This window comes from Pempheris klunzingeri, chromosome 21 (genome assembly GCF_042242105.1).
Source record: "Pempheris klunzingeri isolate RE-2024b chromosome 21, fPemKlu1.hap1, whole genome shotgun sequence".
Taxonomy (NCBI): domain Eukaryota; kingdom Metazoa; phylum Chordata; class Actinopteri; order Acropomatiformes; family Pempheridae; genus Pempheris; species Pempheris klunzingeri.
Genome location: NC_092032.1, coordinates 17803789 through 17875877, shown reverse-complemented (window position 1 = coordinate 17875877; position 72089 = coordinate 17803789). Strand labels below are relative to the sequence as shown.

At 42.3% G+C, this 72089-nt stretch overlaps 2 protein-coding genes and 1 pseudogene across 3 annotated transcripts; all 3 read left to right on the top strand.

Moving 5' to 3' along the window:
• Positions 1–20059: 20059 nt before the first annotated feature.
• On the top strand, positions 20060–28552 carry LOC139221437 (serine/threonine-protein kinase H1-like). Its single transcript, XM_070853359.1, has 3 exons — positions 20060–20325; positions 21244–21964; positions 28178–28552. The coding sequence occupies exons 1-3, from the start codon at positions 20060–20062 to the stop codon at positions 28550–28552; spliced, it is 1362 nt and encodes a 453-aa protein (XP_070709460.1).
• Positions 28553–32475: 3923 nt separating this feature from the next.
• Positions 32476–42625, top strand: LOC139221435 (integrin beta-1-like; annotated as a pseudogene).
• A 1780-nt stretch (positions 42626–44405) lies between these two features.
• LOC139220885 (enhancer of polycomb homolog 1-like) lies at positions 44406–71835 on the top strand. Of its 2 annotated transcripts, XM_070852748.1 has the most exons (15): positions 44406–44533; positions 45334–45472; positions 55315–55474; positions 56708–56853; positions 57273–57479; positions 57903–58051; positions 59363–59516; positions 60746–60904; positions 61111–61200; positions 61427–61575; positions 63089–63492; positions 67221–67339; positions 68129–68270; positions 69211–69616; positions 70181–71835. In XM_070852748.1, exons 3-15 carry the CDS (start codon positions 55375–55377, stop codon positions 70251–70253), a joined length of 2298 nt encoding a protein of 765 aa, XP_070708849.1. In that variant the 5' UTR covers positions 44406–44533; positions 45334–45472; positions 55315–55374; the 3' UTR covers positions 70254–71835. The 2 variants fall into 2 exon arrangements, with proteins under 2 accessions (XP_070708849.1, XP_070708848.1); XM_070852747.1 differs by lacking the exons at positions 44406–44533; positions 45334–45472 and adding an exon at positions 47888–48323.
• Positions 71836–72089: the final 254 nt, after the last annotated feature.

Below are 72089 nucleotides of genomic sequence, written 5' to 3'. Positions count from 1 at the left end.
CACCCTCGGCCTCTGAAGCCTGTGAAGCTGCCTGGGCCGTGGAGCTGCTGCTGGGACTCAGGCCAGCTGTAATGGGAGAGGAATCAGAGCTTGTTATCCGCCCGCTTTGCTTCACACACCCCGATAATGATTTTGCAGTGATTATGAACTGTCTTCGGGGTCAAGAGGTCCCTTCTTTAAATCATCGCCTAATTGGCCGAGCTGGTCATTTATGGATTAGGAATAAAGAAATCACTTCGTACTTCCAGGAGTCCTGAAGTACTTTTTTTTTCTTCAACTTTTTCTTTCTTTCAGTCCTTTGTCAATGTCTCCACTAATACTCTTTCTACTGATTTCAGTTTGCCTCCTCCTGGGGGTGGCCAAATCAAGTCAAACACCGTTGCCATTCATCATGATTATTATACACTTATTGAATCTATCTAGGAATTCCCTTGAAAGACACTCCACGCTGGCACCTTATTAAAAACTGTTCAATCCACAAGGAAATTAAAGTCTATCAAAGCATAATCATCAATTATAGATGTGTCGTAATCTATTTTTGGCTTCCACTAAACACCTTGACTCTTTAAAGAAAAAAAACAACCTTGATATGTTCAGCTAACCTACGAGTCGTATTTGACAGCCCGCTGAACATAGCAGGTGAAACGAGAAGGTCTTTAATTTGCAGCGCGCAGGAGTTTGGGGATCCGTTTGAAATAACCTGATTATTGGTGGGCTGTCAAGGCGAGAGAGAATACCAGGTCTCATTATAAGGTGCATTTAGACATGGAGGATCCCGACGTGTGTCATGACAGGGGCTTAGCCCTCCTACTCCCCCACAAGTTTGTTTTTAAGTATCTCTGGAAAAATTCGAAATACCTGAGAACACTCAGCAAAACAGAAGAACCCCGTCATCAGTCGGTGGGAGAAAATTGCAAACTGGCACTCTGCTTCGCCATTAGCGGTGCATTAAGAGCACCTGTCAGCTCTCGGTCCTAAATAGCTCATCCAAATTATTACCAGAATATCTTGTGTATGTTTCTTTTCCTTTTTTTCGCTGATCTGTGTGCTTCAGCTCTGACTAGTGCTGCTGGAGTAGCAGAAGTAGATGTCAAATAAACATAACACACAAAAAAATCTTTTGCGCTTAACTCCATTACAGGTAAAATATATTCATTGTTCGTCATAAAGCTATCTCCTCAGCCCAACAAATCCAAACACAACGGAGCCCCTGGAGGAAATTTTAGCTCGATTTGGCCCAATATTTCCCCCTGTCGCGTGCATTTTACTGAATATATCCATTCAATTTCCTCAAGCCTGTGAAATCCATTTACTTTGGAGTGAGTACTTCACCTTTCCCAAGCACCAGAATGGCAATAATGATATAAATGACCCCACAAATGAATGGAGATCTCACTGCTATATATCAATTCTGCTACTTAAGAGGAAGTTGGGGGATTTTAAAGCAGACCTGGGTCCTGCAGCGGCAGTCTTCTGAATGCACACAGTGACCAGGGCTCCCCCAGGAGTATGCTGTGAAGTACTTGGTTAAGCTGTTTATTGATCTTGGAAGAAAGGTATTCCCAGTCTTGTGCTTCCTCCCGTGCAGGCAAACCTTTTAGAGGAAGACCTCTCTGCACAGACAGTCACTACTGATACACATCACATATCCATCCACCCACGCAGCCAACGGCGGATACACGACAGAATGCACCCACACATACGCACTTTCACAAGCAATAAAGGGCATGCAGAGATGCACTGCAGCCTGTAGATTCACTCACGGTCACATTAAAGAGCAAAGAACTGTAGATCTGACTGAACCTATATTATGTCCGCCGCATTCAACCAGTCCTGTGCGGTGACTTTGCAACCTTGCTCAGTGTCAGATCATTGAACAGATAGCTGGAAAAAATGTCAGAAAGATGAATGCATGAATCCATATGGGGCCATTTTCAAACAGAATGAGGATGTATTTTGTATAGATGCACATAATGTAGCCAATTTTAAGTGATTTCTTTCTCCCAAGACGCTGTTACACTATCTGATCATTAAATGCCTCCAGTGGTGTTTTCTTTTATAGATCCAGTGGGTTGAAAAGAGCATCAAACCAGCTACATACCAGGGATGTAAACAAATACAAATTATTATGAACATTTCATGTGCGCCGGAGAAATACTATGCGACGTGCATCCATATTTGTGCTGTGATCAAATGGTCATGTGCCCATGACCATTTGATTCAGACATTTTTTTCAATATCAAAAGAATTGTTGTCTGTATAGGGCCATTCAACAAGGTTCACCCTTAACAGTCAGGATGATGGGAGTTGATGAGCTCAAGGTAGGGAGCGTTCACTTTTCACTTTTTTGCATTGATACCTAAAACCAGCGTAAGTTTCATATGAACCTCCTCCAATTACAGGCACAACCTCCTTTTTTAGAGCTATTATGGCCCATATTTTATCATTTGCTTTCGTCTGTGATGCTCAGACCGCATAGCGAGAACCTGTGAAAAAAATGTAAATGAAAACTCTGACTTGTGTTTTTCCACTGTTAAAACCTCTCATTCTATCTCATCATCTATCATATTTCCTCGCAGACACTTAACAGTGCCGTGGCAAACTACTTCTGCGTACTAAAACTAAAACACAATATCTGCCTTTTGTCTTTTATTCCAAGGGAAGTATTGTTCGAAGATGCACATGAGACTGAAGAAAGGTTGGTTACATTGCACCTACATTTATGCTTGAATCACAAACGGAGGCATGTTCATCAACAAGGTCGAAACACAGGCTCCATTCTTTCACTGTCTGCTCTTCACGAGGACACTCTCCTCTTTTCAGTCTTACCTAACCACACAGAGAGAAGCCAAATGCTTCTCATCCTTTCCCGATTTCACGACGGCATTTCTAGGTTTTATCAGTTTGATGAATCAAACTATACTTGTCTGGCTACAGACCTACACACACATCATCGCTCCTGAAGGTGCCACACACCATGCTGCAGCACAGACATGGACAGATTGGACTGTTTATGCAGCTCCCAGGAGAAGGAGCAGTATTTTCGGCTGTTCCAGGCTTTGGCTGAATAATCGTTGGGTTATTACTCCATACAGAGGCTACTGTTGTCTTATCTCACCATGTAACCATTAATTAATTGATGATAATCAGTAAAGAGAATTAGCATAGCTTTTCTTTTGACTTAATTAATTACCTAAGCTTGAGCACTTGGGAAACACCCGAGCAACACTCAGAGCTTTACAAAAATAAATGTTTGTCCTCAGCTGGAGTGCTGTTGTCAAAGCTGGGTTGAAAAAAATCTCTTGAATTTTAGGTCGAGGAAGTTCAGGAATCACTGGTAGGAAGTAAGAGCTGGTAAGTGGAAGCAGTAACCATTATCTCCCATTAAGACATTCTGTACTGAGAACATGTAGAAATCACACGAGAGCAGCGTTAAGTCAATGTGTAAATTATAAAGTGCAGATGGGACGTGCTGCTGCTGATCTACAGATTAAGGTGGAAACGACTCTCTCCTCCTGTGGAGAGCTGTAACGTTATGTATTCACAGGTTCAACCAGACATTATAGAGCCTTTAAACGATTGATTAATTGATTATAAGTAGTTTTTTTTTGTTTTTTTTCCTTGTTTTGTCAGGGACTTTGCTCATCAATGAACAGAAAAGGGTCATTTCTATGCTGCTCCTGGCCAGATGTTAAAAAGGCACCTTAGAAATAGATTTTTTTTTAGCTTATGACATGAAATTAACATATAAATGAACAGTTCAGCATAAAACACACACAAATGAATATTCCAAACTAAAATTAAATGATTGTTCACTGCATTAAAAATGGACAGTTAATAATGAAAAAGAAAAAAGACTCACCCTTCATCACTAGAGGAAGTTTGCTCAGTTGTCAGTAGATGATTTAGTTATTATCACATTAATTTTGTTCAGGTGATAACTGGTGTCTCAAAGAGACTAAATATCTGAAATACATGTCTTTTATTCTCCCTTAAATAACACCAACACTATATTTTCAATATTGGCCTCTGCTGAATGACATTAAACTTCATCCATGATGGTTCTCACTTTATTGTCATGATTGCTGTTCTGGTTTTGTTAAAGCTCTTGATACAAGCTGACTGATGGTGGAAATAGGTGAAATTGTATCAGTTGACTGATCATCAGTCATCAGTCAAGGCCGTTGCTTCTTTATCGCTGCTCTCTAAGTAAAACTGTTTTGATTGTACTGCAAAACTGAACCAAGATGGGATCGAAACAAGATCTGAGAGAGATGTAAGATCAAATAAACGGCAGATATAATATTTATTTAAAAAGGAACACTGAGCATCACAATATACCAAATAAGTGGACTTTGTGGTGGGACTTTTATTTTGGACAGTGCTGTTGGTCAGTACTGAAGCTTTAAGCTCAGAGTATTATTACCACTGTTATTATAGGTAGTAGTATTAGTATTAGTATCAGTTAGTTTCATCAGATCATCAGATATTGGTCTGAAAACACCCATGAATAATCCAAGTAGTAAACTATGGGGAGAAGTTTAGACAATCAAAGCTACTTAACCCTTTAACCTTCTGCTCAACCATATGGTAGAGCACATTTTGACTCACTATATCTTATTGAAAACATGTTTTACTTACGACATCTCAACCGTTTGGTAGAGGCCAATATTTCAAAAAATGTGGGGTTTGTTCATAAAAAAACATTGATTTTTGTAATTACACATTACACATTAAATTCATTTTAAACCTGAAATGTTTCAATAAAAGCAGGATTATTTGGACATCTGAGACGTAAATCAAACACAGACCAGCAAGTTTTGTCCATTCCAATACAGGAAAGGTTGATTTTGCTGCTTAGTTCAGGCGTCTTCATGTCTCACAGGCTGATGGATCATCTTGGAGAGTTATGGTCATTTTATGTGGGTGAAGAGTCTTTGCACTCTTCATCCACACAAAACTGTCTGACACCCGGCTGACATCGCAAACCGAGCACTAGTTTTAGTACTATTAGACTTTTACAGTCGTTACCGCCTGCTTTGCTGATAAAATCCCCCTCTCCATCCATACATGACCGCCCCCCCATCATCACAAGCCTCCTATCTCTCCTTCTATCTGTCTCAGCTCTGTAGCGTCCCTCAGCCTTCTATTAGTGTCATCACGCTCTATTGAGCTGCACTTGTCATAGTGATACCAAACTAATCAAGACTAATGAATTCATTTAACTGATGATAATAATGTTATTAAAATGCAAATTGTTAATTTCTTATAATTGCTCTACATCACATGTAATCAATCACAACAACTTCTATCGTCACCGCAAATCTTTTTGCTCCTTTCCTATTTTGCTTGCATCGTAGAAGATTTCCATTTTCCTCTTTCTCATGAGGAGCCGGGCTGTGTTGGTTAGCTCTGTCATGGTCTGGTTAGAGATGTGATTGTGTGTCATATCATTTATTCGTAATCTTCTTGTTTGTGTCTGCTCCAGTGATTGTGAATGGACTGGTGACTGTAGAGCTGTAATTGGAAAATGCATGACTGATTTGCTAAGATGGAGCAAACACTGAGGATAGTGTGGTTTTTTTTTTTTTTTTTTTTTTCAGGATTAGTGTTCCCTCCAGCTCCAAACTGAAATGTAACACGGTAAATAAGCGAGCAGTAACATACTAACTTCATCCTACTTAGCCGAGTTCATGTAGAAACCACAAAGCAGTTCATGGGAATTATCTCTGTGACCTTTTGAGTGCAACTTCATTAATCACATTAATCATTCTGCGGGTGGATACATTTTAAATATCTGCCAGACCAAGTAAAGCACATCTGAATATGGTAAAAGCAGAAATATTAACAGCTTAATATAGTTTATAGTTTTTTTTATAGTTAAGAAAAGTAAAACTCACCAAAAACAAGGGAGATAAAGCCTCAGGAAGGGCAACAGTAGAACAAGGATGTGGAAATATACTTCAGAGGAACCACAGGTTTAAATACAACCTCAACATGTGCTTCACTCTCCGGAATATATCTGCCGCTGACAATAATTTTTGCTCTTCAACACTGTTCAATCTAGCATTTCCTTTAGCTCTGGGTGTTGTTAATGCACAGTATGACAGTGCCCGCAAAAGAAAAATAGCCGCAACCAGGAATCAATCAACAAACACAATGTGGTGTGCATTTAATCCTGCTGGTCCACGACCTTCACAGTCTAGAATATCAATTTATCTCAAAATTATTTTCAGCACTCCATCTTCCGGTGTTTTGTTACCTGCGTTGCCATTCCTAGACAATTCTCTTGATTTCACTTCAGGCAGAGATTAATTTGAGTCTTATAGTGTACAGCCCAAATGAATCCAAAGCCCTATATATTTTGCACTGACCATGTTTTCTCTCAGAGGTGAGCAGTGGAGTTATAATGAACAGATATCTGGAAAAATTCCTTTTCCCTTTTTTTCCCCGTCAGTGTCAGGACTAGGCATTCAACTGTTTGTTCAGTTTCAAGCTTCTTTGTTTTTAGATTTCTCTGTCAGCAGTATTTAAATCATATCATCTCTTTAAAATCTTTATATTTGAATGTGAAACAGGCTCCAGACCTCACATTCACTGCCCACATCGAATTGTTCCAGCAAGATATAACTTGTCAGTAAAAAATGTAGCATGGTTTCACACTTTAACATGCAAACCACCTAATCATCTTATTGAGAGATGAATGGTGAATGAGATTAACTGAACCACCAATATTGGCATCTTTGGGCCCTGCGGCAAGCAGGGGGGGGAAAAGCTTTTCATATTTATAATTTAGATCATACGTGTTTCCTTCCAGAGACACTAAGCTGAACCTTAGACAGTTAATATAGTTGTTTAAATAATAAAAATACCTCTCGCTGTAGTAGAAGCCATTTCTAGCTTTCACTTGATACCTTTTATCACAACAGCTGCATACAACAGTGTTTTTTTCTTATTCTAATTAAAATGAGAGAACACTGCCCTTGTGTCAAGATCCTCTCACTTGATTTCAATTATCTGTTACACACTTCAACATTTCTAAGTGAGCACATTTTTGAAAGAGGCTCAATGCTCAGAACACTTAAGATGGGGTTCGACTGAAACAATCGGGTCAGTCATCTCTGTCGTCTCTCCATCATGTTTAGACTGCTTTAAAAGATAAACAAGAGCACAGCGGCGGTCAGAGACAGAGTGAGGATTGCTCTGCCGCTGCTTTGTGTCTTTAACCTGGAGCTGATGCAGAAGATGATCCTCTGTCTGTGTCATGATTCCCCCCCCCCCCTCTCTGAAAGGTTAGCGTTCAGCCTTTGACTCGTGGAACCATGGATCAAATGAATTGCGCAGTGGCTGCGGAAAGGTTGTGGCCTAGGCTGCAGCTGAGTGCTCGGAGCTCAGCTCTGTGTGTTGGCGTTTGTGTTCATGTTTGTGTGTGATGCTGTCTGTGTTTGTTTTTCACGATTCAGCAAAAACCCTCCGAAACTCAAGCAATAAATGACTTTGTGTGTCCCAGGTGGAGATCAACTCATGCACTGTATGTTTCTATGCAGTGGTGCTCATTAATTAATTAAAGGCTCATTATTGTCTTTTTTTTCTTAATAAAATAATTTATTTGGAATTTCAGACAATTGTGTCAATTCAAATGAAATATATATATATATATATATATATAAAGCTTTTTCTGTTTTTAAGTTGAATCTCCTTGGTAACTTAAAAATATGGTGGTTAGCATCTTCTCATTAGTTCAGCAACCAGTGGGTGTATGTGGCACTGTGCCAGCTGTTCATACGATCAACCATAGCACACAAACTAGTTCTTACATACAGATTAGACACTAAATGTTCTCATCTAGGTCACTGAACTGCCAGATTCAACTGTTATGTAGCTAAGTGACAAATGTAATGTTAGTATAACATTAGCTTAAATATAGCCCATTTATCCAGTGAGGTAATATACTCGACACTGTGCTCGAAGTCCTGTTTGATAATGATGTAAATCGAAAATATTCTTAAATCAATACAATGCTTTAAACTACAAGACATTATGCCGAAATGTTCGACTAAATGCGTGTAGTTTACGCACAAAAAGTTGTAATAATAAATTATTTAAAAGCCAAAAATACTGTCTTATTATTATTATTATTATTACTATTATTGCTACTTTTAGGACTTTTAGGATGAATGTTTCTTTCACTACCGATGTTCGAGAGACCATGTATTCAAGTGTGAGTGCAATGAGTGCACATGTCCTCGCACACTCAAGCTAAATTGGCAGACTCCATTCATCTGTCTGTCAATCAACCTGCCGTACATCATAATGATCAAAGCCCGAATGAACAGGGGGACAAAGACAACCGCTAATTCCTCTGATAACTCCAGAAGCTCCCAATTAGTGTCTCACTGCACGTCAATCAAAGCAATTATCAATCAATGAGCTGCAATTATGGCTAAACCAGATTAAATTGTCGTTATTTCTGACAATTGAATCTATCTTGTAAAGGACAAACACTCAAGGATGTGACAGCTGCTTTTGGAAGGATTTAAAGCTGAAGGTAGAGGGTCACTGGTGTCATGGAGGGATTGGTTACATGGAGCCACTGGCATAGACAAACATATGGATGACTCACATTCACGCTGCTCCCTCATAATGTAGTTGCACTTGAGAGGAGTAAAGTTTATTACGTATACTTAGTGCAAAAATACACGTTGGATCAGATGTCAACCCGTCCTTTAGTGTCTTTTGATTGCATTCACACTTGGCTTTTCCAAGTCGTCTGCATCACCAAATCGGCGCTTTTCAGGGAGGGATCCGACATTGTCTGGGACTATGCCTGTGTGATCTATCAGCAACACTGCAACCTCAGCAGTACTGTATGCTTCAACATCCCTCCTCAGCCTTCAGTCCACTATAGCACTGCTAACCTAAAAATGAGCATGCCTCGACTACTGAACCTCCACTTTGGCTTCTTTAAGAACCTCATTTAACGCTAGAGCAGTAGAGTACCCATTACAATCACTGCTTTGCATAAAATGATCCCAGCATTACTCACTCGCACTCGCATTACCTTACCTTACATCGGATACACACACAACCCCTGAAACCAAGCGGCTCATATACCGTGTCACTCCATCAAGATAGATGTTTCCTCGAGATATTGACAGCTCATGCTCACCGAGTGGGCGGCAATGATTTCACTTGATAATAAGTCGCCTGACTACGTGAGTCCATTTTTTCCCCCTGGAGGCATATATTCCACGGTAGAGCTGCCGGGAGATGATAAGACCACATGAGATAACCGCTTTTGGTATGGTGTGTTATAGCACCTGAGAGAGCGTTCGTTACTGTGATTATGGGTTTGACAGCAATGCGGAGAGGTGAGAAGGACAGCCAGGCATTGTCAGCAATACCAAAGTCTCATAATCACAGTTAAGATATCTGCATACTTCAGCTAAATGATGGCACATTACATATCACACAGCACAATTGTTAATATCTTCTTTCAAAATAGTTCAACTTGAAAGAAAGCGAAGGTAAAGGACTCATACAAACTCCTGCAAAACATAGGCGCCGTCCTGTTTTTCCACCACCGCCCTCCCTCAAACCATTTTAAACTGATGAGGTAATAAAGTCAACCGAAGTCTTGATTTAGTTCAACTTCAAGCCCTTGCTGGCAAACTCCTGCAGCTGCCTTCTTTGAATCCCAGCGGTGTTTCTGCCCCATTTCTTTCTGGTGTGTAACCTTGAAATGTGATGCACTGGAATATATAATAGAAGTCAAAAAGCAATGAAGCAACTGAATAAAGCTGCTTTAGCTTCAGAGATGATTGTGATCACTTAAAAGCTGTAAACATTTCAGAAAAATTTAAGTTTCACGCCTAATTTCTATCAGTCATGATAATAATTTACTCATCAATCATTATTACTTTTATCTTTGGACTTGGCAACATTGGTATAGACACAGCTATCCTATGAAGACCTTATCCAATGAACCAATGAACCAGTGGCTTAAAGGGTCAGAAGTTAACCATTTTATAAGAACCAATTGTTCCAAACTTGGCTTGTGACCCTATATAGCCAAGCAATATCTCTATCTCCATCCAAGCAGTATATCTATCTGCAGTCACCTGCCACAGTGTTGGAGCAGTTCTACTAAAGAGTGATGTTCCCTTCAATAATTGTGATATTTTGCTATTCACAGCTGAGAATGAGGAATGTCGTTAGTTTTGCAGGCATTTGTCCATGAAGTAAAGAATCCAAATTTAGACCTGATGGTCATGCTGGATTAAAACTTATCACCAAAGTTGAACCTTAATTGATGAGACATTTCACCCAAACATGCCATGGTGGCACTCTAAGACAAGTAAGAGGATAACTACAGTCATTAGGATTTTGGCCAGTCCAGTTTTTATGCAGTGCAACGTTTACATGGACCGTTATATACCTTTAATGTTTAACTTTGGTTTCCCTTGCAATTGTTTAAAGATTCTAGTTTCACACCCACTAGACAGTATAAATAGAGGACAGCATTTCAAACCAGCCCACACCCCAAAATCTATACCATCTACTATATCTATACATGGCAAGTTTGCTGCTCCATTAATGTTCTGAATGTCTCATATAGGACCTTTAAACCAATCTGTTGTAAAAAAAAAAACTGTGATGTTTGTCACATTCTTTCACAAAGATAAGGCTGATGGGTATAAGTTGTACAACCAATAGGACTGATAATAATGAAATTACCAAATTTATAAAAAATGAAATGCGCCTTTTAAGCAAAACCCAGAGGAGTTTAATGTCTGTTATACAAATCCTGAAATACATTTGTACTGACTGGGAATTTTTCCTCTAAGTAATAAAACAGAATAAAATATGTGAAAAGAAATTGAAGCAAAGTGAAGAGCAATTAATGAATAGCTCCCCAGTTGATGTTGGCATGGCAACAAAGGAAGCACAGCTTCCTGTGCTCTTTACAGGAATTATCAGCACAGCTGGGGGTGCATCTTAATCAACCTGGTACTTAAAGGAAACATGATTTAAAGGAGAGTTGATGTCGTGTGCATTTGTGTGTGAACTGGTAAAAATGTGAATACTGTAAACGATGGTATAGAAACTCCAATCTTCGATATTGTGGTTAATGCTGCACCCATATACGAGTCACATGCACACACACTCGTGCATGCATTCACAAATCATCCCCAGGAACAAGACTTGGTGCCAATCCATCGAGCACATGGTGAGAAACGTCACGGGATAAGTGAAGACTTAGATTTGCTGATGGCATTGTGGAAAAGTCAGGGGATCACCAAAGCCAACAGTAGTCATCCTATAGGGACCATGAATGTAATCTGTAGATTATTTCATGGCAATTCATCAAGCAGTTAATGAGTCAGTTTTGGCAAAAGCAGTGGACTAACAGGCCGACAAGCTATCACTGGCATCCCTGGAGCCATGCCAGCGGTAAAAACGCTTTGCTCTTTTATTTCTATGATGTTAATAATGTTATGACTCCTCAAATCCTCTAATCCGCTGGTATGGTACCAAACCCCAGGTTGGGAGCCACTTATTGAAACCACATTTTTGAATGAGAAAATTAAAGTGATCCCACCTGAAATGTCACCTACAGTCGTTCCACAGAGTTCAAAACTGCGTGGTTCAAACTGTGGTGGGTCAGAGTTGAAGCAGAAAGCATCAGCAGGGACAAAGCAGTGCCGGAGTGGTGCGTTCTGCCGGGCGCTCTCCTGTGATTGGTTGTTACATCATCAGTTGCCTCACAGCGAAACAACCGATCACAGCAAAGTAAATTTTCTGACAGAGATTTCAGTCTGGAGGATTTCAGCCATATCTGACTGCATTCGCACGAACCGAATGTCAAACTGAAACATGAAATTGAATAACTCTGCTGACCTAGACTCTTTTATTAAAGGAGTGGAGGAAGAGTCAAAGACTAAGTTTATTACTTTTTCGGTGAGCCATCATTGAGAAATTGTGCTGTAGCCGGTGGTGGAAGTAGTTAGATCCTTTATTGCAGTAAAAGTGCAGCAGAGCATCCCTCCAGCCTTTGATTTCACTTCCATTTGTTTCAACCTATCTTATTTGTCTTGCTTGTCGTACTCTTCCACATATCACAAACACGAGGCAGGGAGGTATAAGATGTACAACCAGAGGGAATGATTTTTATTATAATTACAAAATTCATACAAAGTTAAATGTTCCTTTTAAACAACATCCTGAGGGGTTTCATGACATTCATACGAATCCTGACACGCACGCGCACTGACTGGGAATTTTTCCTCTCAGTAATAAAATGGAATTAAATATGTGAAAACAAGAACAATTAATGAAGGACTCTCCAGTTGGTGTTGGCATGCAAAGCACAGCTTTCTGCGCTCTTTACAGGAACTATCAGCACAGCTGGAGTACATCTTGATCAATCTGGTATTTAAAGGAAATGTCGTGAAGTGAATTCTGGCCTAAAAACTCAAAATACGAGCTTTTCTGGTTAATACTGCACACGTGAATGAGCCACACTCACACATTCACAGTGTTGTCACTGCTCTTCAAGGTTTGTTATAAAAACAGATAATCACACCAATAATCAAGCTGCATTCACAATCCTGTTTGTGTTATTCTGAGCTGTTAATATGAAAATGAATGCCTGGTTGATTAAACTTTCCTGACCAATAACATCTAAAAACCACCACCGGTACAATCAAAGGATGGGCAAAAAAACCTTTCTGTGCTCGCAATATAATTACAGCTACTTGCATATTTCTGTCTGTCATTTAAAAATGAGTGTCTGGGAGCAGGATAATGGGAATAATCCTTCTGCCCATTTTCAAATTAAATTTTGGTGTTCATGGTGAGAGGAGTGTGTGTGTGCGCTCGTCTCTCGGAAGCAAATCCTCAGTTTGAATAACTTCCCTCAAGGCTTGATGGATGTGATACAGATATTAGATTTCCATCACTTCAAACTCTGAAGTCTCTGCCACTGGGTGACTAAATAATTGAGGACTCCTCCCATAAAAACGCAATATATCTGTTTGAGGAAAATGTTTCCTCAAATTTATCAGTCAATATTTCAAAAGTGAGGATGAGTCTATCTCTGGCAACATTACTATTCTGTAAGCAGAGGCCTTCAAATGACACCACACCAGCATTTACTTTGTAAAACTATATTGTCAGATAGACTTCAACTGCTGCACTAATTATATTTACTATTTAAATTTACTATTATTATCACAGAACCTTTGAAGCTGATATCTATGTTGTTAGACTCTTGTTAATTACTCCCTTGTATTTGGCAAATTTTCTTTTTTTTTTTATGAAAACTCCATTTTTTCCATGATGAAGATCTTGTGATGTGACCGACAGCTCAAGAACAGGTACTAAATGGACCGTGTGGTGAGATTTTCAACTGGTGTTTCCAGGGATCTTTGAACATCAGCTTTTTAACCAATATGGAAGACAAATATATATCGTGACCGTGATCAGATAAAACCTACCATTCCATAACTGATATGGATCATGTGATGTGATCAAAAACTTGTGGTGATGCTGTTTTCCCAACTGCTCTTCCCAAGGTCAAGAATTACCTTTGAACTTCAGTGCTGACTTTGGTTTTTGGACATGTACATACATTCATTCCACATGTGCTTTTTCCATATATGATGGTAGCCTGAGAAATAGTGATAGTCGTTTTTGGGGGAAGCATTTGAACACTTTGTCCTTGCCACATGGGATTTTAAAGGTCAAGTCTGAAGGTTAGAAATTGTGCTCTCTGAGTCATGGAGAGAGAAACACTGCCTGTCAGCCTCTAAGAGCCTTTGGACGCAAACCTCTCTCAGGGGTCAAGTTGCAAAAAGAGTTCACTGTTCACCGTCTTCCAAATGATGGCACATGCAAATATGCTGGTTTAAGGCACAGTTAAGTACACATGCTGTATTGTGTGACTTTGGTATTTTTAAGTTTTGGCTTGGATCCAACACTGTGTTGTGCTTTGTGAAGTAAACTCTTTCAAAATGTTTCTGTTTTTGCTGTTTATGCTTTGAAATTTGTGTGTGCATGCCTGCATGATAGACACAGTGATCGACAGACCACAGATATTTTAATTTTTCCCCTCATTTTGCGCCTTTTGTTCTAACCTACTGAATGATTGCTATATCTGGGTTTTTTATATACATAAGATAAAATGTAATTTATTTACTATCTAATTTTTATTGCAGTCATATTCTGTCCTTTTTTGTTTCTGTTTATTATGCTTACAAAAACAGTGTATGTGTTATTTGTAATTGTCAGTAACTGTTCTAAACACCTTCACTGAAATATCTTTGAATTATAATATTATTGTTTTTGTCAATAGTGCCTGGTGGCTTTGAACCAAGCGATATAACGGCTGCTTCTGATTAAACAAAAAGCACACAGGTCTGTCTCTGTAGGGATACTTTCTGAAATGTGGTCAGACTCTTTGAATAACAATCTGGGCCTGTTAGTGGCAAAAACAAGCACTTTCAGTGGATGTACTTTGAAAGGTGCGGTTGCTCCACAGGATTACATTACAGCCGTCGTTGGCTGTTTGCAGCTGCCAGCTGAGGCGATCTACTGGACCACTTCCAAAACATTTCATAATTACTAGTCCTTTTGAGGCCAAAATAAGTAGAATAGGGCCCAGGTTTAAAAATACCAGAGTTCTTCTTTAGGGCATTGCACAGTGGCTCTTCAAAATCAGACTTATTACACCACTTGACCCTCCCTCAGTTGTTTTCTTTATCCCTCTGTCTGCTGAAGAGTAATTAGTAGAGCTGTTCATTAATTACACACGAGTCCATGGCCAGACATCAGAGCGCTGCCGGAGCAGGTGACTGTATCTGTCAACTGAATCCAATTTTGCCAACTCGCGCAACGTTCATGATTTGTTCAATCAAGACGTCACAGACAATTTGTCTGGCATGCCTTGTCCCTCGGCCACCTCCAAGCTCTTCTCAGAAAAGAAAATTAGAGTATCCGTCAGCCGTCCCAAAGGGTCCTGCCTTTGGGAGATGTAGCATCCTCCCCCTCTGTTGACAGACCTGGCGCCCGGCTCACTTGTCACTGTAATTAGTTTTGTTTCACTACCATTGTGTTCAGCAGCCCTGCTTTATTGCTGCATAGTTGTGTGCAGTCGGGGCTCATTCCACAGCATTGTATTAAAGTAGGCTGCGCTTAAATGCCGTGACATCAAAACATAAAACAAGAATTCTCCTCAAGCATTGATTTCTCCTGTTCTCAACAGCTTGTAATAAGCAAGCATGCTTCTTGTGTCCAGCGTCCCACTTATTTGTGTCTCTCTGCAAAACAGCAATTACAGGCCAGTGTTCCATTGATGAATCTTGGATGGCTTTAATTAATCAGCTGGATAATGCTGCATGGGACTGAGTGTGGATGGAAGAGGTCATGAGGGGGCTTGGCCCACCATGGATGGGAGAGCAAATCTCAGAGCTTGATCAACAACAGGAGTGTTATTTATCAGCACATGCATGGTGTCCCTGGAAGGAATCTGGTGTGCTCAGGATTTTAGGACATGGAGTAGAATAAAACCCAGGGTCACTACTCTGGTTTTTCTCACACCCTTTCTGGTAAGAACACTACACAGGTGTGTAAAGGATATCCATAGCATCATCTGTGCACATACATACATTTGGTGACATTACATTGAGTCTTATGGACTAATGTGTTGTACTGATATAACATGACTGGGCATGAATTTAGATCTTACAGAGATGGTATGCAAATTATTGGCAAATTCAGTTCCTTTTCATGATGAACAATGAGTCAGGTCTTTATAGAGTGATTTTTTTGTGTCAAAGTGTGTTTAGAAATACTGCTAAATTAAATTTTAGCGGCAAACAATGTCACATCCAGGGTGGTGTGAATTGAGGTAAAGACACATAAATGTGTTTTGAGATCAGTCTGAAGCAGCATGTTTCACACAAACTCAATCACTCACATACACAGATTCCTAGTTAACTACAAGTACCATCTGTGCATTTAATGCATCATCTGTTTGGGGCAACTAAAGACAGAGTGTACAAATAGTGTAGTGCTTTGAATTCACACAAATAAGACACGCGGAAAAAATGGCTGTGCACTCAATGTTACTACATATTGACAAATGATTTATTGGTGCCATTACATTCTGTAAATCATATTTTACTTCTGTTAGACTTCTCTTCTTCCTATGTGGATCATATTAGTTTCAGTTAGGGCTCATCATTTTTCTTCTTCCACTGCATTTGTCTTTTGTGGAGTACCACAAGGCTCAAATTTAGGTCCTGCGTCATTCTCTTTATCCTCACTCCCTGTACATCAAAAATGATGAAGGAAATATCCCAATTCAACATCCAAACAATCCCGTCCATCCACCCATTCATTGTCTCCACTTATCCTTAAGGGTCGCAGGGGGATTTGAGCCCATCCCAGTTGACATTGGGCGAAAGGCAGGATACACCCTGGCCTTGTTGCTCGTCAATCACAGCTGTGAGGCAACAGTGCTAACCACTGCCCTCCAAATAATCCCAAAACTCTAAAAGATTACATGGATTTGATGTTTCCTTCACAATATTTTTTCTCTAAAACTTCGTCCATCATTGCATCTTCATGACCAGATGTATGTGTATCTTGTTCCAAAACCATGGACATTAATCTGATGATTTAAGTCGTTCTACTCTTGGAAAGATTTTCCACCAGAGTTTGGAGTGACAAGATCATTAGTGAAGTCAGGCACTGATGTTGCAGTCAAGTTATTTCACACTGAAACAGGAAAACTATTTCTTAATGGACATGGATTTGTGCACGAAGCCACAGTCATGTTAAAACAGGAAAGGGTCCATCCCAGACTGTTATCTCAATGTTGGAAGCACACCATTGTCTAAAATATAATTCTTTCACTTTATCAGAGCTAAGGAGCCTAACCCAAACCACCTGCTATTCAGGGTGTAGTTTATATAGGCCAGCCAAGACAGGAAAATCTTATGCATTATGCAAACTCTGTGAGGTACAGCTTTGTTTTAATATGCTGTTTCCTGTCATCCCTGATAGCTGTGATGTTAAGTGCACACCAGAAATAGGCTCCATACTGTCTCGCCCACCTAAAGCTTACGCTTTCAAAGTTCAAGTGTTCATTGAAATATTTTCTTTTTCCAGACCTTTTTAATTCAACCTAGGAACAACTTCTCTTTTAAAGCCTTTTTACCTTGCTGCACTCGTGAGAAACCTTCAAACCTCAGCTTTTATTTTGCCCTAGCTCCAGTCCACCCCTCTCACAAACAGGTATCACATCCTCCGACTACAATAACAACAGTAATGAACTAACTGGCAAGTGGCAGCTGCGCTCTGACCGCTCCTCTGGCCTAAACTGATTCACAGCAACCCATAATGACTTTTACTCCCAAGGCCCTGGTGTTACCAATACCACACACATGTTGCAGGTTCATTTATAACCGAGGACAGCCTTTTAGTAATCAGATAGTGGTTCGATAAACGCTGAACTGCTGACTCCCTTGAGGAAGGCTTCTGAAGGGCGATTTACCACCTCAGTGCTGATGTGATGTCTATCCTCTGCTGGCTCTTTGTGTTTGTGTACAGAGGGGGCGTGGGGCTTCTCTCTGTTTCTGAGTGCGAGTGTGTGTGTTTGTGGTCTTTTGAGAAGGAATAGACATTTTGTGACTGCAGAACAGACTGATGGGCCCAGCATCCCCTTTGGCTCCTCTGAAAGAAAAAAAAAAGCTGCAGCTGATGATGCAGCCTGCTTCTCTGTTCAATGACAACACAATTTACACCTTTGAAAAGACACACCAATGTACAATAGCATCTATGACATTTTCATATAAATGTTCATATAAATAACCCCCCCACCCCCCCACCCTCGACTGCCAGTGGATATAACACAATAGCGATTAAACCTCTGCTGATTTCATGAAAGCCTTTCCATTTGCTGCCTCTAAATTCTCTGCATCTGGTAGGCCTTTAGTTGGAATAATCCTCCTGGCACACAGGAAATGGTGCATTTTCCTTGCGAAGCAACAACAGCACATATCTTTTAATAAATACAAGAAAATGAAAGGGATAAAAGAAGTTGGTATGAGCAGCAATAGCTCCTACTTACAAAGCGCCAACTACAGAAAGTTAAAGTTGAAAAACAGAAAATGAGGATGAAATCAGGAATTTTGATTGACAAGTGTCACACACCAACACAAAACAACCCATGTTGGAAAGAAAATGTAAACTTATAGTTAGCACTTTCTCACCACTGTACAATATTTTTTAAATATAGCATACCTTATTTTGGAAGCTGGCTCTGCAAATCTTCCTAAATACACAAACATGCTGCACAATTTATTCATAAACATGAACTCATTATACAAACCTCATATAACCACATTATTTCTGCACTGCTCAAGTGAAAAAGAATAATTTAAACTCTGTACAGCACAGTACTTGTGGTAAAAAGGTGCTTCTTCCCTCCTTTTGATCCCTCGCTTCCTCTCTGCAGTCTCATATGAATAAATATGTGCATGTTTTCATAGCATCCTCAGTTTCTGCAAGATTTAGCTCTTTTACACAATGTTACAGGACAGAGGCAAGAAGGGAGAGGAGGCTGTATGTTAGGTTTTTTTTTTCCATTCCTTGAAGATTATGGACACATGATGACAGGAGCACAACATAATGCAGAAAATAGAAAAAGCAGCTTAGCGGTAGTCACCGGCTTGACAGGAACACTGTAAGATATACTGAGCTGAACAATACAAACAATACAATGAATATGTTCTGCATTAGTTCCTGACACAATAAGACATTATTGGCAATCATATATATAGCAGGAATAAAAGTCAGTTACACAATGTAGTAAGCTATATTTCACCATTACAAAAGTAAATGTATCTTGGGGTTTGCTATAACAATACAAATGTAACTGCAGCAGTAAGGATGACTTCTTGGTGTTCCCAGTGTCAGTGGATGAGCCCTATGTGGGTGCTTGTCTCTAAGAAAAAAGCAAAAACAAAATAAAAATAACTGTGAGCAGCTCCAAGGTCATTTGATATGACTTGATTTGACTTGAAGAAAAATTAAGTTACTACACGTTGCGTGCTGTTACGTTGAAAGCGGTGGAGGAATCATTCACAGTCTAAAAAACAGAAGTTATCTGCAAAACTGTAAAACTTAAAGGATAACTTCACCAATTTTATATACGATGGTAAGTTTCTTCTTCATAAGGAGGACTCAGGCTGTTGGATAATGTCTTCATATGTTCTAACATAATATTTAGTATTTTTGGCTATTGACACACATTAGGACCAAAAAGTCAGTATATCTTGGTTTTTACTTTTAACAATGTGCAATACAAAATTGCTGGAGTGCCCCTTTAATCTGAAAATTGAATGTCAAATCAATGAAGCGGAGTGGAAAAAGTACAAAATAAATGAAATATTTCTCTTTGTAATGAGGTGGAGGATTAAAGTAGCTAATGAATATTAAGTATCATCAAATAGAAATACTGAGTAAAGAATACATACCTTCTAAAAATTGAGCATTTTAGGGCTTCTATCTACCACTGGATGTTAAAGGCAGCTCTGGTTACCTTGGATAGTGGGACCTCTAAATATCTAATACTTTTTTGTGTCAATATTTAAGCCTGAAGTGGATGAATGTTTTTTCCCCGCATGGCTTAACAGAGAGCAGAGCAGAGCAGAGCTTGGGTTCCTCCTTCCACAATGCACTTCTTCAGGCCGATCATTGTGGTACTCTACTGTAAGAGGAGACACAATAGCTTCAAACAGTTTCTGTTTACCTGACACTTTTACCACGTAAGTGAGTGAGAGGGTTCATTCGCACACCTGCTGGCCTCCGATGTGCTTGGTAGGTGGAGCCTGCTGTTAACATACATCAAGCAACACCTGCCTAAAACGCCTTGGCAGAAACAAGCTGCTGCAATGTAGGCTTGCGGTCATATTTCCAGGCTACTTTCACTTTACAGCAAATGCAGTTCTTTTCCGTTCCCTCTGTGGCGATGGCTTGTTGCCTCTGAGTGATGGGCTGTGGGAACAGTAAGGTGCTGCCTGAGGCGTCCAAGAAGGGTTATGTAAGTGTAGTGCAATCACTCGTAGCCTTTGGTAAAGCACATGATGATGATGAGCCACAGAAGTGCACGGAGAAGCAAAGAGGTCCATGGTTTTCCACCAACGTTAAGACTCTTCAACCAGCATCAAGCAGCCACCAGCAGACACTCAGAGATGGACGACGCCAGGACAAATTTGCCAAGTACACGGACAAGTTTGATCCACGTGTGACAGCAAGGTAAATGATAATAATAGTGTGGATTCACACACAAAATATACTAATATATAGTGTTGAAATGCATTTTAAAGGGGAAAAAAGCTGTGATCATTTCAAATAAAAGTCTAGCTACTTTTTGACACTCAATTGTTCTTAAATCCAGTATCACAGTATAAGATAGCTTGTTTTTATAGTTAAACTGTGTGTAAATTGCATTTTGTTCCAACATCACTGTGAATATTTGGGGACAAAAACAGGTCTAATGATACTTGAACTGCTAGTAACTGCGTTTGTCTTTTAAATTTCAAGTAGCTTACTGTGAAAAAAGACTTGCTGAAAGACAGAGGCTGAATTTGTGAACACGTCATGTTAACTCAGTCCTGTTAGTAACCAGTTTTGAACATGTATTTAAAAAATAGATGATTTGCAGTTCAGCACAAGGTGAAATGACTATTTAAGGGCATTCACATTGATCACAGGAGCCTCCTCAAGTCACCAGCTTTCTCAGTCTGCCCAGCCTGCCACTAACCTTCATGCAAAACAATGTACTAGCAGTAACAGAAGACATTCATTTGAGAGGACAAAGCCTTGTAACACCTGAAGACTGCCTTCCTGTTCTTGTCAGATGGAAGCGTAGAATCTATTAAAGCAAGGAAATGAACGTCTTTAAGGAAGGCGCATATCTTTCTCTACATCTGATCAGTATCACTTATATGAAGTATTGCCTTGTCCATCTGGGATCTAAATCAAAGTAATTGCAAATATGTATGTATATGTGAATTTGCCTGGTCCACACTGCTGCAGGAGGCTATACAACATGCAGATATGTTGCCATACATCACGGCAGCATCTGCAGTGAGAGACGTTGAGTGCTTTGCAACAGTGTACCATGAGTTAGTTATGCTGTAATGAGTCATCATTCTCCGTCTGCCCTGTCAGATACGACATCAAGGCACTGATCGGCCGAGGGAGCTTCAGCCGCGTTGTGCGCGTGGAGCACAGGGCGACTCGCCAGCCCTTTGCTATAAAAATGATGGAAGTGGAGGCCCCAGAGGGCCGTGAGGTGTGCTCCTCAGAGCTGGCGGTGCTGCAGAGGGTGAGCCACTCTAATGTGATTCAGCTGATCGAGGTGTTTCAGTTTCCACAGCGGGTTTACATGGTGCTGGAACTGGCCACAGGTGGGGAGCTGCTGGACCGTGTCGTCAGCAGGGGCCACTTCACAGAGCGGGACGCTACCCAGGCCCTCCGGATGGTGCTGGCTGGGGTGGGGTACCTGCACAATCTGGGTATCACCCACAGAGACTTGAAGCCTGAGAATATTCTATATTACCACCCTGGGGCCGACTCCAGGCTGCTGGTGACTGACTTTGGACTGGCCAGCACCGGCAGCACAGGGTCTGAGGTTTCTGGCCCTGAGAGAAGCGACAGGGGAGATCATACCGGAGCAGACGGGACTTGGTCCCTCAGAACCACCTGTGGAACTCCTGAGTACATGGCCCCCGAGGTACTGCTGAGGAGACAATATTCCTGTGGAGTGGACATGTGGGCCCTGGGGGTGATCACCTACATTGTGCTAAGTGGATCCATGCCATTTGAGGATGACAGTCGCACGCGGCTCTACAGATCCATTGTGAGAGGAAGATACAGCTTCCATGGAGATGTGAGTTCACTGGGCTTTTCATTGCATGTTGGAGTTTAGTTATGTAAAGAATGTATTTATATGTATGTATATTGGACAATTCTGATTTATATCCAGTGCCAATGTTAGTGTGTCATATGTGCAGCAAGGCAGAAACTAAGGGTGCAGATGTTGGGTTAGTGTGTGGCCATGGAACCATAGAATACTTTATATAGATTTATATACAATAGCAATAAAAAGTTTTACCTGTTGCACCAACTACATAGATTTTTCCCGGGGAACAGCTCATGGTTTTCTAGTTTATTTTGTCTAGTGTGGTGCTACTTGTTGCATTTCAGTATCTTCACACAAACATTTATGTATGTCCCTAAAAAAGTGTTTTAATGTTGAATGGCTGTGCTTACAAAGAGAGAAAGTTAGTAGCCAGTTTGAAAAGTGAACACCGGTTCATGCAGCAGATCCATACAATTCAATTTCTAAGGAATATTCTCTTATAGAAGAGGTGGAAGGTGTCATTCTCATAGCAATTACAGATGCCTTCCCATAATGTAGAATTGACCCCTGCTTCTAGTGAAGCTGTTTTGACAGTCCTGGCACAAAGCTGGTGTGGACATGAAGTTAAAATAGAAACTTTGTGAACTTTTTCTATCAATCAGAGGCTCAGGAACACAGTTTACCCAGAAAATCTGTAGTTCTTTGACAAGTTGTAATTCTTTAGCTGGCTGAGGTTTAACCCAATGACTGAGACTATTTCTGATTCCAGCAAAAATGTGAAACTCCCATCTGCAGTTTCCATTTTGACATTTGGCCTCCCCGCAACACAATCTGGTTTATTGTGTATGACATGCCTGCTTTGTGCCTGCTTTGTGCGATTATCATATCCTGGTAACACTCCAGCAGCACATCTGTTCTCATGTGGCTGGGTTACATCTACTTCCTGCACATGAATGATTCACACCTTAATCATTATGATATTAGAACTCGTTGAAGTAGCTGCATTATTACGTCCTTGCCTGGTATAAGTAGAAAGATTTCAACTAAGCACGTGCAGGTGAACTTCTCCTCGCCTTCATCACTTCCTCTGCAACATCGTAACGTACAAGATCGGATATGTGAAAGTTTGTTGTGGTGTCTCACGTTTGGCTCTCTGAGGATACTTTGAAATGGGGGAAAGTCGGCCCTGCATGTTTTTTTTTCTCCTTTCCTCTGTCATACAACTGAAGTGGGTATTTTTAACAGCCTATTCTGTCGAGCTCAGTGGTGAGTTTGGGCTTGTTCTTTCACGCTGATTACACCCAAGGCTGGATTATTCACTGGGCTTTAAGCCTGGCCTGATTCTCAGGGATGCGGTCTGACATTTTAGTCTGGCATACAAGAGGCTCCCATACATAGGCCCTGGACTATTATCCCTGTGTTTACCGCTGCACTGACCACCAACTGAACAATAGTGCAAAATCCTTCTAGAGTTTATGCAAGGGCTTATTTCACGTTTTCATGGTAGCTTTCAATGCAGCTTATATGTAGGCCACACTGGTGGAGCAAAATCCTTAGGAACAAAGCTGAAAACCACATTTTATAGTTTCTTATGTATCGTACCTCACAGCGCACCGAGAGGCAGCAAAGACATCAATCTGTAATATCATATGATGACAATATGAAGACATCATACATGGCTGAGTAGGCGTCCAGGGCTTGACAGATCAGCCATCAATCAAATTCCCACGTTGACAAGACACTTATTCTCTATCATGTGCAAGTATCCACCCTCTCTGATAGACTGACAACACTCAGGCACACACATAGATTATAATGCTGTAATGTGTGATGAAGGTTCACAAGTGTTCACAAAATGTGGGTCTCTGCCATCACAAGGGTTCTTCATGTCATCCAGAAGGGTGCTTGTCTTTGGGACAAGAACAGTTTCAACAGCCTCAGCAATTCCCCCCACATATTAAACTTGACTTGAAGAGTTTCATTTGAAATGAGCCGTCCACCAGTTGTAGAAAGTGACACAGAGACCTGCACTATGTGCATGATGCCTTCCACAGCATGGGGAGGAATGATCACATTTTGTGGCATAATAGAACTGCATGTATAGCAACATAAACAAGCCCAGTGAGGCTCAGGTTTTCGAATGAATCAAAACAACTACTTTCTTCTTGACCAAAGATGTCGATAAAACTAGGCACAGCAGACGTGTTGACTTTGTCATAGTAAGGAAAGCACGGGTGTTATCAATAACAGTAATGGTGGCTCCGTTCTGTTCAAGTGAGTGTGACAGTGAGCCAGCATGCACAATACCTCAACCCTGAAACTAAAGCAGCCAAATGGAATTCAGCCCTCATTAATTTGATTGCTTATAAATGCTTATCCTACACTGATGGGTCAAAATCGTCCACAGTGAAAACGGTCATAAGCCCAGAAATTGCAGTCAGAGTGCCAAGAGAGCCTTTAAAAAGATTATGAAGATCCTTCAAGAAAGAGGTCGGCAAGTTGGCACAATTTGGTGCAACAAGGAGCCATAAATGAGGTGAGCTTTGCTAAACATAATAGGAAAGTAATTTCCCATTATATATTAAATATACGTATATTCCTTTATATGTTTATAAAGTCCACTGTTTTCTAGCTGTCTGTCAATCTATTTTTATGAATCCCCTTTGAACTATGTCCACTTATTAACAAATTGCTATATTACTATTTAGGTCAATAAGTTGCACAGTCATGTTAGTCATCAGTTTGTTATTCATCAGCAGCAGACTGCAATCAGAAATAAGTATTCAACAGAGTGATGAAAAAGGATTAACCCTCTCATTATTCATCAATTTTCCAGATGGACGTACCGATATTTTGAAACGTACTCTTCTTCTTTGCTATGCAAATTAATACTCGAGGGCTGCAATTACAGTGCAAACATTGTTCCCAGAGTATCAGTAACCTTTTGTGTTTATTGAAGCAGAATGGGGAGATGCAGTAAATGTGTATGTGTGTGTGTGAGAGAGAGAGAGAGAGAGAGAGAGAGAGAGAGAGAGTGTGAGAGTGTGGGTGGGCTGGGGGTTTGAGTAAGATTGAGGTGTGATTCACTTAGAAATACAAATGGCCCCCGGCACCTGCCCACGAACCAGGTCCCTCTGTCTCCCCGGCATCCCCCACCCCTTCCCTACAGTGTGAGCAACACACACACACACACACACCGTGCATACATTCCCCCCACGGGTGCAACAGCCCCTGGCCTAAAGACCTGTAGTGCAGACTCACACTGATGTGTTCACTCAACAGGGGGAGGGAGCAGGGAAGTTGGGGAGGGTGGGGGAGTCGGGGATGGATGGCAGGGTGGAGGACATCGGAGGGAAAAGAAAGGTGGGGGCAGAGGACGAGCGGGAGAGAGGAAGAGCGGGTGTAGCCTCGGGGGCTTTTCACACCTTATCACTCAATCCGTTTGCTGCACGTCGGACTGAGCGCTTCCCTCACATGGAATCAGGCCATTTCATCTCATCTGGTGCGCGTGATCGTGTAAGTGGATTTCTGTGTGTGTGTGTGTGTGTGTGTGTGTGTGTGTGTCCTCATGTCATGGCAGCATTTTGTATGTAAAGCACAAATCCTTGCTTTAGTTCAGACAGCAGCTTAGTAACCTCCTCTGCATTCTGCTGCTGTTTTATTGAAGACACACTTTCCTGACCCAACCCAAACATCTGCATCTCTCAGCAGCAGGGCAATCTGGGTAATGGTTAGCCCAGTCTGCCCCCTAGTGAGCAGCATGTGAACAAATCCAGCCTCCACTTGGCCACAGTCTATTGTACATGACAGTCCAATCTCTCCTGCATCCGGGTATTGATATTTTGATTACTGTGGTTTAGCTGAGACTTTCACCTGAATTAGCAACAGGCCACCTTCCCCAGTTGGGCTCATTATGATGTGGCATATTTAAACTTGGCTTTGTTTCTCAGGAAATGCTGCCAGATGAATCAGATTTGACTCAATTGCGAGGCAGAGACTCTCATGTGGTGCAGTTCATTACTCAAAAGTGTATTATCCTCGTGATCACATTAGCGTAATCCAACCTTCTAGCGTTTTCTTCATTTGTTGCAATTATACTGCTTCTGTCAAGTAAAGATGTAGCACGCGGCAAACACAGTCGGCGGAGCTTCTCATTCATTCTAACAAGATGTTGTTCAATAAACCAAGCCCTGTAGGTTTCTCCACTGCTTTTGCCATATCTGGACTCCACTTATCTCCCCTCTCTCCCGCCTCTTCATCGAGCTCAACAGTGATGTATAACACCTCATCTCTTGCCCCCTTCCTCCAGACACAATAAAGCCTTTTGTGTATTCTGACGTGAAAAATGCTCAAAATAAGGGAGATAAACTTCCTTCAGGTGGCTTCGTTGCAAGAAAACAACGCAGTTTCGTCTGTTGATAGCAGGAAGGAGGTAAGCTTTTGTTACCTGTTCAAAGATTTTTTCCCCTGCATCCTTCCCACCTACTGAAGGCTTCAGCAACTCTTTTATGTAGCCAGCATGCATTTAACTCAAGCATTCCCATCATTTCAGAGCCAGGACAAAAGGCATCTGCTAGCCATGGCCGCTATCAAATGTGTGTTTCATGGCACAGTAATAAGGAACCTCACTGAATCACCAGTTAGATGAAGAGGAAAGTCAGGCTTGTTAGTCGTGGGAGCTCAATCAAACACCTTCTCTCCTTCCCAAGGAAACCGAGTGTCACTCTGCCCACCTCTCAGGTGTGAAATAACAACACAATGAGAGGAAAGTTTGAGTGAGAAGCGTTTTTATGACTCGTTCAGCAGGCGGCTCTGCACCCTGCTCTGTGCTCGCACACACACACTTCTCTCCAGTCAGTGCACTGTGAGAATAAGCCAGCCCCTGCTTCTTTGAATTCCTCTCACCGGCAACAGTCTCGCGATTGTCAATTTCATGCTTGATTAATTGTCATTACTCGGCGAGAGACAAAAAAAGGAGGAGAGAAATGCATTTCAGGATTAAAATGGAGAGCGAGACCTCCCTAAAGAGTGAGATTTAGTCTGTGCGAGGTTGAGCGAATTTTGCACACACAGATTTGACTGTATTTAGCTTTTATTCTCCTCTGCCAGACACGGTGGAGAATATTTGAGCTAATTGGTGAGTCATTTTTGCATCTTAAAGACAAGACAGTGAAATAGAAGTGATTAAGGAAGTAGTCCCTGAATTATGCTTAACATTACCTGACTTCATTCAAACAATCCATACTAAATATCATGAAGAACAGCTCTTCCCAAACCCCTGCTCTGTTCAAACACACATGATATCAATGGATGGGTTGTTATCAGGCTTCTGTAGAGCTCAATGATGAGCTGATCATTTAAAGCAGGTGTGCTGGAGCAGGGAAACATTAAAAACAAGTAGGTCAGTGGGCCACTGGGAGCAGGTTTGGTCGAACACTGATGCAGAGAAAGAGAACAAGTTTGCCTTCTGACACCGCTAAAGGTTATTGTGTTGTGGCCCAATCAGGTGTCTTCTGCCGTCTTGTAATCTTCCGTATCAATTGAATTCAATGTCAATCAGTAATATTTACTTTAAAATAAGATGGAAGCACAAAGGTCATCAGTATCCTGAAACAGGCCTCTACAGTGTTTTGTGACAAAGAACCAAAGCCGATGATGAATAATTTACTGATTCTGAATTATAATAATCATTCTGAGGTCTTCTCTCCCACTGGAAAGATGGGATGGCAGATTTCAAAGCATTCTTGAATGTCAACTTGGGTCATGACAAGGGAGATGATTTGCTATTTGAATTAACAAAGAGCAAAAGATCCCAGTGAGGCTCATCTGTGGCGCCTTTATTGTGAAGCTAATGCAGGCAAAGAATAAACACACACCCACATCCAACACATACGGCAGGGCCTGTCCTACCTCCCAGCCTTCGTATTCTTTCAGCCAAGGCTGCTGCTTCACTCTGCCCAGTGACATTTAGCTTTCCTTTGAGTTTAGTTCTGCTTGTTAGGCCTGCAGAGCGCAGGGATCATAGTTTTATTGCTTTGTTAGAATGAAATCTTACCTCCTGCTTTGAAGAGGCTTTCAATCTGTGCAGGCACCTCTTCTAGATACCCAGCCACTGCTTAGGGGACTGCGGGGTTCCCGAGTGTCTGTGTGTGTGTACATTGAATTGACATCTTCTGGGGGTGAGTGTTTTTATATTGACACTGATTGCTATCACTCTGCTCTGCTTCTTCTGTTCCACAGCCTTGGCCCTCAGTGTCCGACCTGGCGAAGGACTTTATCCAGCGCCTGCTGTTACTGGACCCGACCACGCGCCTGACGGCCAACCATGCCATCCATCACCCCTGGGTCATCACCATGGCAGCCAGCTCCTCCATGAGGAACCTCCATCGATCTATTTCCCAGAACCTGAGGCAACGGACATCACGCAGCTCCTCCCGGTGCCCGAGCAGTACCGCGAGCTCTGGCGACTCCAACAAGTGTGAGCCTGGGAAGGCTAATGTCAGTGGAGAAAGACCAAGAGCAGCAGCAAGGCAGGGCATCTGGACACACTCAGCCTCAGAGAGCCACATAACATCCAGCCAGAGGGCTCCTGTCCCAATATCACCATCCAGCTGAAGCACCTGATTCATGAGAAGGCTAATGAGAGGATGGAACCAGCTGGCCCCGCTCAGTGTGTGTTACAATCACAAACCTCAGAGCTGAAAACAGGGAGACAAAATGTGTTTGGCACAGGTGTAGTGACAAAAAAGAAAGTTTCCTCCCTTCTCTGGACTCCAAGCAGGAACCCAGGCTCCCCCAAGACTTCCATCCTCAATTTATTTCGTGCGGTTGGCTTAAGCTGTTAGTGAATAATATCCTTCAGTTTTGAGGTCCAGGCTTCTACTGAGGCAGAGCTGTCCACCTCCACAAGGTCTCTCGCCCCTGGTTATTCACACAGCTCAGACTAATGGGTTCAAGGTCTCATCTAGATCATTATGAGTCATTGCATTACCTGCCAGTGAAGAGGTTCACTCCACAGATGAGAAATTCGTCATTTGAGAAATGGAAGCTAATCTTAGTGAGGACTGGGTAAGAGTAGAAGAAAACTTGTTTCATCTGCTCTGATCTTTTGTCTCTTTTAAAATAGAATTTGAACTCCTCACCAACAAACAGCCAGGAGATTAGCATGTTTAACATTTTGCATCAGAAAGAAGCAAATAAGCTGTAGTCTTTTCTTTTGTTGTCACTCCTACATAGCAGCGCCCACAGTCCTGTGTAACTATTGAAAGCACAAAGCAGATATTTGGTGACAGGCCTCTATCAAGTTAAAATGAAGCTCTGGGTTTAAAGAGCTCTCGCCTCTCCCCCAAGCATTATGTAAGCTGTAAACAACAGCATTTTCCAAATAACCCTTTCTTCCAGTGAAGACTTTTAAATTAAAATGGTAAAACTAGAATGCATCAAGTTCCGAAAGTGCATTAAACTTCAAGTAGGATGCAAAACATAATTGACAATAACGTTTACTCTCCCATTTTCTTGTTTTAATCATTCATTATTAAAGCTTTTGGTTGCAAATGATGAATCATGTATTAGATCTACACACAGCGATATATAATATCTGAATGCAAGACAGATTTAACCAAGACAAATATTGGAAGGAGACAAAAGAAATATAAACCTCATGAAAAAAGACAATAAAAGTGGAACTGTCATTGAATATTCTATATTTCCCTTTCCCTTTAGGGATTAACTCTAATGCATAGATGTTTTGTGCAGTATCTCATAAGAGAGGGTAATGAGACACTTTTTAAAAAGTGAGATGAAGCACGGTTGTGTTCTGCTCTACCAACAAAATAAAATGTTTCACTTTTTTAGAGTATTTCTGATGTTTGTTGAGCCTCAGATACAAATGTATTGTCTAAATTATTGAATAAATTCCAATGCAGAAGTGCTTGTTTTCTTTCTAGGGGTCAGCAGGGAGCGACTCCATTGGCTCCAAAAAGAGGTCCAATTGTAGTCTGTGAGAAAACAACTCTTATTTTTCAGTTTGATCTCAGCAAACATTTTCCCAAGAAGTTTATGGTCTCAATCATTACTTCCAAGTCTTCTTCAATACAGCAGGATGTACATTTAGCGTATTATGGTTCCATTTAGAGTAAAATACGATGCGATACGATACGATACGATACGATACGATACGATGCGATACGATGCGATAAAGCAGGGTATCCTTTAGGGCAGGATTATCTTGTGACTGATCAATCAGGTGGGCCATGCTTAATCCTAGCCAATCAGATGCAGCAAAATGAACATCACGTCTGGTTTCAGAAACAAGATAGCGATGGACAAAATGCCAATCCCACAAACCACTGGGTGACGTCACTGGGATTATGTTCACTTCTTTTATACAGTCTATATGCATGACCTATGGTTTGACAAAAATATCTTAACCAAAGGTCCACGTATTAGTATTCAGACAGATTTTCTAGTTTGTTGAAGCATATCTTAACTCAGGGTCCACTTGCTTTTGCTTGAGCTTTAGCGGAAGACTGCAAAATGCAGACAAAACAGAAAAAGTCATGTTTGGCCTTGGAATCATTACAACCAGCAAGTTTTTACTTGTGCTTTGAGCTTTCAGTTACATCTCACAGGGTTAGCACATCTGCTAATGAAGACCGTGAGGTGTAAACGAAAGAAAAAACAGAAAAAGTGAGTAAATGGACTTCGAGTTGTTGTTTTTTTTTGTGGGAAACTGCCTAAAAATGACTAATTAGTCTACTAATAAGAACAAATGCTGGATTTTCACAGAATAGTAAAGCGCTAAAAGCCTCTATTTTGTTCTTTTCTAAATTGTGACTATGGATGTCGTCATTTGTAGGATGCTCATGCATTATTTCTCCAAAAGGGAACATTGGAGAGTTGTTAATGCCTTTCAGTGGCTGCCCATTCTCAGTGACCTGAGATCAATGTCCCTTTGGGAAGGAGATGAGAACTGCTGGTGCATTTTGGAAGTGAAAATACAGAGAGCACCATCCTAAAAGTAGGATGTTAGTGGGCAAAGAGGAAATCTCCTTAAATTGCCAGAGTTAACAGTGCGTGGTCTTCTGTCTTTGTGCTTTGATGAGAGCTCCATATTCTGCTCTGAAATGAGTCATAGTGACTTCTTGAACGTAGGATGGCATGGCCTCATGTGGCCGGGGGAAAAACTTTTATATTTTTGGCTGAATTGTTTGAATTGTGTTGTGCAAGTGACTCTGTATCTGGTGTTATCAAGTGATAGTTGGCTGCATGGTTCGAGGACGAGGTGATTTGTCGAGCATTTTTATTCTAAACTCTGTCTGCAAACAAAGTTCCACTCACTGACTGATAAAGATATTTGAATTGAATTAAACCAAATAGAAGTCAGCCCTAATGGAAAGTGGTCTTTTTTTTAACGATTATCATTTAATTCTCAGCGCCATTATCTTTCAAAAGGGAATAACAAACCGTCGCTTCGATGTATTGTCCATCTCATTTCTGCACAGTGACTAATTCCATTGTTTTCTGCAGTTTCTGTGGGTTTGGAGTGGGCAGTGAAAGCTGCTTGATCTTGAGGAAAGCACACTGCATATTTTCTTCCAGTCTTTAATAGAATACTGCAGATAATCCCTCTCTATTATTTTAGTGTGTGATGATATGTGATCACTGGGCACTTTGTTTCCACATAGCTCTAGGAAATAACTCCTCTGTGGGATAAAACTGGCATCCCACCAGATGGATGCAAATAAATCGCCCATTAGCTGAAGATCAGCTCTCATATTATTTGTTTGACTCCCCTGCCTTGCGCGATGGGATAGTGGCTCTGACCGCAGAGGTCTAAAGACTATGCCCCTGCATAGGTAAGGCAAAACACATTCTCAAAACTCATTTAGCTTGTGTGCAGTTGGGTCAATATCTTCCCATACAGGCTTTAGTTTCATACAGTGGTCAGCAAGGCCAAACAATTGAGAAAGCAGAGCGTAGCAGAAATTGTCAGAGATAGCGTTTGCTCTCTAACACCAGTCCCGTGCTATATATGAGGACAAGTGTGGCACAGAGTGTCTTTCTCTGCTCTTCAGCTTTTCTCAGCAGAAAACCAAGGACTTATTCTCTTTATCTTCGGTCTTACTTGAAGAGATCATTTGCTGCTCAGGACCCTGAAACATAAGCTGGCAGATCCACTTGTGGCTGCTATAGGAAAGAGGATAACAGAGGGAGGGAGTGGTGGTGGAGTCCCCGAGATCATGTCCTGTACAGCACGTATAAAGGAACCATCTGGTCCCTCCCCCAGAGATCAGGCTCCCCCAATTCCCTTCATGTTTGTCTCCACACAGTTGAATCATTCAAGGTACGTGCCTCTTATTTCTATTGTATACACCAAACAACTAGTAGGTCAAATATTGGTGTCTTTTGTGAGCTGCTCGGTGTAGAGATTATTTTCTTTAAACAGCAATTACAACTCCACTCCACCTTAATGATTCGAGAGGAAAGAATGGTCCACATTTTTAGTCAGTAAATTGCTTTCCTTTTTTTTCCCGAAGATGAGCCTGCTATTTGCTGCTGTCCTGTTATTGTGCTGCAGATACAACGCCACAGGAACACAAGGTGGGTCAATACTTTCCTCATTGAGGATGCAATAAAAGTAAACCATCTCATTACTCTTCCTACTCAGAAATTCTCATTTAGATTGTAGCCTGGATTCCACCAGTTGTTTGTCAGTTAAAATTTGCACTTGTCATCTCCTCTGGGGCGAGCAGCTCTATTTTAAATGCTCACTCTCAGACGTGATGGGAGAGCTTGTAGACATGTATTCACTCCTGAGAGGTGTTTCAGCAGAGTGTCATGCTGTTAAAATGAAACTGGTTGGATTCGAAAGATAAGTTAAAGGAATGGTCTGACATTTTGGGAAATGTGCTTACCCGCTTTGCTGTTGACAGTTACATGAGAAGGATGTCTGTCCGGTGAATCTGAAGCTACAGCCAGCGGGTGGTTAGCTTAGCTTTGCATAAAGACTGGAAGCAGGGGGAAACGGCTAGCCTGGCTCTGTGCAAAGATAACAAGGTGCCTATATATCTCTTAAACTGTACAAAAAACATGTTCACAGGAGGTTAATATCTAGATTATTTTTTTGCAGTAACTTCCTGAAGTCCCCAGTGGTTGCCTGGCAACCTCAGGGTGAAGAACTGCTCCATGCCAATAAATTGTCGCTGGAATGAGATTCCGTAGATTCAAAATCACTTTGTGGCATCATGTGGCCTGAAAATGGGCTGGAAGAATTTCTAGTGAATTGGGTAGTATGGATGTGCACAGATGTCCAATATGTCTGCTTGGCCTCCGGACTGCCAGTGCTGCAATTCAGATCACATACTGCCTTCAAACAGAATTTTGTATGTCTGATATGAAGGATCAAGTACAAGATATATATGGTTTTCAAGTGGTAAAATGTGCATGGATTGTTGCTAGGCAACTGACAACAAAATGAACATTGATGATTGATGGGGTTTTTTTGCATGGCTAAGGACCAAAAAAGTGAGAGGAGAAGAAAAACTGATCTCAACTAGAATAACTTCCCTTGGCTCTCACTGCGAACCCTGACTTGCAAAACCGAACTGTGAAAAGCAAACATCACCTGCACAAATATGAAAAGTACAACTTCTTGCTGTTTTGTGCTCCACCCACAGACCATTCTGATCACGAATGCCAAAGGCAGGGGGGGTCAGGAGCTGTGGAGAGTGTCCGGCTGCTTGCTGTGCTCAGGAGGTGAGTGACCTTGGAAACACACTTTGCGTCGTTCTTCGAAGGGATCACTGTTAGCGCAACCCTGTGCGCTGTTTGGGACCATGAAGAGGCTTCTCACTGCATCACTTCTGTTCCATTTCTCTGTCAGAGAGTTATTGGGAAAACTTATTTCACTTCTTTGTGAATTAGTTCTTTGTTTAAGGAACATTCAATCATTTATTTGACCATATGAGTTACATTACAGTAGTGGAATTTGACCTGCAGATGGAAAATGCGTCTTCCATCTGCAGGTTAAAGTTTGGAGTTTGGAAAGTATTTAAAGTATATACAGAATAAGAGAGTATAGAAAAATTTGCAGGTTAGCATTGCAGGGTACTAAAGTATACTATGCAATGGCATGTCTCCATAATTATTGGTTTACATTATAACAAATGACAGACAAGATACACAAGATATAAATGGTTGGAATGCACACACTGTTACGATGTGGTCATAAAGATTATCTAAATTCATGAAAATCAAATGTCCCTGCTGTGTTTATAACATCTGTTGAAAAACATGTTTGACTTATGCTAACTGTATACGAGCAGTCATATTAGCTTGCTTTATGTTGTCCCAACATAAATTCATCAAAGTGTTGAAAGGGGCCATCGTATATAAGTGTTGACTGTATGTGTCATTTTTAATTACAGATATTTGCACATTGGCAGATGCAGCTGTGCTGTGAGCAATGACAGAAAAACATATACACAAGCTGCTTTTCATCATTACATTCATAGCCTCTCTGTGTTATTGGGATTAACTACATTAGTGACAATAATGTATGCAAATTACTGTTTTGCAATACAGCTGAATATATGCAGTGTCATATAGTCTTAGCCGCCTTGATATCTTTAATTTTTTATCATTTTTCTTCGAGTGGCTGTTTATATAAGAGAATTTTCTAGAAGTGGGTCGGCATGTGTGGGACCGCCGTGACACAGCCGGGGCGCTGCTGCAGAGAGGCTGTCCTTTTGATCGCCTGGAGGACCCCAGAGGTTCCACTGTCCTTCTAAAGAACCGAGAGATCACCTTCCACCCTACAGAACAGAGACACCAACGGCAGAACAGACAGGTCACACAACTCCAGCCTCAGACTGTGCTGCTGCATCTCAGGCCAGGTGGGTGCATCACTGTCAGTATGTATATGTAGAACATGTATAAACCACCTTTGCTTTCAGTTGGATGACAGCACTGTTCTCCTGGCTTCCTCTGAGTTTATGGTCCTGATTGCAAGCAGAAGCAGGGGGGCTCCGTGCGAAATGTGATACCACTGGTGCAGATATGGGGCACTTAGTCATCGTGAACAAGCTGTTATTTGTTTTGCGTTGACTGATACATGGCATATTTCAAAATTATACATGTGGCATTTTTCCAGATGGAGTACAAGTTGAATATGGCCTCTGTATTGTGGCTTTGGATTCTGATCATACTTGTCAAAACAGTGCTGGAAACACTGAAGTCATGAGTCTCCCACCAAAACCAACAAGCCACAAAACAAATCCTTAAAGAAGTTATTTTTTGTCCAAAGTTTATATTTTAATTAAATATTATTTGCTATATACAATATATAGTTAGGAACATACACCAATCAGCGGGAAAATATAGAATCCCTTTAATTTACTAATTTGATTATGAGCTTTGAGGTGAGGTTCAAACGTGTGGATGACCACCCAGTAACCTGCACTACCTGATGGCTCTAGTGTTCTCCATGGAGGACGACCTGCCCAATGTCAAGAGGCTGTAAACTGACCTCACGGAAGAGATGAGGAAAACGACAAGTGACTTCAGAATCGTTTCCATTTCCTTCTCGCCTGAAATGTAGGCTAACATAATTTTTCTTAACTTTTTATAACTCCGCACTCCGTTTTATGGTACACCCTCGTGTCACATTCACACAGTCACACACCTGGGAGCTGCCCGGTACAGTCATAATCTTACTACTGGCCACTGAGCAGCACCACTGGAGCGATTGGGGATTAAGTGCTTTGCTCAAGGACAACTGGTGGCTTTTGAGAGAAGGGAGAGCATTAGTTATTCACTTTCCACCCTTCAGTCACAAAATCACTTCTCAAAACTTAATGCTACTTCTTACTCCCCTCTATTCGTTCCCACTCCAAAAAGGCTTTGGTTTGTTTGTGGACAAGACGGTGATGCCGTACATCAGCACTTGCGAAGGACATACCCCTGTAAGAGGACCGAGCCCTGGCCTCGTGTCCCTCGCTTCACCTACCACCATGTCCCGAGCCTCACTGCCAACGGAAGCCACTTCACAGAGCTAGTGGGGAGCCAGCGGATCTCGGGTAACCTGGATTTACCGGGGAGGGGGGGGGCTGGATGCACTGATGCAGGCCGCCGTGTGTGAGGTAATGCGAGGGAGCCCAGCAGGGAAGAGGACTGCAATACAGAGATTGTTGTTTTTGTTTGGGAGGGCATTATGTGGAGGAAAGTGGAAAGACTGCAGACAATAGATGAGAGGGGTATTTCACAATACTGAGCCTCCTTTGGGAAACTGCACCACTCAGTCTGGGTGTATTTTAAAATCATTATGAGTCTTTAGGTATGAAAATTTGACCTTAATAATTTCATAATGACTGGTTTTGAATTTAAGCTGTGAAGAGCATGAAGGCATAAAGAGTTACTCATTTGATAACATACAAAAGCAGAAAGGTAATTCTTTTCCAAAGCCTGTCAGAAATACTTATATCAGTCATGGTGCTCTATTTGCTGCCAATTGGCAGTTCATTGACTGATGTTCTTCACTCGCAGGAACAGATTGGCTGGAGGAATGTGACTCGTCTGCTGGTGCTTTCTATTGATGCTGGCTTCCACTTTGCCGGAGATGGCAAATTGGGCGGCATCGTATTTCCCAACGATGGAAAGTGTCACTTTGCACAACGAAGTGAACACCAAAGGAAATTTTCAGGTTTAAGCTTAAATAGTGTTTTAAATCCACATGTAGAAATAATGTTTTGTGTATTAACACTTTATTAAATGACTGTGTGTAATTGTGTAGTCCAGATTCACGCTCCCACTCTGAGGGTATTTTCAATTTCGGAGATGGAAATTTTTTGAAAACTCCAAGTTAAAAATTTGTGGTGTGATGCTGCCAATTTCAGAAATGGCAGAAGCCATGGAATTAGTTATTTGGTGGATGGTAGGTTAATATATTTTTGGTATGGTATATTAATATAGTTTTGGTTAAATTTTGATATTCCCATGCATTAACATTACCTTACCCACTTACTAGCTTGCTTAACTGTTAGCCTCGGTGCCTCTGCGGCTTTGTAGCTATAAATAACGACCACAAAATGGTATTGTCACAATTTAACCACCTGAATGCCAAGCATATCATGTACGCCATAGATATAGAAGTGTCGATGCCACATTTATTCATGAGACGTCCCTGCTAGTAAACTGAAGAGATGCAGACGTCTCCACAAAACCAACTCTAACTTGCTTCTAAGCTGATTTTCATGAAATTTGGTTATGAGAAATTGAACATGATACTAGTTATAAGTTGGAAATGAATTCAGTTACTGGGGGTGGATATACTCAGCGCTATGCCAAAACATTAACCTTTTAGCCACAATCTCTAGTGGGTTAAGAGTTGATTTTGTAATGAAGTCTGTGTCTCTCAATACACACATCAGCGGATCTTGACCCATCCAATATGGCAGAGACGTACACACACCAGTGGTGGCCAGTCGTGTACATGACTTCTCATGGTGTAACCACAAGCTCATCAGTTGCATTTGAACACAGCATAAAATTGGCATAATTATTACTCCTTTCAGTCAATACCTGATAAAAAAGAACAAGACTAGACAAATCTTTCACTGCTTATGGTAGCAAACAACAGCTGAAGGAGAGTAAATCAGACTCTCGCTCATTAGGAGGACAGAAACACAATTTTAATGGGATAATAATTTTAGACTTGTCTGCTTTGTAAGCAGCTCCATGCTCGCTGACAGTATAGTGATGATTTCAAGGTGGTCAGGGCTGTTGTCTGTTTGTTTTCAAGTTCTTCTCCCATGTGGAAAAAATGATAAATGTCCATGAATTTTAGCATGAGATATCACAAAGCCGTAATAATCAAAGCTTTAGCCCAACAGAAGAAGTCGTCACAGCCGTGTGTGTATTGTTTGAAGCACTGGGGAGCTGTGGTCCTGAGGAGCATACAGTGTTTATCCTATGGACCAGATATTGTAGCGCGTGCTAAATTGATTCCCGTCTGCAATCCTAGCAGTGAAATAGAGGTCCAGGCAGCTGCAGAAAGAAGTCAAAGACAGTGATTTAAAGGTCAGAATCAACAGCACAGTTCCCTGAGTAAAGAAGATGCTGACAGGCACACCCTGGTGGGAAACAGCTGGAGTGTCTGTGGAGTAATCCAAGCCAAAGCTTTCATCTCTTAATCTCATGTGTTTGTGTATAGATGCCAAGGTGGGTGCCTGTTGTGCGTGAGGGTGCTTGGACATGTGTGTGATTGTGTGTGTGTGTACGTGTGTTCATTAGGCTCATGAGAGTGTTATGTGTCTTAACCTTGTTGTTGTAGTCCAGGCAGTTGACAGATGGAGTGAATATAGATGCATTATTAATCTACTTCTGTCTGGATAAACGGCCACCCAAGGCTGAAAATGGACGTGCAAGATGCAGGCGCCTCTCTGAATGGTACTTATTTATCTATTGGGAGGAAATGGAAAGTCTGTCAGAGAGAGTGCGTGAAATGAGTGATAGAAAGCGTTGTTAGATGGGAGGGAAATGGGGGGGGGGGACAATGATAGAGGGAAGAGGGAAGAGGGAGAGCATGCTTAACTACTGATTACACATCTATATTCTCACCTGTAATGTACATTGGATTCTGGATGTGCACTTACTCCCTCCTTGTCAGGACCATCCTTCAGTGGCTCACATCGCCGAAACACTGAGGCAGAGGAAAATCCAGATCATCTTTGCTGTCACAGAAGAAGTCACACACTTGTATGAGGTACAGCAGAGACAATACATTCATTCATTATTCATCGTTTTTTTTGCTGCTATGAAGACTTGTTTTCTATCTTGTAGACCAGGGAAGGGAGGGGGGGGGCGGGAGTGAAGCTGCCATTACTGTGGTGCCACTACAGTTGCAATCTTTCTTTAAAGGACTTCACCTTTTAACTATTTTTACAGAGCTTTTTCCCCCAAAAAATATGCTATATCCACGAAACCTTCATGGATTTGAATGTAATTTCATGCTCCAAGTGAACCATGCTCTTTGCATAGGCTTCCAACATTACATCTGATTACAATGCAGGAAATCATGAATTACACATCTCTTAATTGTACAACTATATCAAATTTGAAACTTAATACGATGTAGCCCTCACATTACATTACAGAAAAGGTTAAATCTGCTAATATGCTGCATTTTTTGTTAACTAACAATAACTACACTAACATTGTATTGGTATACTTATTTAAAAATAATTTCCAAAAAGAGGCCGAGCACTGCAGTTTTTAGCAAACATTGCTCAGGAGTAAATGGTGTCTTTGTAGAGGACTCTTTTGAGATTTGTTGCTCTTGTGAGTATTTAGGGCAGCAGGACGATGTATGTATTGATTCAAAATAAACTACAATGCCCAACTGCATTGTAATGAAGAAACACGTCACCCAGTGCAGCAGTTTTTTGGACAGAGGAAAGACAGACAATAGTTGCTCGGATCAATTCATAGTTAGTTTTGGTCTTTTTGTTAACAATTAAAAGAATAAATAATGTCAACAGACTCCAATAGTTAGGTTTTATATTTGAATTCATGGGGGATTTCTGACTGTGACCAATTCAAGCATCCAAACTCTGGCACCATGCTCAATTTGCATGTGTTACAGTATCAAAAAGGTTTCTAGAAAGAGTAGCACTCAAATCAGTGATTGACTGTCAAAACCCACATATTCATTAATCTATGCTGAAGATTGTTTTATATGCTCCCTATGTATATTGTTTCTATTTTTATACTGTCTAAACCGTACATATTTTTTTACATCTCCTCCTGTCTGCTGCAACGTTGTAAATTTCCCCGTCGTGGAACTAATAAAGGAATATCTTATCTTATTGTTGCTTTGCTGCAGGGCCTAAGAAGCATCTTCCTAAAATGTGCAGTCGGAACGTTTTCTAACAACTCTCACAACATCCTGCAGATAATATTTGAGGCGTATAATGTAAGGGAGGCAGAAACTCCCTTCCCACAAAGGTCATTAGCCTCATATGTGTAGCCTGTTGACACCTCCTCATCTTTAAGAGGTTAACTGCTCTATTGACTGCAGGCACTGACCTCTGAGGTTGTTATGGAGAGCAGCAAGCTATCACATCTCCTATACTTCACACTGTAAGGACGGCAGGCCAAGACATGCTAAGCTGGGGAGGAAGTGATCCAACATCTCCATAGGTGACGAGGTGGTAGTCATGTGGCTGGCTCTGTGTGTGGTAAGTTGTGTAAGTGGAGCTTTTAGCATGTGGCCATTCTCAGCTGAAGCATTGGTAATGCTAATTATGATTACCTCATTAGTGGGGCATTATAGCTGTGCTCAAGGAATTCTCACCTCGCCTCCAGGTGAGCTTTAATGTAAGCGTTACACCACCTGCGCGCGTAACTGCTTCACAAAGACCACTCCGCGTTATTATTAAGCCCTGAGGCTATAATGAAGAGACTGAGGTCCTGCTAAGCCATGTATGTGAGTGCTAGTGTCAAAAGGACGTGGTCCTTCGCGTAGCCATGGCAACGGCACTCTGGAGAGTGGCACATGCTGGTAGGTGAAGTAGCTTTGATGGCATCAATTTTGCGAAACAAGCAAATTTCAGGTTATTCAGGAGGAAGTCAAGCAACAGGTATTTAGTTATGTTCCAGTCGTGAAGAGGGAAGCGTTGGAACATTGGGCGAACACGATCAAGGTCAGGTGAGGCGGTTGACTCACACCTTTGTCGCTGTAATCAGAAGCGTGCAGTGGACATGGAGAGTGTGTTCGTGGGACGTGTGTTTGTCATAAGAGCAGCAGAAAGCCCAACCATGCTTCCTATGAGCAGGTCTGTGAGTGCAGTGATTTCAGCTGTGATCAGCACGGAGCACTGCAGTGTGGAGGTGTGGGTAGCCCATGGACAGCCACTGTTAAATAACGTATGTCACACATTCAAAGAGCAACTGTTTTATCATGCCTTGCTATGTCAGGGCACGGCAGGTGTGCCTGTGGGGTGTGTATATGTCTCCCAGAGTTCTGTGGTCGAGCGTGTGAGTGCCCTCTCAGCTTGGAGTCTTGTCTCTCACTAGATGGACAGATTTGTGCAGGCAGAGGGGACTGTAACTGTGGCACCTGCGTTTGCTATGACAACCGCTTGCAGGGCCCGACTTGTGAGCTTTGCCCTTCCCGCCCCAGCGTCTGCACCTTGCACAGGTACTATGGCCTTTCTAGTGAAAGTAATACTTAAAATGGAGCATGGGAGTTTTGTAGTATGGACGTTTTGCAGCTCAACAGCTGACATCTTTATTATTACCTCAGCATGCTGTATTTAATGGATACAACAGAACTCCTCCTTCACTGTCCTCATACTAAATATACGATTAATATATGATGATTACACTGATGATTCTCTTTCACAGGCAATGCATCTCGTGCTTTTCACTGGGCTTGAATCCAAAAGAGTGCGAGACAAGGTGTGTCCACCTGAACCTCACTCTGGTAGGTCAGAGCACCAGTGTGCCCCTCTCCAGGCCTGCACAGGTGCATGGATGTGGACACAGAGGGTTGCAGAGAGCACTTCCTGCTGCGAACTCTGTCCACTGTCGTGGTAGGCGGATCCGATTATCTCTATTTTTCATGACTGCACCAATATATCCACAACAATAGAACAAATCAATACATTTAGTCAGTTCAAGCAGCTCCAGGGATTTTCTCCTTAATGTAAAAATTGATCCTCTGCGTATCATAAAAATGAATCACAAAGTAGGGTGTCACCGGAGAAATTTCTACATTAGACCCCTTCAATACAACCTATTTGCTCGTGATGTCAGGTGAATCGAATAAAAGCACAAAATGCAAACTCAGACACAAAGTTTGTTCAGAGAATAGAATGAGCAAGAACTTTTTTTAAGAACTTATTTTTTGATCGTTAAAAGTATATCATATTTCTTGATATTAATTTAAGTGATTTGTGTATGTTAATCCACTTTTTTCTCCAAAAAAAGAACCATAAGATTTAACAAGCATACTAAGTCCATCTGTAATAATAGATTTTTGGAATGTATATGATAAGGAGCCACGGCTTCCTCTGTTTCTCAAGAATGCCCGTCAGGTCCGAACGTGATCCTGATTACCGCAGTGCTATCAGCCTCTGTTGTGGTGCTGGGTGTGGCTTTGTTGCTGCTATGGAAACTACTCACCAGCACCCATGACCGCAGGGAGTTTGCCCGCTTCCAGAGAGAGCTGGAGCAGAGACGCTGGAACAGGGTGAGCCCAGCCCGAACAAAACACTTCTGTCAGTGCCCGTCAGTCGGAGGCTTTACAATAAATGTAGGAATTTGTCTTGGTGACACTGCTGCAAAGACAGTTTGACAGCCAACACTTGAAAAACAAGAGCGCGGTGGTAAACATGGCACAGAGAAAATACAATCAGAGTGAAGGAAAGGCATTAAACGTGTTTTTAAAAATGGCCGCACATACAGATTGAATCAAGTAAACAAACATGCAGCATTGTACGCCTCTGTGTCTCTGTTTTAAATCACAATAGAAAAAATAATAAATCAAGCTTGATCACTAAAACCACCAATTTCTGTATGTGACATGAAATGAATGTCTAAGAATCACCACATGGGATGACACTTGTTCCCTCTGTGTTGCAGAGGGACAATCCTATCTGTAAGAGTGCCATCACAACACAAATATAAAGAGCAGTGATAGCAGCTACGGGAAGAGATCTACTTTTCAACCAGGGTCCCCGTTGTGAAGCACAATGAAACAACATCCTCTATCTGAACTATTGACAGCAGTTGGTCCAACCTCTTTGGCAATGGGAGGAAACGGATGTTGATGTCTGACTTACTCTCCTTTGATCTCAATACGCAACGCCGAGCTGCCAGTGTCTGACCCTTCCCTTCCCTGCATGCACTGCACGCACACGCATTCAGACAGCAAACCCCTCACAAACCGCTGCTCATACAAGGTTACTTGTCTGTGGGATACGTGCAAAGTTAATGCCCTCAGATTAACAATCTACATCCGCAAAAGATAATTACATATGCTGTAATATTTTGCGCGAGGACAATCTGCTCTATATGCTGACGGCTGGCTCAGCTGTGTGTAACTTGGGTCTCAGAAGGCAAGAAGATAGTGAGGTGTGCATTCTGCATTATGCATAGTAATCCCAAAGGAGACGCAGGTCTTTACACGGGTCTCCACTGCCCTCTAGATGAGAGGAGAAGAAACTGTCGCCTGGCTGGAAATGATGGAGCAGCTTCACATTCGCTTACAGTTCACTGTAGTCAGAGAAGATGCTATTTTAGACACCAATATGAATCCCAGACTACTGGTGTGCTTTTGTACTCCAACAGACAACTGTGAATTCATCAAACGGAGCACCGCAGGCGTGACATGGTACAATGTAGTGTACAACTACAAAGAGCAGCCAGTGCCAGCTACTTTGCCAGTGCACTGGGCTGGATCATGTAAGCGCAGAGAAACAATGGGACGTTCAAATCTAAATGGATATTAGGGTTTTTCCACTGCCTACAGATGGCTGCTGATGACCTTGCTGGGAGAGTTGAGCAAAGCGATATTAATCACAGCGATGCCTCCTCCACCCCCAGAGTCACTGGGCAGGCGTGCATGCAGCTTTAACAGCCAGTGGGTGGTGGGAGGTAGTGGTGGTGCTGGTGCTGGTGCTGGTGATGGAGAATCATCACAGAAAATGACTCCATATGCTTCCACTATGCTGGATTCTCTTTCATCTGTGTCTGATCATAAAAAATGTGCCGCGCAATCATCACCAGCTTCAGAGCAGGCGGCAGAGGCAGAGGCAAGAGGCAAGAGGGAGCCCTGCCCTGCGACAAGACTCATGTGAAGGGGCAGAGATGGGGGGGTGGAGGGAGGTGACCAGCCCTGGAGACAGTTACATAACAAATACTGCAACCATGTTGGAAAAACACCGTAGCTCCTGCATCTCCTTACTTGTTGGGCTGTGAGTGGCTAAAAGAAATTTTGTCAGTGGCTGCCTTTTGGAAGCCTATGTGTTTTAACACAAGGGGATTTTTATTCAAGTGCATGTTTTTTTTAAATTTCTATTTACATGATTGCACAACCTTAATACAGACCTGCAGCAAAATATAGATTTTTATTATTATTATTACTATTATTATCACGAATATTCTCATTATTATTATTATTATTATTATTATTCTGTGGGCGGGGGACCAGTGAGCTCATCCTCCCCGAGCTCTCCACAGGTGATTGGTGGCAGTCACCCTCCAATCACAATTCGCCTGCAAAGTGGCTTGGTGGTCAGTTTGGATCTTTTTTTTTTTTTTTTTTTTTTGTCGAAGTAACCTTAGCCAACTATTCAAGTTTACCGTCAGCGACCGGATACCACTTTCTCCAGCCCAGCTCTTTGTGCCCAGCGACCTCTCGCAGTGGCTCAGCCCGCACTTTCCAAAAAAAAAAGACAAAAGACAAAATAAAATCGCTCCCTTCTGAGGCGTCCTGAGCGGAGCTAACCAGCGTTAGCATCGAGCTAGCATGACAACCAGAAGAACTGCCATCATCACCATCATCATCCTCCCCTGTGGCTTTGCTAGCAGCAGGTAAGTTGCAACTCCGGCTCGAGCTAGTTTCCCCCCTCTTGTTGTCTCCGTGGGGATCGAAAGAGACGCTTTTTAATCGCGTGTAAGTAAGTTGCGAGTTCAAATTGAAGTGTTAGCAGTCTGTCCGCAAACTGTTAGCTTGGCTGGTAAATGGCGCAGGGTCAGGGTAAGTGGGCTAAGCTAGCAGCTAGCAGTCTGTCAGCTAGCCTCGGTGTCGCTGCTCCCTTGTTCAAGCAGCTGTGCTTCATCTTTGGGCTCGACGCGAATTATAAACCTAAAAGCCGCTTTGTAATCTGCTTCGTGGCGGTGCATGCTTGTCGTCCACATTTGCTAAGACGATTTCTGACTCCTATTTTTTATTTTTATTTTTTCCTCCCCCTGTCGTGTCCTGTTCTATTTACCCCAGCACTCTTCCTTATATGGCTCTGCACTAATGTGCACTCTGTGCTGTTGTAGCAACTAAACTTGCTCCACATTATTAAACACAGACCTGAAGCACGTCGCTTGAAAATGCATTCACACCGTCATTTGGATTGGAAAAAAGGAGTAAATGTGAACTTGAGAATATGCAGTGTGGGTGTGTGTTGTAGATAATTATCAAATCTTGCTCCAAATAGTCCCCTTAATGATCCCATATATTTCAGTTTCTGCTTGTGGTTAATGCTCAATAGAGAAGGAAGTGAAGAATGTGACATAAATGCTGAGAAGGTGCCTGATTTATGTGTTTAAAACCAATTAGATGCTGTTAATGATGTTGTTTTTTTATTAGTCTGTCTTTCTTTCCTCTCTCTGTTTCACAGGTCTCCATCATGGCCTCCATCGTGGTGCACAGATATGAGCCTATTGCTCCCAAATGGATGATGATGATGATGCTCGTGTCAGCCTCCCACATCTGTATCATTCACTCATGCCTACAGGAAGTATCACCCATCCTTACAGGTTATTTGCATTTCTTATCCTTCTCATTCTATGTAGATACGACATTAAAGTTTACATGTCTAGCGCCCCTCCTGTATATCACAATGCAAAGATGAGGTAAGCCAAGGTCAGTTTAAAGATGTCTGCACACCCGTTTCTCATTTCTTAGTATTGCACCTGCACATGCGTGGAATTTGCACAGTTCATCTAGTGATAACCATTTGTGACGCAGTGCCAAACTTTACTCACAGATGTGTTTCAGTGATGAATATATCTGAGCGCCTGAGCTCTCTCACCGCAATCGCACAAAACATTGTGTGTGTGTGTTTGTTTGTAGACAGGTGTAATGTTCAGACAGTTTAGAGGACAGTTGGCAGTAAAGCCTGAGAATGCAGAGATTTTACTCTGAAACATCTATGGCCAGGCTTGCTGTAGTCTGCTTTCAGAGTTTTCACATGAATTCTAACTGAATATATTGAATAAGTAGACCTATTAATTCAGCTTTACACTTTTTCATTGAAAGCAAGAAGCATTGAACTGTGACACTGAAGTAACAGTTGTCGCATTTACCTGCGTGCCTTTGGGCCAGTGCTGAGTACTGTATGCTGAGTGACCAAAGCATCAAGCATATCTTCCCTTTGTTAGCACAAGCCACTCTTTTAGTGCACAGTTAAAGCAAAAATAAACATCGAGCACAAGTGAACTGTTGGACAACATATTCAACATGTACCCACTGACTAAGAATAGACTGCTGCGGTTTGAACATTTCTGCCAAACGCATTGCCTTCAGCATCTAAAGAATGATCAGCTTTCAAAGTGTGCGACTCCTGTGATTGATTGGTGTGAGGTAGCCAAGAGTCTGACATCCAGACAGTTGCAGACCAGTGGTGGAGGGGAAAAAAAAAGCCACATTATTGATAGCTGTCAGCAGAGAAAGGCAAGACATGTCTCATCTAACAGGTGGTCGGATGTGCATACCGTCGCAGCACTTCAGTAAATTTGCAGATGGACCTGTCAAGATGCAGTTTGTCTGCCCTTGAAGCTTCTTACAGCTACAGCAGCAGAGGACTGTGCTGGTTTCCACATTTAACATTATGAAGATGAAGCTGCACTGGGACGACGCTACTCTTGATCACAAAGAGAGACACAATAGATTTTAAAATGTTGCCTGTTTGAGTCTATCTTGATTTGGTGGTGCACCCAGGGATCTATCATTGCTGTGGACATAACGTCATTTAAACACCATCAGAAACAATTATTACAACATCAAAACATTAGTACACATGTTCACCTCATTTCTCGGAACAACAGGATAACGTACACTGTAAAAAACTGCAGACTAAGTCATTTTATGTAAAGTGTACGCGGCTGTGTTCTTGTTTATGACTGTTAATTAACCTATAGAGCAAGTCATTCTCTGTGTTTTCAGTTTGGCTGTATTTGTGTAGCTTTTGCCATCTTACCTGCGCTGCAAGTGTGTCATAGTTTCTTTTTACAGGGAGTACTGCTTTTTAAGTCCTGTTTGATTTGAGGAATAACTAAAGAAATGAATACAAATGTTGCTGAAATGTATAACTTCTAATCCTGAGACGACTTCGCACAGTTTTTTCCTACATTGGTATTAACTGCACAACCATTGTACAGGAAGCTGTTTCTGCTGTGTGTCCTCCCTCTGCAGTATATACACGAGTGAGCGACGTCTTTCTAAGTATGTAGTGTAAAAGAAAAAAACACGACAGCAATGTTGACTTGCACGTTGCGGAGATGTGAACGTTTACCCACCGTCTTCTTGTGCAACAGTGAAGTGGAGCAGGAGCCTCTCACATGTAAACACGCCGGAGGGCTGCAGTGCTTCAGTGTTTGCACCACATGGTGGCGATATCTGCAAAACAATTGCACGGAATAGGAAGAACATGTGTCCTATTTTTGGCAGCATATTAATTTTAACACGCAACATAAGTTTAAAATGTTGTGTCCTTGCAAGGTTAAAAAAAAAAAAAAAAAAACACCCCCACATAGTCTGCCAATGTGTGGTAATTATGTTATAAACCCAGAAATATAAATATATATTTTTTTTAATGCTGAGTTGCGACAGACGGGCGTTCACTTTTTTTTTTTTTATGTCTTTATTTATTGCTACATTTTTTTTTTTTTCAATTTTTTTTTTAAGCATAGAGAATAATTATGTTTTCGTACGTCAGCAGCAGCCTGGCGTATTACAGGATGAGAACATCCCGAGCCTGAGAAGTTCACATCCCTTCATCAGCATCCAGCATCTTGCCCCCACCGTCGGTATACCCCCCCTCCCCTCCTCCCTCCTCCTCTTCCTCCTCCTCCTCCTCCTCCTACCCCAGTACCCCAAGGGTCTCGCGAGCGCGCACGCGTGCGAAACTGCGTGGGAATGGCTGTTTGTGTGATCGAGGGGGCTGGGCCGCTTGGAGCGAGCGGAGAGCTGCATGAGTTTGTAATGTCCGCCATGTTGGCCATGGCGTATTGAACCGGGGAGGAACAGCGGAGCCTAGGAAAAAAGACACCGACAGAGAGCGACCGAGATCCGGGCCTGCCCGGCTCTGTTCGCGCTGCTACGGACCCAAGCCTGCCCTCAATCGACCGGCTGACTCCCAGAGACCGCCACAGATTCATCCATGAGAACTCGAGGCAGACCTGCTGTTATTCCTAGCAGATCGAATATATTTATGCTGCATCTTTTAATATAAAAATGAGTAAATTGTCGTTTCGGGCACGGGCGCTGGATGCTAGTAAGCCTCTCCCCGTCTTCCGCTGCGAGGATTTGCCTGACCTGCACGAGTATGCCTCGATCAACCGGGCGGTACCGCAGATGCCAACTGGGATGGAGAAAGAGGAGGAATCGGTATGTTTTTTTTATTTCTGGCCGACTGCTGGTGGATCACTTTGGCGGTGTTTTCATGTCGAGGGGCGCCGCTATGTTGCCTGCGCAAGCTTGTGCAAAATGGCCGCCATATCTGCTCTTTCGTGCACACGACGGATCTCGACGAATACTGAATATTACGACCCGGCTCGGCCACGGGTGCGACCGTGAGGCTGCGGCGGGCTCGTGTTTTATTCGTAAGCCGTGTTGTGTTCGTTCGCTTAACTGGAAATCGCAGGCGAAAGCACAAAGAAGTCACGTGACTCGTCTCTGTGCCACCATTTTGTTGACTTTCTCCTCGGTGAAGGCGAGCGGGGATAGGCCTCGGACTCCGTGCACTTCCCCTGAACAGATGCCAGGGGGAGACACTGAGCTCCGGCCCGCTCTGACAGCTAGGTGTTGCTTGTTGACAGCTCCGGCTCTGCCATGTGTGCTGCACACCGCCTGCACTTGGCGGCGGCTCTTTGGCACAGAGGAGAAGAAAAAAAAAATATATCTGGCAGATCTGCCTCCTATTTAATCATAACAGAAACCTGCAGAATTGCAAAGTGCCAGGGGAGCATAATGTATTGGGACATAATTGTTATGGCTTCATTCATGCTTCTGTCACTGCAGGCAGGGTGATGGAATAAAGGTGATATTAAGGCTTAGACTTTTCTTTATTGATCCCCCATAGGGGGGAATTCACATGTTACAGCAGCAACAATAGAAAAAAGAAAGAGTAAAGAAATCAGCAGTAGAAAATAAGCAATAACAAATAAATATGTTGTAATGATAAATAAATATTTACACTATGAACACAAAATGTACAAGTGTGGACAGGAGTATGAAATGAGACTTTATTTAGTGAAAAAAAGTGGGGAAACCAAATTGCAGCAGTAGTGAATATTTAAATATTATAACACATCCAGATGTGATTGAGTCAGTGTTTGGTTCGTCTGCAGTTGTGTGTTTAAGAGCATTTCTTCTAATGTCTGCACTTTATTGTGAGTCTTAATTAGGAGTTGACATGCAGAGTGTTGTAGCCTCACTGTCAGGAATCAGAGTTGCACTTTATTTATGAAATGCGCCTACTAATTAAGCTTTTATTGATTGTCACCTAAAACAATCTGCTGTTTAATTTGGTATTTGGGATGATATTCAGGTTGTCCAACATTTGTTTTAGCCTCAGAAGTTTAGCGTGTGGAATCTGCACCGCTCCGTCCTGGTTTGTTTACTCTTGTGTATAGTAGCTTTGTATTACTTTTATTCAAATCACGTTTAAATATAGACATGATTTGCATTGTGCCTGTAGACGGATTACGTAAAGTCGTGTAACAAAACCCATTTGAACCACAGCTTGTCAGCTTGGATATAGCTCAAATATTCCCTGTGAATTCTCTGCATAAGTCAAGTCAGGTAATCATTATATTTACTTTCCTCTGTCACTTTCAACCAAACCTTCCACATTTACAATTATCTGAACCTGAACTGCCTTTAGAGTCATCAGATTATTAATGGAAAGTATTTTGTCTCAAGTTAATAGCTGGTTATTATTGCTGGCTGTAGATGAAGCATTAATGGCTAGTATAATAGCAGCCGTTTATTGCCGCTCATGGCCCACTCTGCTGAATTTATCCCCATCACCCCACCAGAAGGAGAGCCCCCCCTTATGCCGCTGAGATGCCTCAGCAGACACAAACACAAGGAAGGCTGCAAACTCAGCAGAAATGGTGCCCTCCCCCCCCACCTACTGTACACATACACACAGCAGCATTACATAACAGAGTGACAGAAGAGATAAAGAGGACAGTTTTACTACAAGGCCGTGCATGGCTTAGCTCCCTGACCCACATCCTGTCCGGCAACAATGGAGCGTCGCTGTGCCAAGCTGACTGAGTGACCACATGATGGCCCGAGCGTTATGTCTATTTAAGAAGCGAGTAAGCGCACTTTGTGAACTTGATGAGGCATTGATGACATGAACATACATAGGAAGTAGAGTCTTTTTGAAACTCACCAATATGGTTGGCAGCTATTCCCTATAAGGGTGCGTGGTTTGGTGATAGAAATAATACATTTGGTGTCAGTGATGTGCAGAATCTAATGTTGATGGACTTCTTTTTATGGCTTATTTAAATGACCAAAATATATACCTTTTTGTATGCCTGTCTCATCAACGTTCATGGCATCAAACCTGACGGAGATGTTAACCTGCAAAAGCACAATTTGTACACCACCATTACTTTCAGTGGAACTGGAAATATGGCAGTTTGATCTTTTTTAATCTGTGCTTGCACATTGTCCGACACGGTATAAAACCTGCTGTGCTCCACTCTGGCTTCCTATTTCAGTGCTCTGCAGAAGCAGTGTGCAGTAGAGTTGGTACATCACCATGACGATGGCCAATAGAAATATCTTGTCCCATTGTTAAATGAAGGAGTCTGTATTTGTTTCACTTGCAGTGATGGCTGAATGTGCTCAGAGGAGCAGGTGTCGCTTGTTCACAAGGGTCAGTTTGCACAAAACGAAGTACAATTGTACATATTGTGTAAACGTGCCTAACATTATGAAATAATAATCATAATACCCAAAGAGAGCTTGTTACAGTGACCACATTGGTGTTGAATGGAAGGAATTCCCCCCTGATTACAGTGGCACTGAGTGTATTGCAAGTTTTGCTGCTTAGATGTCATTTTGGTGTTTTGTGGCGTTTGATTCTCCTCTGAATTATATTATTATATTACGTTAACCATGTCTACTGTCTGAGTTTTGTAAGATGAAAAGGAATGTGGTGGTATTAGTTTTTTTTTGCAGCTTGTTTGTTTGGTTGCACACTGTGCTTTTTGGACGCTGGGTAGGGTGGATGCTCCGACATGCTGAGCAGATTGCCAACCTCAAGACCTTCCAGCCGTCTTCTGGTCGGCATGAGCTGAAAACACCTGCTGGAGGCCACACGTTTGTTGTCATGGCAACTTTTATTGTAGTCATCTATTTTTCTTCAGAACATTTAATGGACGGAACGCAAAGTGCTGTGAAAAATAGATTTCTGTTTTTCTCTCCTCTGTGTGTGCATCTGTGGCTGTGGCAGAAAGCAGCACTGCCACTGTGAAGCCTCCACAGTCCCAGCACATTTTGTGAAGAAAGAACGAGATAATTGGAGGTTTGATATTAGTTTTTTGGGGTGAGAGGCAGAGCATTCGGGAACTACTGGTTTCAGTATTTGTAGCCACTGTGCCTCTATTAACAGGCAGAATTAATGTTAGTTTTGTTTTCTCTTGATGTGTCCGTGAACTGTGGCCTCTTTTCATTTTGTATTAGTTTGGGAAGAATGAGAAAGACCACTCAGTATTTCAGCATTGGCAAACATTTAAGACTTCAGTATTACCAAACACAAACCTAGTAGTGGTGTGTCAACTTTAAATTTTGATAAAAACAGACTATTGCAAGATTTCCTAGAACAACCCAGTTTACTCGTTCCAATGTGCCATTCACAAAAGCCCTTTATCCCCACTCACGCAATTCCTTACCAGAGGAAATCCCAGGCTTTTAGCCGTGGTTGTGAGGATCACGGCTGCGAAAGATCAGGATATCTTTAGGTCAGAGGCAGCTCTGGGTAGCCTGCTGCAATGTGACAAGCTGATATCCTCTACAGAAGCGTGCAAAGGCAGGTCTGGGCCAGGTTTAGCTTTAATTGGTTCCTTACGCTCACTCTTTATGCAGGTTCCTTAACTCACTGAGCTCAGGGTTCATAAGCGTGTCAGACGGTAGGGTTCACAGGGGGATACAAACCCTGAGCTGCATTGGCTAAGCATCGGTTCATAGACTTTACATAAGGTCATGTCAAATTGGACAGCTACTCCTTGACGAAGCTGTAGTCACTCCTTGGTTTCCAGCGTCTGGTTGTCATCACTGGCCACGTAGTCATGCCAGGTGGCAGTTAACGGGTAACGTTGCATACCATAGGTAACATATTTTACAATTAGAAAATTGTCCACTGATCAGTTGTTGGAAGAAGTCAAAAGGTCCTGCGTTTGAATCCAGTGTTTTAGGTTTGGTTTCTTCTGGATGCTCTGGTTTCCTCCCACAGTCTGAAGTTGGGGGAACTGGAAATAAACTGTAGGTGTGAATCATTGCATGTGTACTTGTTTTAGACCTTTATCTCATTATACGTGATTAAGCTCAATCAGGGATATTAGTTTCATATGCACATTTCCATCACCACTTACCTAGACAGACAAAAGACGATGTTTCTGTGTCATAACGTACTATAATACATACATGTCATTGAAATATTTAATCTAAATGTTTTCCTAATGCAATTCAAGGCCGCTTCATTCAACATGGACACACAGTGGCTTAAAATCAGTGGTTAAAGCTGGCAGTCTGCTCCAAGTGGAATAGATTTTGCTGTGTTCTTAGCTGTCAGACTGCTACTAAATAGAGAGCTGAGGGAATTGCAAGAATGCAATTGCAACTCAATTGTGTTCAGAGGTTATTTTTTTACACTTAAAGTTTAAAGTTGCTGAGACAGAGGGGATGGAGAACCGCAGCCTCAGCAGTTTTAGACCACAGTTTAGGACTGGGTAAGCAAGGGGATGTTAAAGGTTAGATCATATGAAACTGTGCTAACTGCAGGTGGTTGTGTATTTGTGGGCAGTGAACAAGGCTGTGCAAAAGTTTCTGCACGCTTGGCTGGACAGTCTGCACACACTGCAACAATCGATGCCAAACATGGCGCTTTGTTTTCGTCCAAAACTTGTGATTTGTGTCTGTGAAGATGCCAAACTTAGTCACGCTTATAGTAACATGCCAGCTTAAGTAGGTGACAAATAACTGATTTGTGAGTAGATGGAGATTTGGTGGTATGCATGCTTACGTCCCAAACTCATTTAATGCCACCAACAAGCAGGCAGTGAGTGGTGGATGCTGTCTGAATCCTCACAGACAAACACTTTCACTTTAGTCCACAGGGATAAATTCACAATGGTCCGGCTAACACAATAAGCCATTTTCTTTGTGTATTGGTTGTAGAGAAAGTGTACAACACTGTACTTGTTGATAATCTTACCAGGGGCAGATGGTTCAGCTCTGGACACATGCTGTGTCCCTTCATGCCAACTCACAGCTCTGATATGTTTCTCCTGTTACTCCACACAGAGCTCCTCATGGCTTTGGATTATACTTAACCACTTAAAACTCCCACGCAAGTGTGGAAGTGGCAAAAATGTAATAGTTTTCGGTTGGGGAACATTGGCTGTGCACAGACACAGACATGGTTTCGTTGATGCTCATATTTGCCAACCAGAATCGGTATGGCATTGAATGCTGACCCAAGTAACTGTGACTGTGGGGAAAAAAGTGTGTAATATGCAGAATGAGTAGGAGCCCTGTTAAAATACTTGTTAGAGCAAGATGGGCCTCAGTCACTTTGACTGGATTGGCCATCTGTTGCAGCAACCACCAAGAGCAGGCCTGCAAAGATTGCATACTACAGAGCTATCAAACATTTGTAATAAGCTGCAATGCCTTTGTTGCAGATGTAGTTTCTAGGTCTTAAAGTGGGGCTGCATTTGTATTCCAGTCATTCTACAATACAGGTGTTTGCGGAGCCTTATTAATAGTCTTTCTCAGGCATGTTTACACAGAGTGATCACAGGGAAAAAAGATGTTGGTGTGGGAGTCTTCTTACAATAATTTCTTTAAGGAACTGTATCAGATGATATGAAAACCATGCCAGTGCCAGATTTGCTGCTGGAGAAACTTATTTAATCTACGATCCCACGGCTCTGAGTGCGCAGCATTCATGTTTGTCAACGATTTGGACAGGTTTTCTCTCCAACTAAGTTTGTGACTTGCTCTAGCTGGGAGTTGCAGCAGAGAAAATAATGAGTCACTGTTGTGATGGTACGGTTACCCAGTGCAGGGCTCAAAAGGATGTCTTTATTAGAGAGCACATGCTTTGAAGTACAACTGCACTGACTTTGAATCTCACCTGTGTATACGCAGTGGATTGACACACCAGTACACTTTGTTACTCCGTGTATGTCGTAGGCAAGCGTTGAGAACTGAGATGGTGTGCGTGTGTGTGTGGTTGTCTATTTATATAAACATACTGTGACAAATAATGTGTTCTGTCTGATTAGACAGGCTTATACAAATGATGACTGTTAAAAATATGAGCTAAAAAATGGCAGAAAAAACACTGGAAGAAAATCAGTAAAGGGAATTGAAAGGGATTTAGGAGGATATGGGACTGTGGCAGCCCTATCCTGTTTTCAAATGCTTTGTTTTTGGATAATTGCCATCACGATTTGCACTTATTTTAATGGGCAGGCTATAATTCCCCCTACAACCTTCAGAATGAATACAGGGATACATAAAAACAACATGCAAAACTATGTGAAGTTCTTCTTGCCTAGCTGTTTTACTTTTACACGATACACATTTCCCCTTATAGCTACTGTAAAATAATGTTCTAACGCTATCCTGCTAGTCTAATGAGGGCTTGGGATTGTCAATGTGAGATGCCATTTCTGTGTGATTGTGCCGAGGCGTGTGTGGAATGACCCCAAGATCCTGTGCTACAAACCACATTAATTAACCCACAAGCATGTCCTAAAAAATCCTGTACTGTTAAGTTGGTAATCTGGAATGTCTGTGGTTTTTAGTCCTCTCTGAAATAGACTAGGTTCCTGTATTCGGTATATTTGGAAACAAATGGAAAATTCATTAAATTCTTGATGAAACAGGGGCATCTTCTCACCGACTAATGAAGTGACGCTTGTGAAAAACGGTTTCTGCTTACTGGGTGATAAATGTGACGGTCACTTGCCTTGCTAGTGTGAGCGTGTCTGTGGGTGAAAAGGAATAGTATACAAATACATCCAGAAAAAAGATTTTTTTTGGGAGGGGGAAAAAAAAGAAAAGCTTGCAGAGCTCCTTAAACTGCAGACGCACTGTTGTAAACAGCTGTTCTCTTTCTCTCTCCCAGGAGCACCATCTCCAGCGGGCCATCTCAGCGCAGCAGGTATATGGCGAGAAGCGGGACAACATGGTTATCCCCGTCCCCGAGGCAGAGCGCAACATCACGCACTACGAGTCCCTCTACCCCGGGGAGTTCAAGATGCCAAAGCAGCTTATTCACATACAGCGTGAGTAGCAGGCCGCTTGCAACAGGATTATCCTCTTTAGTAGTGTTAGTGGTCTGCATGCACGTGGTGATGTTGTTGCCGCCGTTTGGATGCATCAGGTGTGTCTCATGGTTTCAGAGGGTTTACACTCCCCATGGAGAGATTTGTGTGTTTGAGTGAGGTTTTTTGTCAATCAGTTAGTAGATGTGAGCTCAGTCCAACTGGCTGCTAATTAAGCAGACATTTCATAAATCTTCCATATAGAAGCCCTATGTGAGAGAGTTTCTGTCTGTGTCTCTTTCTTGGCACGTGTTTTTTGACATTTTTGTTCCTTGAAGGTCTGTCGGCATATGTGTGAATTCACAAAGTGGAGGTGTCCCTATGGATGATACACATCAGGGGTCAGTGGGTTATTGTTGGAGAAAGAATGGAAAACTTAACTGAAAGCATGCTCCATTCAAAACTGAGTGTGCCATATTCACACAGGTGAAGGCGATAGGTTTGCTACAAAAAGGAAATGCTGTATCTGCCCTATGTCACTAGTGTTATTCCTAAAATGTCACACGTCCCTCTGTAGAAATGTTGCACACTAAAACCAGCATTTGGTCGACAGAGTCACGATCTTGGTTGCAGTCTGTGTAAGTGCGGTTTCTTTTCTGGTACCTACAATGACTACACAAGTTATTTTGTCTGGAGGAAATGACATTAAACAAACAGACCAGAAGACACAATGACTGAGTCATTCTCAACAAAAATCTGAGAAGAAGTTCCACTTGTTTGCTGTATACTGCAGCCTTTAAAGGCACTGTTTGAATTAGCAATGTGTAAAACCAGAGAGATTGCCGTAGCAGATATTTCTACTTCTATGTTACAGTTTAAATATGGGGCAGTTTATTGCTGCAGGTAATTACAGTTTAATGTGTTGGTTATAGTTAAATTGTCTCATAGTAACGATGCAGAGAACATACGTTTTTTTTTTTTTTTTCATCCAGTGGTCATAAAAGGTGACAGCCACTTCCCCATTCACCAGACTAATGTGTTTATTGTCTGGAAAATCTCCAGGCCACGGCTGGAGACTGACAGGTAGAGCAAAAACTGAAGCCCCAGGCAATATTTATTAACAAGTACTTGGAGTTCATGCACAGTGCTGCCTGCTCAAGTGTTTGCAGACGTGATGCTGTGTCTGGTTGTTCTTGACGATGCCTTTGAATTTAAGTCTGTCTCTTCAGTAACCGACACTTCTTCATCTCACAGCTTTCAGTTTGGATACAGAGCAGCCAGACTACGACCTAGATTCAGAGGACGAGACTTTTGTGAATAAGCTGAAGAAGAAAATGGAAATCACAGCCCTGCAGTTTGAGGAAATGATTGACCGGCTGGAGAAAGGCAGTGGACAGCAGGTATGTGTCAGTTTGTGTGTCGGGGTACTAGCTTGCAGGATGTTTGGACAAACATGTCTCTGTTTTATACAAAATAAATATGTCCACTGACTCAGATTGTGTTTTACTCTGCAGTGAATAAAATCCTGGCTCTTGCCCTGTAATTCCTTGGTTTCTTTAATATTCATTAAAAGCTACTGCATGGAGTTCTTGTCATGTCTGACTAATAACTAGTCTACTTAAATTCATACAACTGTCAAACTTAGAAATATGACTTTATGAGCTTGCATGAAGGCAACAAGCTTTGTTTTGTACTGTTTGTGGCTCTTTAAAATCATTGCAGCCTATAATACTTGTTAGGTTTATGGTGTATTATGCTGTGTTTGTGCTATAGATTGGTACCATTGCACTGACTTGGTCTGTCCTATTTTGCCCCACAGCTCGTCAGTCTCCAGGAGGCCAAACTGCTGCTGAAGGAGGACGATGAGCTGATCAAAGAGGTGTTCGACTACTGGAGTCGCAAGAGGAAAACCTGCAAGGGTGGCTCCCTCATCCCCAACGTCAAGCAGGAGAAGAGGGACGGCTCTAGCACCAGCGACCCGTATGTGGCCTTCCGCCGACGAACGGAGAAGATGCAGACCAGGAAGGTAGGAATCAGTGGGCAGGAGGATGAGACAAACAACGAGGCTAATGGAAGAAGTTGTGCATGTTGCATGCAAACTGGGGCTTCTCTGTGGCCCAGTAATTGGAGACTTGTCCTTTATCTTAAAGGCCAAATGTGTTATTTTAACCCATTGTGGGACAATTAGCTGCCAAAGAGTAGTGCCTCTGATCTCTCATGATCCTTGTGGGAGGAAGCAGATGATACTCAGCTATAATCCTGTTCTCAAGCTCTAAATCTAAAATACAAGTGTTGTAGGTTGCACCACTACTTTGGCTAGTGGTAGTATTACTATTACTCTAAAATCAAAATTTTGAAAAACAATTGAGGGCCCCGGAAAAGTTTCAAAGTTATAAGTGGGAACAATTGTGACTTTATGTCTGACTCATCACTGTCTCACCACTTTCAGAACCGGAAAAACGACGAGGCGTCGTATGAGAAGATGCTGAAGCTGCGTAGGGACCTGAGCAGAGCTGTCACCATCCTGGAGATGATCAAGAGGAGGGAGAAGAGCAAGAGGGAACTGCTGCACCTCACACTGGAGATTGTGGAGAAGAGGTAAGAAAGACCAGCGTGTGAAAATTGGCCCAGAGAGAGTTGTTAGGGATGTCTGCACTGTATCAACTACTTTGTTAGGCAAGTAGCTGCTGTTAGGAGACTTTTTCAGAGGGATTCATGATGCAGGAATAAAATGAATACATGTCTCGCTTAGCTGGTTAGATGACAGATGTTCATGAACAGATATGTGGATAACATTGTGTTTTGCGGCTGTGCTCTTGCTCTGTCTCTCAAGGGGTGTTTTTGGAATGGTTTCTGCTAAGGTTAGAAAACACTAATTGTTTATCCTTTGGACGCTAGACCTGCCGGACCTTTACAACATGCAGTGTTTTTGATGGCTTATGTGGTTAACCTTCATGTTTGATCCGGCTTTTGTTTACTCGTCAAGTTGAATTCCCTTGTAGAGGCCATTAGGACACTTGTCTGCAAGATTGATCGTATAAAAAAAAAATCAACCACAGGTTTTCTGTAATGTCAGGCCTCCCTGCTCTTGTTAATTGGGGTCACAGTTTTGCATGCAGTATCAATTTCTGAGTTCACTCTGTTTATTCAGTAGTGTCGGGAACAAATTAGTTCAGTGACTTCTCTGCTGGCTGCTCCTTTTCCCAGTCTGTACACTATGCTACATTTGTGTTGTTTTGTGTTTAAATTTACGCGTTCCTTTTCCGAGCTCCACTTTGAATTGTTCTCCCTCCTCCCCAGCGGGGCCTTTGCGATCCATCTAAACATGACACCCAAATGGAATGAATTTGCTCTGAAACTAGCTGTCAGTGTGAGCTTAAATTGGACCCTTCTTCTTGAAGTGCTTTTGATTTGTAGTGACATTTCAATTTCCTCTTGTTATCCCAGCCTGGTTTCTGTCTGTGCATCAAAGCCAGTATTCACTCCCAGATTGGACCACTCTATTCTCAGTAGATGGCTTCTCCAGCCCACTTCATGATATTATGCTGGTGTAGAGTGACCCAGGTGCACAGAGTGGTGTGAATAGTCTGACAGGAGTGTGTTTTGGGCTCTTTCTATGCACAGAAGTAGAGTTTCTTTTTGTCTGTTGGCCAGTGATTGACTCATCCCAGACATGTTGGTTAATACTACCAAAGTGATCGTACTATAAGCACTCATTTGGTCTGTCTGTTGTCTTAAACCATGCATCCTTTTTAGTTATTTATCTTAGTGCCTAATGCCTGATGCATTGCATTAAAGCGATTCAGTTTACCCATAAAATAGTCCCTAAATCTGTCCTGCATCTGATTTGTAAATATGTCCCCTTTTTATGCTCACCAACCTTTCTACCCTTCGCTCTCTGCCCATCAGGAATTCGATGCCAGACTTGGGCAGTGAGGTGATGGCAGAGGCACTTGCGCAGCGAGCTCTGGTGAAGCCTGTCTACACCATCCCCATAATTCCCCTGTCCAGCAGCAACCAGTACAGACACCAGGACCACTTGGATATGAAGGACTACAAGAAAGTAAGGCTATCTACATTCACAGCACACGGGCACCCTCCTAATAAAGTCAGGAACAGAATGGAAAATGATTTCCATCCTGTCTGGCTCTTGATGAGTGTGGGTGTTGGAACGCAATGCCTGCAGAAGTATCAGAAAACGTTATTGACTTCACATTCGTCCTTCACTTGAGTCAATTCACGCATTGATCATGGCTGAAGTGAGGAGCCTCATAATGCAGTCACTCCTCTTTATATTGAACACTGACTCAAGTGAGACCATGACATTTCAGTTGTTGAAAAGGTATGAATTGAAAATACTAGAAATATATAACTGATTTTTCTGAAGGAAGCAAAGTTTTGTGAGTTTCCTCATGGGGAGAAAAAAATGTACTGAAGAACAGTTATTCAGGACAATAAGTATTAAAGATTTAGTTCTACCAGGCTTGTGGGCAGCCCTCAGCCAAAGACTGGCAGGTGGGCATCACTATTCATTTCTGGTAGTTCACCTCATTGAGGCCGTAGCGTCCGTGCTTTACCTGCTGACCCCTTCAAACTCCAAACATTTAGCATAAGACTGAGTGGCCATATGCTTCAATAATGTAGCACTTCATTACACAGTACTATTGTGAACTCTGTGTCACCTCCTTTCATTATAACTTCATTAGCTCCAGTGTCCAACAACCCCCCCCCCCCCCTTGCCCTGCAGGGAGGCAACTATTTCCCCCTTTTTTCCGCTCTTTTTCTCTCTACCAACTGGTTGACTTTTCCCTTTTGTTTACAGACGCTCATTTATGGTTTAACTCTGCCCCCTCCTCCCATAACACCCCAGCCCTCACTTCTTGCATTGATTTGACACAGCAGTTCTTCACTTCTGTGTCCTTGCCTCTCTGTTTGCTTTGTGCCCCTCGTCTAAGGGCTGAATGGGATCTGACTAATCCTAGTAGAGTTGGAGTCTGTTCAGACAGGGAGGGGTCGTCCCAGTGGGGAAGTAGGGGTGAGCGGTGGCATGGGGTGGATTGAGGAGGAGGGAGGGGGCAGCCATCTGGCTAGGCAGTGGCATCTGGCACATGTTGCCATCTGCATATCAATGCCTCTTTTACTCACTGTTGTTTCTACACACTTTCTTCGCCTGCGTACAGACCACCAACATTAGATTACCACTAACGGCATTGCTCTGCGTCTTGAAATGTCTTTTTGATCACGCAGACTGTCGTATAAACATTGAGCACCGTTTCCCTCTCCTCTTCACAGCCGGAGAAGACGGAGGCTGTGCGAACGAAAAGGAAATATGAAAAGAAACCCAAAATCCCCCCTCTGTCGGCACCTCAGCATTCAGGCCCCTCTGTGTTCAATCCCAAGGACCTCAACCAGTACGATTTCCCGAGCTCAGACGAAGAACCCTTCTCACAGGTAATTTGACTTAACTTTCTGCTTTGCTGTGGTTTCAGTCCTATTTAATAAGGACACTAATGCTAAACATGAACCAACAAGGAACAGAGGGTGAAAACTGCTGTCACCCAGCCAGTGTTGACTCTTGTTGACAGTGTCAGGTGTGTAAAAGGCAATGGTCTCAAATCCTAATCTCTTCATTTACCAAAATTGTTTTTATTGTATAGATCCATTCAGGTTCCTCAGAGGCAGAGGAGGAGAATGACCCAGATGGCTGCTATGCGTTCAGGAGGAAGGCCGGCTGTCAGTACTACGCTGTGAGTGCCCTCCTGTGACTCCCGTGCTTCTATTTATAGTGCCAATAGCAGACCGGCCAGTCTGGCTGCCCTGGCTGTTAGTCTTCCACACACTGCTGCACAGAACAATGCAATAACGAAGACTCGCCTTTTCCTTTTCCAATGTCTCTTTTTGCTCTCAATTTTAACATGTGACATCTTCTTGCCCCTAATTTCTCTTTCTGCATCTCCTCTTCTATACTTTCAGACTCGTCCAGACCAGAGTGGCAACTGGCCCTGGGTAAGCCCATCAGACGGCGGGCTCGGCGACCCACGCTTCCGCTACTGCCTGACCTCGCTGAACATGCCACGGCGCTGCATAGGGTTGGCACGGCGCCGTGTGGGCAGAGGGGGCAGGTGAGCTCTGTCTGGCTGTTTCTGTTCCTCATACTTGCTGTGATTTGATCAGTGATACTTGGATTCTTCTGCAGGTAGACAAGCAAAATAGAAATGGATTGTTTCCAAGTCTTGAAAATTTGACTCATATGACGTAAAGCTTTTAAACCACCATTTAATTTTCTGACATCTGTGGTGGAAAGAATGAGTGCGATGTAATCCGCATGTTGCCCAGGTACATTCATCATACTTATGATACACAAAACTTGACAAATTCAGCAAAGAATTCTGAGAAAAGTTCTAAATTTGAAATGAAGTGTGTGTAGGAATGCTGCCAATACCAATACTGAGAAGGGGAAATTCAGCCAAGTGTTGGCTGTCGCTGCTGAGGTTGTTTACCATACCAGCTCTTTGGCAGGTTACCAGCGATCATTTGGCAGGCACATTCTATTATAGATATCAAGTTGGCTGGTGAAATGATGAACATGACAGTCCCATTTTGGGATTCACCTGTCACTGTGGCCTGTGGACATATCAGAAAACTTAGCTTCTGCTGAGTTTAGACAGCAATATATCCTGCAGTTTTGTCTGATATCTCCTCTGTAATTACACAGACGATTGAATAAAGCACACTGGCTGGATGAGCTAGCCAGCGGCGTCCACACTGCTGGGTGTTGTCGAGGAGACCAACTGAGTTAGGCTGTATCTGTTTCACAGATGCACATGAGATTAGCAATTTTCTGTTTCTGTCTGTAGACAACGTTATCTTCTGCCCCGAGGGAGACTGATGGACCAGTCTGTCTTCTTCAATGTGATGTGTACTCGCGATAGCAATGCTTGATGATGTTCGAAAAGGGGCAGCTTAGTATGTTTATTTAGTCAGAGTAGCAGTGTGGGGTCTATGGGCCTACAATATTGTCCCATTTGTTGTTCAGTTTTCAACAAGGATTTCTTTGACATTTAGTACAGACATGCATAAGTGTATCCTCAGGACTTGAGTTATTCCCTGTCATTTTAGCTAGCGCCACACAATTTTCTGTTGTACAACATCTAAAAATGTCACTATACAGTTTTGATGTAGTTAACAGCTCTGGTAGCAGCCTCAGGCTGAACCAAAGTAGTTTTACCCCACCAGTAGTAAGGCTCTAGAATAGCAAAAATAGCAGTGTTGTCTTTTTTGTTGATTTTAACAAGCGGCGCAGCCTCATGAAGCTGCAGCACGGCTATAAACTTTGACTCTTGTTCCATTACATAAGTGTTCTGTTCTGTATTCATGGCAGAACTGCATGTTTTTGCCCTGTGTTTTGTGCAATACGCAGCTATATTTGGCACCGGCCCACTGGACATTGTAATTACATGAATGGTATGCAAGGAATAGCCACACTTGTGCAATACTCATAGTCATAGCCAAGGGATGTTGATGTTGTAATGCACTGATAATGACTACAGCATGTTTCTACTTTATCTGACCTTAAATAACTTCACACAGCTCGCTGATGGGGATTTGCTTTACTGATTTCTGGTTTTCTTTCAGGATCTTGTTGGACAGAGCGCATGCAGATGTAGACAGCATCTGTCAGAGCCTAGACTCTGACCTGGAGCCCCAACCACTCGCCTCACCACTTCCAAGTTCTCTGCTCCGCAACTCCAACGCCAGTACCTCAGAAACCAATACCTCGGACCCAACCAGCTCCCCCCACCTCCCCTCCTCTTCATCACCAACACCTATGGACCTCAGCCAGATTCTTTTGAACATTAAATCTTGCCGCTGGAGGCACTTCAGACCACGGACGCTATCCCGTCACCCCTTGGGTGGTGGAGACTTGTCTCGGAGAGGATTTAGGGATTTTAGCCGGACAGTGTCAGGACTAACCCGGACTCTGTCTGGAGGAGCCAGCTCTCAGAACCGCACCGGCCCGCCCCCCACCCCTGTCCATGGTGAGTCAGTTGTTTCCACTGCTATGCTGCTCAGTTTTTTCTTAAGCATCTTTGGTATTTTACATCTGAAAATTGTGCAGCTAAATATTGTCACTGGTGTGAAAGAGTGGGACAGTTTTTATGCTGCTTTATTGCATTGTAAGTAGGTTAATGAGCCTGGCAGTAATTTATAAAGTAGATTTAGCAAAAGCCTGATTGCCCTTTGAGTACTCTGTTATAATTAAAGTGTTGCTTAATTCAAGCTGTATGTCACCTCAAGTTGCGGCTGCGGTCATGAGATGTCAGCAATCATCTCTGTGAAACAACATACCTTATTTTGGCGTGTGGTCCACCACACTTTAGGCCTTGTTGTGTGGCTCTGTTATTCTGTCTCATGTATTTATTGTATTAAGTGAATTCCTTTTATTGCTGGTTTTAGACTGTTCTCAGGTTGTTCTAGAGTGTGATCTGCATTATTTCTATGGGCACTTTGACTTACAGTTTTACAATGATGTTATGATCTTGTGGCATACTGTTTTATGTGTCATTGGCCTTCTGTTGGTAGTAGGTAATTCATTGTTACTGCTGCCCATGTTGGCTAAGATGATTACCTGTGTTAAAGTAGAGGTTAGGGTTGCCATATCACTGTATATATTTGCACAACTAGATTGTAATGTCTCTTTTCAGCTTATCACAATGATGTAACAACCCTGTTAATCAAATACAGCACTGAGGTTATAACTGACTAATCAGAGACCCACACAACCACAGATATTAAAATGGCCCCTTGGACATTTTGTTTGCTAACAAGCAGAAGTCATGGTAACATTGGGGCCACCACATGTTCTCAAATGAAACTTTGAACGTCATCATGTTGAATGACACTATCTGGAACACAGCTGAGCTTCAACTCACTGTTAAAGTTACTGGGAAACCAGAGGAGCCGCTGAGGATGTAGTTTTTCCTCCTCTTCCTCATTTAACCTCATTAAGCCCTGTTAACATTTAGCTAAGTGCATCCTGTGTATCTTTAAGTTCTTACATGCATGCTGAATGTAGAAAAATAGAATTGCTAATGGTCACCGGATACATTTAAAAGGTGTAACTACCTCAGTATAAATAGTACAACAAAGTCTCTCAGCCTGTGACAGATTTCCATCGTCTCATGGGACGTAGTGTCGCGCCGCCCAAACTTAAATAGAGGCTTAATAAATAAATAAATAAATAAATAAAGCCTCAAAGTGTCAAGTGTATAGACTGTGTAGCGCTCAGCCAGACGGCTTGGCTGGAAAGGCCGCCTGCTTTGACCATTAAAGGATCCTCTCTGTTGGACTTCATCTCTTCATCTCTCAGTACAGAAAACAAAAAAGAAAGAAATGGAGAATTGCCTTTGTGGTGTGCATGGCAGGGGTGTAATGGAAAAATTTCTCCATGCATAGAATTATGTGAGCTAGCTGGTATTTAATTGATTTTTTTTTTGCATGTGAATATTCAATGTTAAGGAAAAAACTCCCCTCCAGAGTCAGCCCAGTGTTGTTTAGTTGGGCCTTTTGTGTTGCACATTTTGATGAGCACCTCAAAGGTAGATTGCTCTGCTGCAGCACAGGCTCCCATGCTGCCTGTACATCACATGAACTTTCTGCTTTGAGACCCTCCCTCCATCATATAATAGATAAATTCCTGCCCCCCGTGGCCTGGGTGAGTCCGTTAGAAATACTGCCTGAGCGTGGTGGAGTGAGTCTGGGCTGGTGGCTGTTTAGAAGAAAGGTAACTGTGAATAATGTGTCAAGCACATTAAAGGGAGCCTCACCTGCTTCAACCTCTCTTCTTGATCAGCTTTTGACACGACACAATGCTGTCTAAATGTATAAAAACTTGATTTGGTCCATATAAATCTTGAAAGAATGGAATAATTGTGGAATGAATATGTCCAGAATTGGTTTCTCAGGTTGTTGTTTTTTGGCTGTGAACCTGCTGTTTTACTTAATGGTGTCTAAAGAATTTCTCAGTAATGTGATGAGCTGACAAAAATCCTCAAAACTAGTTCTAAAATGGTTGCTGCTGAAGGCGCTCGGTGTGGAATAAGTGCAAGAAATTAAAGAGAACTTATTAGTGCGGTTTTATTTTTTTTCCCTTTGCAGTCGATGCTTGTGTTTGGTGAGAAAAAAGTCGCCACCTCAAGGGTTTTCTCAGTAATTAAAGTGAAATGAGCTTGAAAAACATATATCATTTGTTGTAGATTATGCCCACAGCATGGAGTCATGAGTGGGCGTTGTTTTGTTTCGGCTGTTCTCTAGACACAGCCATTTATCTCAGGCCTAATCGCAGCCCATTCTGACTCAGGAATTAAGTTGTTTTTTGTGTTTTTTTTTTTCATGTGGGAGCCGGTGAGCTCCAGCTGTGAGTGGAGGCTTCTGTGTTGCTCCATGCTTTTGGCTCTTGTTATTAACAATAGTGGATTTTAGCCTGCACTGAGTGCACTGAAAGATTACAATTGGACATGGAGAGGTCCTGTTCACGGCTGGGTATTGTTAGTCAGTCTGCCTTTTTGTCATTAGAGGCATATTAACATGTCCCAGCAGGAAAAAACAGGTGTAACTAAGAAAATGAATGAGAGCTGAATTCCACATGGCTGCTTCAGTGTCAGGGTCCTGTTACTGTGCGTGCTGGCTCACTGTTGTGGCTTACTGGGACGCGAGACGCTGGGAATAGAACAGAGCCGTCGTTAATGTGATTAGTAACACTTGTGCATTGTCTGTTATGATAAATCAAAATGTCCACATGGTACCTGTGCTTCAGTCCCAATAACAAGATTGTACTTTTTTGAATGCCTTTTTAAATGAACATTTTGTGATTTATTAGTATATTTGTTTTGTTTTTATATTTATTTTAAGACAAGAATGTGATGAATGTGATCAGAAAGATCAGTAATCTGAGTGCCACCTCTCTGTACTTGACATTTGTCCATATAGTTTGAACCGTAAAACTGGTTGTGACACCATTTCACAATCTTTTCCACATTTATAGTTCTCTGAAATTTGGCTTTGTGAGATCATTTCTTGTGCAGAGTTGAAACACTGACTTCATGTAAAATGCATGCGAATACAGTTTGTTTGGTTCTGGTTTGATTGCTTCATGCAGTGCAACATTATCTGGCAACGGATGGAAAACCCTGTAGCATGTAGCTTCTTTATCTTTATGTACAGGCGAGTGGGAGCCGTACAGTCGGGCCTCAGGAGCATAAAGGGTTCTGCATTTGAGACTTTGTCTTAATATAAGCTTTCACACTGGACTCTCTAGGCCGTATTTAATTTTCTGAACCTGAACCCTGTGAGAGCTCGCCCACATCAACCTGACCCTTGTGATGTCGTGCCACAGAGGCATCACTTGTGTGCATATACCCCCGCAGTGTATGTCAGTGACTGTTATTTCAGTTGACAAGCATCTGAGGAGCATGTTCATTAAGAATGCTGTTTGCACGAACAGGGTGCCAGTTTAAAAGCTGTTAAAAAATGTCGAGATGAATATCTGTGCAGGATATTTTAGCTAATGCTAGTAGGTAGGTAGGTCATGGCTTCAGTACAAAAAGGACGTGTATTGTATCATAAAATTCATGCAAGTCAAAAACCCTATTTGTTATCTCCGTGTCTTGCTCTGGTTAAGTCTCAGCTAAATACCAGCTGAGCCTCACAAGTTAACAATATCCCAGTACAGGTACTGACCAGTGGATCTTCTCCTCCCTGTCCACAGTGTTCACGGCAGAGCAGTACCAGCAGCACCAGGAGCAGCTGGCCCTCATGCAGAAACAGCAGCTGGAACAGAGCCAACAGCAGCAAGCCAACAAGGCTGCATCAAATACCAACCTACAGGTCAGTAAGGATAGTCACACAACCCACAGCTTGACCTACACCTGTGAACTTTAACTCCCAGTTTTACTACAAAGTCTTGGAAAGTGCTTAACTTTAACTGCTAGGGGTAAAAATATGCTTCAATTTGAATACACTCCTTGAAAAATGCTCAATTTTTCAACATAATCTGGTTTTTATCAACACAATCATGCATGTGAATCAAAAATCTTTTAATATTTGATGTGAAACAATCTCAATCAAAACATTCAAAGTTTATTTAACCTGTTTTTCATATTGATTGTTGTGGGTTTAAAGGAACAGCCATTTAAATGTGATGATAAAGGCTTTGACAGTTTGAAAATCTGTGGGTTAGGTACATTGAAAGTGGTACTGAAAACCAAAAAGCTGAAGGGCGTCAGCCTTTATGGGTGTAGAAGTGCTGTAAGAAGAAGAAGGTTTTATCTTAAAAGGCCTTTCATTTACTAACTAGGCTGTTTTTCACTGTTTGTGTCATTTTGTGCACTTCTCACATGCACTTTCATGACCAAATAGAGGCAAATCAGAGCTTGGTTGAACTAAATCAGCCAGAGTTCTCCCAATATGGAAATCATTTCCAGTTGAAGGTCAGTTCACCCATCCTTAGGAAATGGGACACATCCTTATTCCCACGAGCAGTATTAATGCCACTGGCTCTGTTCCTGTTTGGCAGCAGAACTGCTGAGCTCAGTACTCTCTGCAGTTTCATACGTTTTAGCAGCGCGGTCAAGTCTCTGGCACAGCCTCACGCGTTTTTCTCTGATTTCCTCGTAGGCGCTGGTGTCCAAGACGTTGGACCAGGCCAGCGCCCAGTTTGCTGCGTCTGCCCTCGTCACCACGGACCAGCTGCTGGCCTTCAAGTCCAAAGAGGAGCTGGTGTTGGCGAGTGGAGTAAACGGGGTCCTGGCAGGTGCAGGTGAGTGTCACTTGTTCTATTATTCACTTATTTTACTCATTTAATTGGATACAAAAAGAAAATATTTCCCTAAATTGAGCTTTGATGATTTTCACTCACCTATGTTTGCTGTTTCTTCTGAAATACTGGACAGTTTTGCCTCGTTAGGCTCTAAAAATCCCTCAGATAAAGCGCTCCAAGAGGGAGAAATCACTATTTGGTCCAGTAGTCACTTCTCATTCTCACAGTAAGGCCGCAACTTACTTAAGGTGACTCAAGTAGGCTTAGTTTTGTTTAAAGGAACCACGAGCCAAAAATGTTGGAAAACCGTGCGGCTGACCCGAATGCTCAGAATCTTCTTCCGTTGCCATGGCAACGACGTCTGAATCGGTACTGGGGTGGCTCTTACTGGACTGGATTTTTCTATTATGATGCAGAAATTCTCCAGTAGTGAAGGACTGACATCAGAGAGCGCTTCTGTCTGTGTGTCGACGGTGAAGTGACAGAGTTAGCGTAGCCTTAAAGCGGCAAATATTTCCAGGTATTTCTCACTGAAACTTTGAAGCCCTGAAAATGTTTTTTGGGACAGCCCTGGAAACCACTTATTAAAAGAACCTGAAAGCTACTTAAGAGGAAACAATGAAGGGAAACTGTTACTGCAGTTATTACAACAACACCATTACCAAGAGACTTGAGGATTTCCTTAGTGTTGCATCAACATCTTGTAACAACATGGTGAGCTCCTCAGAGACCGATTTATTGCATGGCTGCTGTAGTAGATTGCACTAGATTGTGTAGGGGAAGCTCATGCGCTGGAGTATTCAATGACAATACACCAAAGTGTTGAAATCCTGCCGAAGACAAATGTTAGAAAAAGTGTCACATTCAGATTCCTGGGTGTTGCTGCTGCTTTTCATCCATTGTTATTTGTATTCACGTGAGTGTTTCTTCTGTTCACCAGGTGTTTTTAAAGGCTTGCACCTCTCCAGCACCACCGCAGCCCTTCACCAGACCAACCAGTCAACACACACTACCACCTCCATGACCCCAACTTTCCTCCAGCCCTCCTCCAACTCGGCCACCCCCTCATCTGCCAATGCCGTCCCCACCTCCCTCACCTCCACCCCCAGTGCCCACGCAGCACTGGGGATCCTGGGATGCAGCGCCACCAACGCCACCCCCGCCACCACTCAGGTCCTCATCGGGAACAACATCTGTCTGAGCGTGCCGTCGGGCGCCAGCCTGGCCGGACGCCACATTCCCCGGACCCTCGGCAACGTGCCACCCTCTGCCTTAAAGCTGTCCGCCTCCACCAACCTGCAGATGCCCAAAGTCTCTGGAGCATCGTCCATGGACCTGGGCTCAAGGTGAGGCTTTGTTACGGCCACAGCAGTAATGTCCGACTTTTAACAGAACAGATATTCGTTTGTTACTTCATACTGATGCAGAGTAGCCACAGGCTTTAGTTTACAGTAGAACCAGACCTGCACAGACATGGGTGTGGGTGATCACATGATCGTTTGATTCTTCATGGCGCCGCCAAGTTCCAGCCACAACAGAAAACACATGTTAATAAGGGAAAATAAGAATACATACAAATAGATATACTGACCCAGAGGACGATACCTTTTTTGGAAGTTTGTCACTCTTGCTGTAGCGAGCAGTATCAGATGAGTTTGTGGATAAGCAGCAGTTAAGCTTTTAAGTATTCAGTTGGAGGATATCGTCTAAATGGTGCCAATGAAGCGTCTGCCAGACATGATGCAGCCGAGGATCCAAATAAATCTGCCCGCAAGTAGAGCTGAAGTAAAGTGACGTCAGAGCCCCTCACGCAGAGAGAGGTGTTCACGGAGATCAGGGACAGTCACCGGAGGGAAAACGTTAAAGAACGTCAGCATTGATCTTTCCTCTCCTCTCCTCTCCCCCAACAGGGATAATCACGACGAAGACAAGCCAGCACTGAACAGTATAGCAGACAACACAGTGGCCATGGAGGTGACGTAGTAGCGGTGCAGTGAAGAGTCCGCTCTTTAGGTGCTGTGCATCGTAGCATCGGGAATGCAAAAGGGACAGCAGGACTCTGACGCAGACTGACGGAATGACGAGGGGCCGCGGCCGCTCGCTTGCAATTCTCATCTCTCATACTTTTTAAACCGTTTTTTTTTTTTGTTTTGTGTTTTGTTACTGTTAAAAGTACAAGATTGACATCTGTAAATTATGAATATGGCAAAATTAGTATCTGTACAGTAACTACATATTTGTAATATCCCCCTTGTATATATTACTTGAATACAGAACTGTCCATTTGTGATGTTTTGCACTTGGGAGTCAAACTTAAAGGAAAAAAAAGTAAGCCAAGTAACTTGTGGCGAGTGTGAGAGATGTGGGAGTTGTATAGACAAGAGTTTTATCACATCATGTGCATGGTGCGGAGCCTGCTGTTTTTATCTATTTATTGTGCTGTGTTTACAGTTTTTTTGTTTTGTTTTTGGTTTAGTTTGTTTTTTATTTGTACACTGTACCTTTGTTGGTTCCTGTGCTGTAGTAAATGTTAGGTAGCTACGGACTCCTGGGTATTTTTGTATATTGTGAACACAATGCAGGTTCCCTCCCCCCCCCACGTTTATTTTGGGTCCCTGTGCTTCTCTCTGTGGATCATGTGAAAATCAGTGGTGACATACATACAGACCAGGAGGCCAGGAGAACCAGGAGGAGGAGGAGGAGGATGAAGAGGAGGTAGTGTGTTGGCAGGTGACTGCAGTTCACTTGAAGAGAGGTGCTCCTCTCTTCCTGGGAGCTTCCATTAACATTGTCCCAAACACAAGTAACAAAACAGGGATGAAGTCTCTTCCCAGAAGCCTTTGCTGCTTCTGATTAAAGCACTATTTTTTTTTTTTTTTTTGTGATTTTGTTTTGTTCATGGTTTTGATAAATATCAATGCTGCTTTTGTATTTTGTTTGTTTTTAAAGGGGTTGTCCTTCATTTTCATGCAAGCGGATTCCCCTTATTTGTTTTATCCCACAAACATTTTTGTAAAACAAAAATTCAGTTATTTTTGTATTCTCTTGTTCTTGTGGTAAACTTGATTGTAAGCTTTTCGTTTTATTGAAAGACTTCATTCTTTTGTTAATTTGTTACTTGTTCGTGCATAGGTGATAAGGGAGGTGAATGGGCAGTAATCGCTGTACGTGTTTCATCATTCCAATTTTTAATAACAAAAAATGCTAATGAGGGGTCTGAGGGGTCTTGGGAAAACAGCAGGTTTCCTCCCCTCTCTTCCCCTTTTTCTTTATTTTCTTTTTTTCTTTGAAAAAAGAATCTCCAGACGGCTGCAAGGCCAAAAACCACAAGTATTGGGTGCCTTCCTTTGGGGAATTTTATGTACTCTCTTCTGTGAAGAGTTAGGCACAAAGGCAGCATTACTTAGTAGTGCTTCTCGTCTTTGTCAGAATTTGAATGCCCAGTCCAATGGCAGGATATATCCTTGAGGTTTACTTGTCCCACCTGGAGGCTGAAAAGACTAAAAAAAATGTGACAGAACTCTCACTAAAATAAGACAATAAAGCCCAGGGCATTAAATGTGAATTGTTTGGACTCTGGTGTCTTTTGTGAGTGTGTGTGTGTGTCTGTGTGTGCGTGTGTGTGTCTGTGTGTGTGTGTCTGTGTGTGCGTGCAAAGATCTGAAATTACAGGAACTATAAAAAGTGAGGACATGGAGGTTTCAGTTTGGTTTTAACTGTCAGTGTGTTTTGAGCACAGAAGCACTAATGGAAGGCTGATATCACTGACTGACTGACTGACTGTTTAGGATCATTATGATTGAACAGATAAACCAGTGA

Bases quoted from the DNA above. Each gene is read 5' to 3' on its own strand.
- LOC139221437 (XM_070853359.1), top strand. From the start codon at position 20,060: ATGGGCTGTGGGAACAGTAAGGTGCTGCCTGAGGCGTCCAAGAAGGGT. The intron at 20,326-21,243 runs GTAAATGATAAT...CTGCCCTGTCAG, and splicing joins GATCCACGTGTGACAGCAAG to ATACGACATCAAGGCACTGA. The intron at 21,965-28,177 runs GTGAGTTCACTG...TCTGTTCCACAG, and splicing joins GATACAGCTTCCATGGAGAT to CCTTGGCCCTCAGTGTCCGA.
- LOC139220885 (XM_070852747.1), top strand. From the start codon at position 48,171: ATGAGTAAATTGTCGTTTCGGGCACGGGCGCTGGATGCTAGTAAGCCT. The intron at 57,480-57,902 runs GTAGGAATCAGT...CACCACTTTCAG, and splicing joins AGAAGATGCAGACCAGGAAG to AACCGGAAAAACGACGAGGC. The intron at 68,271-69,210 runs GTGAGTGTCACT...TCTGTTCACCAG, and splicing joins CGGGGTCCTGGCAGGTGCAG to GTGTTTTTAAAGGCTTGCAC.